This window comes from Ictidomys tridecemlineatus, unplaced genomic scaffold, assembly GCF_052094955.1.
Source record: "Ictidomys tridecemlineatus isolate mIctTri1 unplaced genomic scaffold, mIctTri1.hap1 Scaffold_106, whole genome shotgun sequence".
Classification (NCBI taxonomy): domain Eukaryota; kingdom Metazoa; phylum Chordata; class Mammalia; order Rodentia; family Sciuridae; genus Ictidomys; species Ictidomys tridecemlineatus.
This window is the reverse complement of record NW_027521011.1, coordinates 492,836-564,924: the sequence shown is the minus strand read 5'-3', so window position 1 is coordinate 564,924 and position 72,089 is coordinate 492,836. Positions and strand designations below refer to the sequence as shown.

The window sequence follows — 72,089 nt, the reverse complement described above, 5'->3', positions numbered from 1 at the left end:
TGTATTCCAATAAGACTTTATTTACAAAAAGAGGCATTGGCAGGCTGGGGCTGTAGCTCAGGGATAGAGCACCTGCCTCGCATGTGTGAGGCACTGGGTTTGATCCTCAGCATCACATAAAGATAAATAAGGATATTATGTCCAACTACAACTAAAAAAATATTTTTAAAAAAGAGGCATTGGCCCAGATCTGGCCTGCAGCTCTGTAGTTCGCTTAGAAGCTGTGGTATTCTAAAGCATTTGGAGAAAATCAGTAGAAATAACTCTTCCTTCACTCACTTTCCTTCTTCTGTAGAGGCTAAGAACTTTTTTTTTTTAAAAGGACCCATCCAGTTGCTATTGTAATCCAGGTATTCAGTGATATTTATGAAGCCCTTACTGTCATCTAGACCCCATGATAGGTCTAGGAAATATGGCTGTAAGAAGGAAAAACTCTTCCTTAAAGCAGTTTTCAATTAGGGAATAAAAAAACTTGTTCTAGACCCTCTTAGATTCCTATTTGGGGGTCTGCAAATTAAACAGACAGATCATCAGAAAAGAAAAAGAAAACTAAATCTGAAGAAACAAATTTAATTATGCATGCACACAAATGGAATTTAGGTAGGTGTCCACAGTTGGCGGCTTATATGCCATCTAAATAATGGGAAGGGAAGGACAGAGGGCCCCATCAGAAGAACAAATGACTTGTCCTTAGGATTAATACATGGCAGATCTGGTAGTTCTATTAAAACGTCTCTTTAGGTATTTGTGATCTGCACTGACTCATCTTGTTTTCAGTGATAAGAGTCAGTCTTCACCAGTGGAGTGATGCCTGCAGAGGAGATATATGACAATTAAAATTCTTTGCAGAAGCTTAGTTTAGGAATATAAAGGGGTTCCATAGAAGTTCCTTCCTGCAGCTATTGATTTTCAGATATTTTCAGCTCAAAATAAGTCTTACACCACAGTGGCACATTTTTGGGGGGAGGGGAGAGTGGTACTGGGGATTGAACTCAGGGGAACTCGACCACTGAGCCACATCCCCAATCCCATTTTGCATTTTATTTAGAGACAGGGTCTCACTGAGTTGCTTCGTGCGCCTTTGCTGAGGCTGGCTTTGAACTCGCAATCCTCCTGCTTCGGCCTCCTGAGCCGCTGGATACAGGCGTGTGCCACTGTGCCCGTCTCACCGGCACATTTTGAACTCATTCAAGAGCTTCCTGTGAAAAACATGATATAACAGGGACTGGCCAGGTAGCAGGATCCCCTGTGATGTCAGAGAGACTGGGGGTACAGTGCCCAGTGTCACAGTGGACTCACACGCAGGGCAAGCAAGACTGGGCGAGTGGGAGCTATTGGTGGGGGGTAGTTGTGAAGATGAGACAAGAGACTCCTGCACCCGAAGAACACACTGGAGCCCACGAAAAAGGCACAGAGGGAGAATGTGGGGGTGTAGGTGGAAAAATGCAGAACTCACCTGTATTTGAGAAGGCAATTGCTGAGCATTAGTGCTGAATAAATAGCAGGCTCTTTGTTTTATTTAGCACACACACAATCACTTAACTTTGTGTTTTCTGTCCACTGAAGTCAGAAACCACGTTCATGTGGTTTGTCATGGCACCCTGTGCCAGACACATTTGGGGAGATGCCCAATAAATACTTAACCGCCTAACCTTTGAGCAGTAGGCTTAATCAGAAAGGAGAGAAGGTGTCACCAGACACGTTTTGTGATTTTTTGCAGGATTTTCCAGAGGCCTTTGCCACAACTGGCTTCACATGCCATTTGGGACTCCAAAGGAACCCGCTCATTCAACTTTTGGGCCCACTACAACACAACAACACCAGCCACAAATAACATTCAAATTTCACGTGAGAGCTTTGGTAAGTCTTATGAAGGCCCAGTATAGTGCCTTGACTGCGGCCAGGGAAACAATCCATCACCTCCTCCCCAAGTCCGTGTCCCTTGTAATGTGACTTCATAGCTCCTCCCATGAGGACATGGAATTTATAGACCCACCCTCCAGTCTGGCCTGGCCTATGACTCACTTTTGCCAAAAGCATGCAGCAGAAATGATGGCGTGCCAGGTCTCAGCTCTAGGGCTGGAAAGGATTGCTGTTCTCACCCCTCACTGGATCTATGGCTGAGTTATCGCTCACAGAAGACAGATTAACAAGAAAGAAGAACAAAAATGCATTTCAGATAAGTTTGACATGACAGAAGAGCCTTCAGAAATGAAGACCCAAGAAAGTAGCAAAATCTGCCTATTTTTTATGCTTAGGTTTGATGAGGAGGGGACTAAGCTGATGAAATAGGATCGCACCAAGGGTGTGTGATCTGGTGGTAATAAACTGGGAGATTTTAGCGAGGTCTGTCTGTTCAGACTCTTTTTGGTGTCTTTGAGGTTGATGTTCTTTTCTTTTAGATATAAGGAGGGTGTCTCTGGAATAAGGAATTTAGCATCTGCATCAATGTAAGTTGAGTCTGGTGGCTTACTGTGAGAGAGAAGTGGTGACCGAAAGGTGAGGGTGACTTTCCTGCTTCTGCTGCATTCTCAAAGGCCAAGGTGGCATATTTTGGGGGGGCACACCCTGAACCCATTGCAGTATAGACCTCCAAGTACTTTGTGTGCTTGGAAACCTGATGCGCTTTGTTTGTAAGCCTAGGCGAACTTGCTTGGTGTTGAGAGACACGTGGCCCCATCAACCTTCTGCCCTGGAACAGTCAACCAACTACAGACATGTGAGTGAGGTCCCCTTACCATTGTTCCCGGTGACCTAAAACTGAGCCTGGCACAAATCAGCAGCAGGTCCATACAGCTGACCCGCAGAGTAGGAGCAAAGTCACTGGGGTTCTGATGATTTGTTATGTGGCAATAGCTAACTGACCCAGGAAGGAAAGGAGATTCAACTCTTCTGCTTTTCCTCATAATCTATAGCCTCCCCGCCCCCACAGGATGGCTTCTATTTTGCCTCTCTTTAAAGCTACCCTTCCAAAAGGCTCTCTCCTGCCATTAGCAATCTTTTAAAAATCATGGTCATGCTACAGAACAAAGTTTTGGATCATTGCTGAAAATTGAAAATAGAATCTAAAATGATTGAAAAAAGAATATTTAATTTAACTGAATCTCTTTGGGGGGGGCATTTACTTGGGATTGAACCCAGAAATGCTTTACCCCACCCATTTCTTTTACTTTTTTACTTTGAGACAGGATCTCACTAAGATGCTGAGGTTGGCCTGGAGAGCCAGGTGCATGTCATGCAGCAGCAAATTGTGTGTGCAGGGTTGAGTGACTGAACACGGCCTGGAAAAGTTTCTCAGCCTTCCATCATACCTTGCCATAAAGGAAGCACAGAGCTGGTATGTGCAGCCTGGCATGCACAGGGTGAGCTCAGGTTAGTTTCTTTCCAGTTTGCTGTTCACAGAGAAGGGGCGGAACGCTGTCTACCACAGATTGCTCTTTGGGCATGAATCTCATCTTAATCCAGAGGAGCAAGCAGCGATCTTGTGAAGGGAACAGAAATAGGAGAAATGAGAGTTTGGGTGTCAGAAGAAAAGGTTTTTTTTTTTTCTTTTAATGGTCAATGCATAACAACTGTATAGATTTCTGGCATAAAATGAGATGCTTTGCAGGATTGTTGTGCAGGAACTTGGTGGCCTGATCAAATTATATCTGTGGACTTAAATATTTGTCATTTCTTTGTGATAAAAATATTCAAATATCTCCTCACTATTTTGAAACACACGACATGAGAACGCTTTGTTAAACCCAGTTGCATTTCTGTTTCCTGAACAACCATTTCCCCCTTGAACTTCAGGAACCTTGGGTCTGTGTCACTTGGCATCCTACAAAAATCTCACACCAATATTGTCACTGTGGTTGGTATGTAGATTGAATGGTGAACTCCTAAGTAGTAAAGAGAAGAAATATGCGGTTGTTGCATCTTTTAGTACAGATAAAGAAGTGATCTTCCCATTTCTGCAAAAACTACCATTCTATTCACAACTTAATATTTTGAAAACATTTTCTGAATATTTATAACATATCAAGAGACAAATAATAGGCTCTGACCAACCACCCACCCAAATCATAACCAATTTAAGGCTAAGTGCCTAATTGCCGGATTATTTCATTTCTTTCATTTTATTTATTTAAGAAATATTTATTGAGCATTTCCTTTTTTTCTTCAACTATTAAGACTTATAATACATACATAAAATTCAAATTACTAATTAATAAAAACAATTTTTGGTCTGTTATATATTTATGATAATATCAGCCAAAAAAGCAAAATATGCCAAGAAACAATATATTATATAAAAATATTATTGCCATTGTTAGCTAAGTAGGATAAATGTGGAGAGGAAAATATAATATTTCTACAGGTAGACCCTGTTAAGCATCTATAAAAAAATGACAGGCACTGCAAAAATCATTAGGAAGCTGGTCCAAATCTGGTTTCATAAACCACAGAAATTAATTAAAATAAAAGCTTGAGTTGAAACTTTGAAAGAAAGAAATGGTCAAGGGCTCTATGTATGAATGGAAGGCAATGAAAGGAATTTTCATTTGCTAAGGCAGACAGACTTGAAAAGGTAGCATCTAAATATTTGCCTAGAGCTTTGTAAGATCTGTCACAGCAGGCTAGCCTAAGTCCTAGTGAACTTGTTCAGTCTATGACCTTCACTCACAGTGCCCACCCTCTCTACTCACTACCTGCTGAGTGGCTCACCTGGCTTTGTTGTCCAACCTGCTTGGATCTGGTGTCTTGTTTGCTGGAATCCACCATCAGAGACCTTCCTCATTGGATGATCCGTCCTGCCCTCTAATGAGAGTGCTTGTACCCATAGTTGAATTGGGCTAATCCCCTCCACTTCAGACCCTGCTCCTCAATACCAGACCCAAGTTAGAGCCCTGATTGAAGGTCAGGAGAAGGAGGGCAGCAGCCAGCAAAGCTGTGAGGTACCTCAGTTGGATGGCTTTGTGTGTTTGGCATCCTTAAATTCAACCAACCTTAGATCAGAAGTATCTGTCTGCACTCAACCTGTACAGACTTTTTCTTGCCTTCGTTCCCTAAACAATGCAGTTGAACAAGTGTTTACATTGCGTTTGCAGTGTGTGAGGTATTAATGGCGTTTTATAAGTCACCTAGAAATGGATTAAGTCTGCGGGAAGATGTGTGAAAGTTATATGCAAATACTACACTATTTTATAAGAGAGAATTGGGTATCCTTGAATTGGTGTCTTTGGTAGGTCCCGGATCCAATCCCTCTCAAGTATGGAGAAATGACAGCACTTGAATTTTTAACTCAGTTTTGCGAAAGAGGAACTTAAGATGACATACTCATCCTCCAAAGGCAACAGCCTGAGAAAGAACAGACTATGAAAATCCAGAGGACGAAAATTTCCATTCATTGTGTTCTGTGAGATTTAATTTAAAACTTTTGTTTTTCCTTCGAGTACTGGAAGGGGAGGGGGGGTCATTGTCAATCATACCCAAAGGTTTGTATTTAAAGAAAACTTCTGCCATTGAATTGTTTGGATATTTTTGGTGTTCTTTGGTACCCATTTCATAACACTGTCAAATGATGTCAGATACACTGCATTAGATAACATGGATAAGAACAATACATTCATGGAACATAAAACAATTGCCTTTAGGGTTTGTGTTATTAGTTCTCAATAAACATAACCTAGATGCATCTTCAGTGTTAGCTCATCAATGGGGAGCATTCCCTTCTTTACTGTATTCTCTTTCTGGAAGGAATATTTTTCTTTTGTAATATTGTGATTCTAAAATTTAACACAACAAGAGCCACTGAATAGTGCCTAATAAACAATGTGAAGAACCTGGAGAGGGTGGGACAATGATGGGCGCAGAGAAAGCTCTTAAACCCAGTGGATTTGATGGGTCCGTGTTGAGGGTGATGTGGCCAATGGTAGTGGTGGTGGCAGACACAGCTGGGAAAATAGGATTCAGCTGCAAAAACAGTCAAGTGAACCGTCAGCTGGAAACAGACACACTGTTTGCTGGTGGTGGAACGGTATTTCCAGCATCTGACCAGGAACGTCTCCTCCCACTCTTTATGGCACCTCCTTTTTTCCCCGTCATTTATTACACAGGAATCATAGGCTTTGGACTTACCTGCCAGGCTTCATTCACTTGAATGCATGGGGAGGGGTGAGCCCCCAGCTTTTTGCTTTCCCCGCAGGCAAATGGAGATTGGGTGGCGGGGAATTTGGGCAGAATTTCACATAATATGTGCAGAGTGCTTTCTTTATAATATTTTTATTGGCCTGACCGCTCAGGAGTTACCTTTCAATTTACTTTATGTGAAACCAGAGAAACCTCACCCCCAAATAACCATTTCAGGTGTTGTTCAAGCCCAAACATTTTGGATTATCTAATGACCTTTTCACCAAAACTCATGGTCAAGGTGGCATTGTGTTTCTGATCCCTTGAAGTCTCCTTCTTCCCCCCAAATACATACCCAAAACATGTAATAAATAGGGCCGGTGTGCTTGAGTAGAAGGAGATTGGTTGTCTAGTTTTCCAGTGAGACTATCAGAGAAAATAAAATGTTGGTCCATTAAACTGTTAATGATCATGGTAAAAAAAAATAAAATCTGTATGCCCACTAGTGAACTAATTAGGTAATATGATATTTGAAAGTGCATGCTATGTAAAGCAATCCTTTGGTTTTTAGAAGTATTGGTCTTTCACCTTCACAACAAATGAGGAATGCTATACAAACATTTCCCTTGTGTCAATGTCTTCCCCATCATCAAACCACTTTCCTTGAGTCATCAAACACAGTTTCCCAGAAAACAGCATCTCTGCTTCCGTTTTGAGATAAAGTCCTCTTGGGAGCTGCAAATAATGATGATACCAAGGTTTTTGTCCCAAACCACTAGCTCCCATTTTTATAACATAAGTGCAGTTTTTTCTTTCTTTTTTTTTTCATTTATCTTTGGGGAGGTTGATGATGTGTGACCTTTGCAACATACCTACTGTTTGTTTTTTAAAATAATATTTAAATGCTGTTTAAAAATTTTTTTTTAAAAAATCTCATACCACCAGGAATAATTATTGGATCTGTTTAAATTTCTTTGCCTCTTTTCTTTTTAAATAGATTTTGTCAGGTATCCATTATTAAGATCCAAAGTAAGCTGTTGTAGGCTAATGTGTCTTTCCCAAATCATATGTTGTTCAATTGAACGTGATTGAGAAAACAAACGCAATGTCAGAGAATTTGTAAGGATTTGAAAACAACACACCATCTTTTCTAACTGACCTCTTTTTGGGGGGAAAAAGAAAAAAACTGTGCTTCATATTCACATATATGTATATGTAAATTTTATTTCTTATATAAAACCTGAGTCATGTATGTTACAAGAGAATTAACTTGTGTTTAGTCGGGACCCTTGGCTTCAAAGATAGAAACTTAACTCACACTAAAAAAACATATAAAGAGTTTTGGTGGGTTACATAAATAGCGAGGGTCTAGGAGAGGGGCCTCCCAACTGACTGGATCCAAAGGCTAAAAGAATGTGGTATTTCACTTTTGCTTTTCTTCTCACTCTTGAGTAATCAGTTCCTCAAACCATCTTTCTCACCTCTACTCATCAGTATACTGGGGTCATTTTTCTCTTCCTCTGTAAATTTCTTTTCCACCTGGCAAAATAGACAGAGCAGGCAGCTGTGTCCTGAGTGAGCAACTGGCTTCACTATACCCAGCATATCCTAAGCCCGAGGACTCTTGTTCATGTTTCGGACTCTTCATGGTGTTCAATTTTGTGAGTTATTTTAATTGACATAGATAAGACTATGCTTATTACCCTGACAACTGTCTTCTGTGACTGCCAGATCCCCTAGAAGTGGGAGGTAGGGTCCCCAGAGAAAGAAAAAGAATGTTTTTGGAAAAAAAATGGACAGGGAATTATGGGCGTACAAAAACCACAGAGTTCATGGTAAACATTCTCATTCTTTTAAAAGCAAGCTAAGTAAAAAAAAATCTTTTAAATAAAATATTCAGAGAACTGCTTTATCTTTTAAATAATTAAAAAGCCATTTAATGCAACTTTCTTGCTGTGAGTTTGCATTCTAATTGTGTTGACCAAAAGTCCAAAGTATCATCAGGAACTGATTTCTGCTCTATAAATATGATTAACTTAATAACATTATATGTCTGTTTCTGTCTTAGCTTGCAATCAGGAAAGATCTAGTAATAAATTCATTCATCTTGCTCCTACTTAACTATTTCTTTTACCATCAGACATGATTTTTTGAAAGCTTATATGCTTCTATTATTCTTTAGATTCTTGTAAAAGAAATAAAACCTACTCTTCCTTACAATTTCAGGCAGGAACTAAAGTCCTAATCAACATTTCACCGTATCTGTAATCAAAGCTTTGGACCTTCCTTAAGCTATAGATGGTTGTGTTTTACAACAAAATAGAATTCTTTTCCATTGCTCTTTGCAAAAAAATTCTCACAACCTCCTCCATCTACCTTAGACTGCTTTTCCCAGCTGCAGGGGATTAAACAAGTTATGAGATTTTCCTAGCAGTAAACTTTCTGAAAAAATAAAACCCTACCTAACAGTTTTCCATTGTTGTGTTAGGGAATTTTTCAAAGCTTTAATTTTTTTTCCTTAGTTCTATTCTATTAGGTTTTAATTGGTAAAGTTTTATAAGTGAAATTAACCAGGAGATTCAGATTTTCATTTACAAAAAGTTTCCAATTAGAAAGTCTTAATTAAACAATTCAGCTCTTGCCTCCTTTCCCTTTACATGGTCTGAATATAGGTATTCCTAAAAGGAAAGGGAGAATTTGAACTACCAGTATAAGATTTTAGACTTCAACATACACAGTAGTTCTAATGGTGTAAAGTGGATATGATGATGTGCTAGTCATCTTCCTGTCACTATGATGAAAAATATCTGAGATAATTCAAAAGAAGGGAAGGTTTATTTTGGCTCAGAGATTGCAATCCATGGGCACCTGGCCTTGTTGCTTTGGGCCTGTGGCAGCAGAGTACATCATGGCAGGAGCATATGGTAGAAAGGGACTTTAACCTCATGGATGCCAGGAAGGAGAGAGAGTCACAAATCCCAATATCCCCTTCAAGAGTACACCTCCAATGACCTAAGTTTCTCCTACTATGCCCCACTTTACACAGGTTCCACCATTTCCCAATATCACCACTTTCTGGAACTAAAAAAAAAAGATATTTGCCATCTATGGTTGGTTAAATCTGTAGATTCAGAATTTGCAGATACAAAGGACTGACTGTAATGAACAGCAAAATAAATCAAAGACTCTGATACATCCTTCATGTTTAAAACGTGTGAGGGTCAGTAGGACTTATAAGTCATCGCAGCATCTGAACCACCATAAAATACTAGGAAAATAAACAAGAATTACCCTTGCCCTCCAGCAGGCACCACCAATTTTATTTCCAGAATTTGGTACACAGTTCTAAGTAGAACCTTAATAACCTATTGGAAAAGGACTATAAGACAGAGAAAAATGTGAGAGAAAAGAATGAAAAATGTTTAGATCTCTGTCTCCAGGATGCCAGTCCCATTCTTATGCTGGTGGTACATAGTCCAAAGCCTGAGAACATAACCTAGTTTCTGGGGAATCTCACATCAAGTAATTCTGGCCCCTTTACATAGCATTTTAGAAGGTGATAATAGAGACATGTCTGTCTTGCAAATTCAGTCGTGCTGCCAATCTGAGTCACCATCTCTCATCTCTCCTGTAGGCCCCAAGGTGTTCATTGTAAACTTGTAGTTTCTGTCTCCCTTTGAGTAGTCTTCCAAACATTTCTCTATTGAATGGAATGGTGACTTTGTGTGTGTGTGTGTGTGTGTGTGTGACAAAATTCCCATTTCTTCTTGTGGTAAGGAAATTAAAGCATCCATCATTTTTACTGATTTTGCTCTTCTGATTTCCTCACTTATTGCATCCTCAGCAAGATCCCACATTGTCAGGAAGTGTCATGACCCCTCGCCGGCAAAGGAAACACGATGCAGGATTCTTCTTTCAGCAGTTTACTCAGGACCTTTGAATCATAATGAGAAAACAGGAACAAACAAGGAAAGAGCGCGAGCGGTCGGTCTGTCTGCCCTAGCTTAAGTACCCAGCCTCGCCAATGAATTAGCACCACGTGGAAAAGTCTAATAGGTACAGCGCAGCAGAAGCAGGCCAGAGCCCAGCCCCACAGCCTTACAAGGAGTTGTTTACTTCTAACAACTCTAACCGCTAAGTCATCAGAAGCAGGAGGCCAGCGCCATTTTCAGGGTGCGGTCGCCAGCTCCCAACAAGGAAGCTTACTTGACTTTTTGCCTGAAGGCTTTGGTCTTTGCTTCAGAATATTTTAAGTTTGTGAAAACAACTTTTGACTGGCATTTGGCCCTCAACCTTAGAGTTGCTCCAGCAGGACTGTCTTTCCCAATAAGTTTTTGAACTGGAACTAATAATGATAATCCATTTGAGTTTGTGTCTCCAGGCAGACCAATGTGGCTTCTGCTACAAATCCCACAAAACTTAGCATCTCTCAGTCTTTGAATCTTTTAGACTCAGAAAGGTCATCCCGAATATTCTTCAACTTGGGACAATGACTAGTGTTTCATTTTCAGAGATCCAACAGAGTTTGTGGTCATTCTTCTGGCTTCTTAAATTTGTCCCTTCTCTTCTCAAACACATGAAGGAATAACATGGTTGACTTATTCTGAGGGTCTCCTCTTTTTTCTTTTCTTTTCTTATTTGGTCCAGATAATTGTTCTTCTTTCATAGGATTCTATATTTTTCTCTCATGTCCTCCTGCCTTAATCCCTAAATAGTAAAAGAACCTTGGTGAGTTCCTAGGCTGACCAAGGCATCATTGTACAAACAACCCCCCTTCCCCTAGAATTGAATAGTTTGCATCTGGATGAGTCAGTCCAACATCTTCCCAGGCTGTCTCATCCTCCAACTCTCCCTAGAGAATTATCTTTATGAATTTCCCTGGCACATCCTCCTGGGAAATCCCTAAATTTTCACTTACAAAAAACCCATATCTTCTTCGAAGTCACCTCATAATGTTCCAGATGTTTGGCTGTGCTCTTCCACTCTTCTTCAGTTCTATCTATTCTGTTAAAAAATTAACACAGTGAAACATTTTTTTTCCCAGATTGTAAAACATGTTCTCTTGAAATATTTAAATAATACAAATTAGAAGAAGGAAATGAAATAACTGTTTAGTCAGCTTCTTCCTGGATGTGATCAAAAGACCTGTCAGGAACAATTTTAGAAGAGGACAAGTTTTGGGGGAGCTATATTTTCAGAGGTCACAGTCCATAGATGGCCAGCTCCATAGCTCTGTGCCTGAGATGAGGCAGAACATCATGGCAGAAGAGTGTGGAGGAGGAAAACAACTCAGAACATGGCCACCAGGAAACAGAGAGAGCAACTTCCCTCACCAGAGACAAAATATGTAACCCAGGGACACATCTCCAGTGATCCACCACCTATAGGCACACCCTACCTGCCAGAGTTACCACCCAGTTAATCCCTGTCAGTGGATTAATGCACTGATTGGTTTAAGGCTCTCATACCCAATCATTTCACCTCTAAAATTTCTTGCATTATCTTATATGAGAGCTTTTGGGGGACACCTTATATCTAAACCATAACATTAACATTTCTTTTGTGTATGTAAACATACGTATATACATACTTTTATGAACATAATAAGATCATATCATACTTTTTTTTCAATCCATCCCATTCCAGGGAATCAATATTAACAACCCACCAAGTGTCCTAAAAAATTATTTTCCACACTTGTATAATGACAAGAACGATCCTAGGAGTATGGTAGGAGGCTTGTGGCTGAGCAAGTAGCACATAGCAGATTCTTGCAGCATGACCTAGTTTTGCTAAGACTCAAGATTCCTTCTTCTCTACGCCAAGAATGCAGTGGCATTTCCAATTCTTCATTTAGTTCAAGGGTTGGTTAGGCAACCTCACAGACTATTCATGCGCAGATAGCATAGTTCCAAAATGTGGGTGAGAACATCTGTCAGGGAATTTTGCCAGATCCAAATTCAAATTTCCTCTATCATCTTGACACCTTTGGGATTCACTCCCACACATATTCCCCAGCCTTCTGCGGATACACATTAGCGAGGATGTCTCACTCACTTGAATTTTAAACTACCTTTTCCTGGAGTAAGCCTTTCATCTCTACATCAGGGCTATGTAGGGCTCCAACTGACTTTAGGGATCTGGAAGCATTGAGAGGTGTTGGATATGGGTAGGGCGACTAATAGTTCCAGTTTGTCAACAATGGAGGTAGTTCCTCTATCATGGGTTGTCAGTGTTCAAACCATGGGAATTCTAGGCAAATTCAGACAAGTTGATCACCATAGATGTGGTACCTAAGAGAATGGGCATCATCTTGTGAAGCAACTACCCCAGGTGCTCTTACTGAAAGAGTTCTAGACCTGTAAGAGTTAGTTCCTTTATATTAGGAGGAGAGAATAGCGACTGCTCTTACCTTGGAGGTTCAAAGGAATGATGTCCCAGTTCTTATTTTTGTCCGTGTCTTCCTTCCTAGGTCTCAGGGTTCTAGTTTTCTTAGTGTCACCTAAGAGATTGGGTGGTGTGGAGCAGTTACTTTGAGCTGATCCTCTATCACCCTTGAACTCACATTAAGGATTGAACCCTCAGCCCCATCTCTCCTGGGACCATAGGAGATAAATGCTTTAGTGCTTCTGTAGAGAATTCTGGTTTCCCATGCATAGTCCTCCATGCTGTGACCATCGCATTGACTTTCTTTTTCTCTATTTACCGTCTGTGAGACTTAAGAATGAGCCTAATGTCAAGCCAAATGGAATATGTTCTTGTTTGTGCCATAAGAAATAGGGGCCATTTCTGGAGTAGATTATTAGCCAAGTCCCAACAGAAAACAGATGGCACAGTCAAAAAAAAAAAAAAGGATAATTCCAGTTAGGGAAACAGATAGCGAACTCATTATGAAGTGTGAGTGTAAGGGATTCACAAGGAGAGACTAAAGGATTAACAACACTCCTGTGGCCAAAGGGACAGCAGGGGGCAGAGAGGTGACTGAAATTTGGAAGGGGAGAGAATTGAGTGGAGTCAGTTATTATGGGAGAATGAAGGAATTTTTGTCAAGAGACATAGCCAGTCCATGATGGTCTCATAAGGAAGGATCCCATTCTTGCCCCACTTCTGATCACTCTCTCACTGGTGGAAAGCAGAAGGAAAGGGAGCCCCATCCATGGAGTTCCTACAGGTTGGACCCACAGAGCAGATTGCTAGGTGTGTAAAAAGGGATAACATGAATCCCAAAAGGCAAATGGAAGAAATCATGGTGTATTCCTCATGAACTGCCATGTGTGTGGAGGGGGCAGGTGCATGAATGTAACTCATTCCAACAATCACTGTCTTTATTTTTTTTTGTAATAGGAGAAAATAGATCCTTTACCTTTAATTTAACCACTGATATACCCCATCTTACTCTTTCCATTTTGGTTTACATTGGGTTGGTTATTTTCATTTGTCACCTTCAGTTTTGTCCTTACTTTGGCTCTTAGTTCAAGTTGGTATTCATGTCCATTTTTGTCTTCTCCTCGTTCCCTGGAAATCTTTATTCTGTTTCCTTTCCATGGTTCATCACCTTCCCATATTCAACAAACTTACCATATACCTTTGTACCATATAAAAAAAACCACAATAACTACTCACTCCTCCTGGGCAATCGCATCCCCAATTGTTTACTTCTGTCTTGTGCAAACTATGAAATTTTAGAATAATAGGTTTATTTCCATCTCCTTACCTTAATACTGCCCCATAATGTCTATGTTTGGAAGACATGACTTAGTGTTTTCAGTTCCAGACTATCTTGAGACCTGGTGAGTCTGCTTCAGGAGCCCTGCTTACCCCATACTGAAAGTTCCCTTCCATTCTCTTACTACCTCTTTTGGATATGACTTTACACAATTGTAGGTTTTCATTTCCTTATCATCTTTCTTATCTCAAGGACTTTGTTCTAAATTGCCTCCTGAATCTTTTGCTTTGCATCTAGAAGCGTGAAGATTCATTTTTGGTATTCAAAAATATCATGAGAGTATATCTTGGATTTATGGGTTTATTTTTTAATTAAAACTAATTCTGCTTAGGGCTTCATGTGCCCTTTTCATTCACTGGTCATGTCTTTCTTTTCTTTTTTGTTCAGTGACTGCCTTCTCCGAGTCTTTTTTCAAAGGTATTTAGTGTTCTGTTTAGGCCTCCCAGATCTACCCTACAAGTCTTTGCTATCTTCCCTAAGTAGATTTGTCTTTGGATTCTTTTTCTTTCCTATTTGCTTAATGTTTGAGCCATTTCTTCCAGTTGTTTTTTTTTTGAGTCACATGCTTTCTTCTTATTCATCTATGAGATTTTAAATTTGTAAACTGGTTAAGGTCCTGCAAGGGTCTTTTGTTTTCCTTTAGTTCTGTATTTGATATTCTTTATATGCCTTGGTTATTTGTTCATCGCTAAGTCTCCAGCGGTCTGCCAGTTAGCCTTGTTCAATCCCAGTGCCCCGTGTTGGTTGCTCTGCTTGTTCCTCCACTCTAAGGCTGAAACTCCTCACCTGAGCTGTTATTTCCCTTTGTCTGTTTCAGTGGATGCCGCAGTTCCTCATTCAGATCTTCTCTGTAGGGACATTACAGGCATCTCATGCTGCCAACTTCCAGCAGTACCCATCCCTGGGAGTTAAATGCAGCAACAAGAAATTGTCTTGATCAAAGTCATGGGAAACCCAAAGACAATGACTCTCTGGTGTAAAGAAGATGTGCTCCTCCTTCTTCAATTTGGGACAACTCTGAAGGATCATCCCAGCTTCAGGATTCTATGGTGTTTGCTTTTTTGAAACCACATTGATATCAGATTTTTCCTGTGTCCTTTCTTCTCTTCCTCCCTTCCTTATAGATACGTTTCCCAAGTACTCTCTCCAGCAAAACTTCTGCATTGCAACACTCAATCTCATTATGTTTCCAGGAAACCCAAACAAAAATAACAATATACTACTTTATTTGTCACAGTGTCAGATTAGGGCAGAGTTCCCCTATTATTTTGAGGTAGAGTTTGGGGGATGAGGGAGTGGTAGATGGCATGGTCTCTTCTCCATTTGGCTGATGATGTACCAGGTGGTAAGCTGCAGGACTCATATGGGGGGAGGGGTCCCAGGATTCCCCTATCTGAGCCCAGGGTTCCTTGGTGGCAGAGGTCACAATTTAGAGGAGGAACTCAACTGCTTGACCTTTAAGTTCTTTGCATCTGCTTTGTGGCCACAGCTGTCTTTTACATCTCTTTACTTAGGAAGATACACACACACACACACACACACACACACACACACACACACAAATTTCCAAGGTCTGACACAACAAATTCCCACAAGCTGCATGGCTTCATTAAAGCAGAAAATTATTCTCTCACAGTTCTAAAGACCAGGTATCTAAAATCAAGGGGTTGCAAGATCACACAGCCTATGGATTTTAGGAGAGGCTTCTTTTTGTATCTTTCAGATACTGATGCCAGTCATTAAAGTTCTTTGGTTTCCTTGGCTTGTGGCCACATCACTTAATCTCTACCTCCATCCTCACACCATCTTCTCCTCTGTGTGTCCATATCTTCTCTTTGTGTCTTCTTGTTTGTTGGATTCAGGGCCCACCTGGGTAATTCAGCATGATGTCATCTCAAGATCCGTAACTTAGTGACATCTACAACCTTTTGTGCAAATATGGTAACCAATAGGATCCCTTTTCCCCTTTATCCATGTACAGCAAGCCCATCCCAACACATGAGTGGACGGACAGAGGCCTTCACTCTGTATATATCTCCAGAGACCCCCGCCCCTGTCCAGCAACAGTATACTCAAAAAAAGTCACGTACTGCAATTGAGAAAAGGCGAAAAAATCATATAATTAGGTGAATAAGATATTCTACTTTGTAGAATCTCACCGCTCTTCCCATTTAAAATAGTGATATTAAATTAACATTACAAATAATATCTAAAAATGCTGATTCTGCAGAAGATACACATCTCCCAAAATGTTCTAGCATGATAAAACACATTTAGATCAAATGAGTCACAGTTTGGTACTCTGATCCATTAAACCAAAAATTACCACAGGTAACTCAATGGGCAAAACTTCATATTGAATTCAACAAGAGAAAACTGGCCAAAGTGAAGACACGAGGTTATTTTTTTGACATATTTTTCATCTAGAGTACATTTTCTGATTTCAGTTATTTGGAAAGCATCTGCTAATCAACTGATAGGCAATGGTGTATCATCAGACGTCACCTAATTACCTCCAGAGAAGCCACTTTCTCCTGTACCTTTAAGCTTGGTCTTAGAAAGCAACATTTAACCCACATAGTTAATGAACATAGAATGTAACCATAATATCCCTCAATGGGGATGGCATCTGCTGTAACCATCCTTGTGAGTGACACATGATGAAAAGTTCATTCTGAACTCACTGCTGTTAGGGGATTTTATGGTTTATTTGGTAAAATGTCAATGCTGGTAAGAGCAAATCGGCAACACATCTTCCTTCCTTTTCTGCTTCTCCTGTCATCCTCTTTGGAAAACGGTTTATTTCACTCTGTGGAAGCTCTAATTAAAAGGGAAAAAAAATGGAGTCTGGGCCATTTTAGCGAGATCTATCCTGGGTGAGAGTTTATGGAGATTGAGAGGAAAACGTAAAAATGGAGCCTGCCCAAGTCACTGATCATACTGCTCAGGATGTTAAACTACCCTGGGTGCAGAACTAAAAAAATGGAGCTTTGCTGTTATTGTTCAGGAAATTACATTTACCAGCAGCACAAAAGTTTTAGATTTGTCCTGGCATGACTGCTTAAAGTGGGAGATGAACTTGTCATCTTTTGCTTGAACACTTTCATGGGGGAAAGACAGTTGCTGCTAATTGTCAGAAAGACGGACAACATCAGTCTTGAGAAAGGTCTGGGGAAGTAGTTCAGAGGCAGGGTGCTCACCTAGCATGAGTGAGGCCCTGGGTTCAATCCCCAGCACTGAAAAAACTAAACAAAAAAATAAAGCTGAGAAAGAAAAATGTTAGGGAATGTGTCCTAAGCAACATTCAAGAAGAAAGGCTTTGTTTAAAAATAAAACTCAAATGTTCAGCAATTCCACTATTAGCAGGGCACATACAGAAGATATGAAACCAATATGAAAGACCTATGTGTACTTCTGGGTTCCTGGAGGCATCGTGAACAATAGCCAAGTTACGGAATCAACCCAGGTGTCCATCAATACAGAAAATGTGGCACAAATTCACAATGGAATGCTAACTCAGTCTCCGTAAAGAATGAAATCATGTCATTTGTGACAATATGGAAGGAGCTGTAGAACATTATGTGATCACTGTATGGTCTCACTAAAACATAGAATCTATAAAAATTGAAATATTAAAAGCAGAGAGTAGAGTGTTGGTCATCAGATGCTGTGAGGTGGGGAGGGGTTGGGAGGTATTGGTCAAAGGATTCAAAATTCCACTTAGAAGGAATAAGCTCAAGATGTCTGTTGTATGGCATGATTACTATAGTTAATAACAATGGGATGTGTTCTTGAAAATCACTGAGAGTATATTTTAAGTTTACTCATCATATAAAAAAATGAGTATGTAGGGTAATATATATATATATATATATATATATATATATATATATATATATATATATTAATTATCTTGAGTCAGTCATTCCACAATGTACACATATTTTAAAACACCACATGGAACATTATGAACCTATATAATTTTTGTCCATCGAGAACACATTATTTTAAAAAGAGAAAAGCTCTGTGTAGCATTATTTTAAATAACAAAGTGACCTTTAATATTGCCGTTGACAAACTAATATTCAAAGTCTAGAGTTAATGCATATTCTATACCAACTATTATTGGTCATGCTCTCTGAATAAAACAACACATGGACTTGCTAATTGTCTTATAATAGAGCAAATCTCAAGTCTGTGATACCACAGCACCCTTCAGTAGTATCAGCTCTTACCCTCTTGCAAATGTGCCTGAGTTTTCAATTCTATCCAAATTCCTCTATGTGTAGCAACTAAAGACATGATCTTTTTTGCAAGCAGCTTCTTCCTTCTCAGGAAGATCAGGTTACACAGGTAAGAATAATAAAAGGGTGATATTGTAGAACTGCTTTTTTGAAGGACAAAGGATGAGCTAGTTTCTTCAGAAAAAGCCTCTAGAGGGAGTTGGAAAGTATTGAAGCCTGAGGTCTTTAGGGAACTGTGTATATGGGAGCCAGGAGCAGACTAGTTACTGGAGTGGATGGGGATCCAGTCTGGCACTGGCTTTCTGGTGGTGGTGTGGTCTAAGGATGTAGTCAGTGTGTTTGCATAGTTACCCGTGTCTCTGTGGGGTTCTTCTCCTGGAAAAGCTTTTCCAAATCTTTCTCTCTAACTAGAGTTTCCTCCTCAAATGACATCCAATCTGCAAGCTTGTCTTTGACACCTTCATATAAAAGACCCCACCTTAATTTTTTTCCATTGAGCTTTCTGCTGGGCTACATGATTTAACTTTCATTTACTTAAAGCTGTGATCCTATGAGAATATACTCAGGTCACTGTCCTGTCCCCAGTACTTGAAATATTTATTGAGGACCCACTCACTAAAATTTGTTGAATACATAAATTACAGAGATATATTTAAATATCAGCTTTTTTCTTGAACATTTAAATACAATGAACAAATCTATTATTCCATTCATAAAATTTGGCAAATTTTAATAAGGCATTAAAAGGGGTCTTTGATTACTATTCATTCCATGCTGTTATTAAATTTCATCAATATGTTGAAATGCATTTATAAAATAATATGTTCAATTTTCTAACTAAATATATGCTTATATTAAGTGAAGTTTATTTTGTATAGTATATCTAATATTTTCAGCATAAGTTAGAAAACACAACTTTTCTTAAATATTCCAATTATGTATACAAACTAAGTGAAATTCTTATCTTTCAACCAACATGAGTCAAATCAGTTACTCAGTTATGTAATTTAAACTAGGATCACAGGAAAAATCTGTAAGATGTGTTCACATGTCAATCTCTCTTAATCATTATAAATATTTTTCAAATAGTGTATGCATGGATTATTCCTAAATTTTATCAAATTCTTATCAAGGAGCTGTTTTATTGCTTCCCTCTCAGTTTCCAGGCTACTGATCCTATGAGAATATACATGCCTTGACTTAGTCCTGTCCCCAGTACTTGAAATATTTATTGAGGACCCACTCACTAAAATTTGTTGAATAAATAAATTCTATTGATATATTTAAATATATCACACACTTTTACTAAGAAAAAGATTACTGAGGTCATCATCTCAATGAGTGAAGGTTGGTACAGGTCAGGGAGTTAAGCCAGGGTGTGAAATCTGATAGTTTTCAAGACACCAGGGTTGAGCCTTTTCAGAAAGTTTTTCCAGTGACAGAGGTCTCTTTACCCATGTCCTTGGGCCCAAGATTCATATTACCTATTTCTTTCTTCTGATTTTACTGTGTCTCCTCCTCACCACCTTCCTCGTCAACCCCTTCTGCCATCCTTCAACAATCTGCATTGATTTTTATCACTTAACCAAATGGTTCAACTGATTTGTTTCATGTTTTTATTTTGTATATTTTACACTCTTTTTGTCTGGCTTGAATATAACTGATATATGTATATATCAGTTACATAAAAGTGCTGACTCTGAAGATACATATATCTCCCAAAAGGTTCTAGCATGACATACACAGTTGGAATATATATATATTCCAAATATATATATATATATATATATATATATATATATATATATATTTGGAATATATATATATTCCAAATGTATATATATGCATTTCAACATATTGATGAAATATATATATATATATATATATATATATATTAACTCCCTGACCTTTACCAACCTCACACACACACACACACACACACACACACACATCAGTGTCAATCTATTGTACTTTTACCTTTGTGTTGTCTTTGGGTTCCTCTAAGGTCATGCTAATGAAAATTGTGGCCTACTATGCACATCCTGTATTTAAATATCCCCATCCAACCTTTCCGTTGGCCTCATTCCTTCTCTGCCGTGCCAGTATAGTTTCAGCCCCACCTCCTGTAACTTTTCTTCCCAGTGTTACCTCTAAGGAGCTCTTTTTCTGCTTCCATTATTGTTGAGAGCAATTCTGGAGACTCAACTTTTGCTTCAAAGCATCCCAAAGAGGTCTCATTCTGAAAGCAGATCTCTCAATGAACACAAGAAAAATTTTGATCCATACCATTTCTTACAGTTTATTTCCAATGAATGGCAGAATGTTCTGTTCAGCTGGTGGGATTATAAGTGATTTTTATTGTCTTCGCTTCTTCTCTTCTACAGCAAGCATGCATTTGTTTTTATGATAAGGAAAAAAACATAACAGATCAAAATCTGAGTCTGAAGCTTTGTCTATTTATGTGTTCAGACATGCGTGGGCAAGGTTTAGAAAACGGATGGGCAAAATAGCAAAGTGTAGTCATCAGATAGAAATGATATTTCTGAGAATAATATAGTGGATATCATACCAAACTTGTTCTGGGCTCCAGGTGTACAGGCTGTGATCAACTGAAACGGAGTGACTTCCCTAAATGAGTAGGAGGCACTACTCTCTGATCTCTCAAACAGAACCTGCAGAGATCACACACAGCCTGGGCACCTCAAGGGCTATAGTATAGCACTGACATTTGGTGGGCAAGTTGGGTAGAGGAAGTATCTGTGGTACCTGGTAAAAACCATGCAAGGAGGGTAAGGAACTATCAGATAATAGATGATATATCTTACTAACATTTTTTTATAAAGATGACAGGGCCCCTTAGAACAGTGAATACAGAACTTTTTTCAGATTCTATGTGGTTCTTCCATAGTTTCTTAGAAAAACGTGGCAGACTTCACATTACAGAGGCCTGGAGGTGTTGATTCTGAAGACAGGTCCAAGAATCAGCACAGTTAGTTGGATTGATCACTAGAATAAGAGGATGCCATCTTTGTTACAAAAGTGAAAATACTGGGGAAAGTTAGGATTAAGTATCTTAGAAAAAATTTCTACTGTGTTTCTAGCACTTAAATATATATAGTGATTCAAAAGCTGATTCAGCCCATTCTTTAATTTTAAAATCTCATACTCTAGAAAGATGGCTGAATGTGTAGTCCTGTGTAATACCTTTGTATACCATTATAAAATACATGAGATTGATTTCAAATAATTGAGACCTGGATGGCAATTTCAGAACCACTCCTGGCACAGTTTCTCAATACATATACATGAATTAATGGGTGACAGTTGCACTGTTGAATAATAAGTGTCAGGTACGTGTTGGTACTAAATAGTGCAATATTCCTGAAGATCAAACAAATAGGCTGACCTATTTTGAAGCTGTAATCAGGATGAAGTAATTATGAAATGCTTTGTGTAAGTGATATCTATATATTTTTCTCAGTAGAGAGAATAGTCTGATGTAGTCCCTGATGTGCTCATAAATATATGAAATGCTGTAGGAGAGATGGTAACAAATTCTCAGAGTCAAGATAAGAAGTTCAATGGTAGAAAGGAGAGAAATAAATACTTCATGAAAACTGTGGCACCCAATCCTTCCTGGACAGAAAACCTTGGCAGGGTCCTTCAGTGACATGGGTGACGAGAATGTAAATAATGCCAAAATGCAGTGAGTGGGTTGCAGAAAGTCTTTGATCTGCTTCTTGATTGCAACAGGTTTTTTCTTCACCTAATGAGACCCTGTGGATTATCAGCACGGCCTGATGCTTTCCAAAGCCCGAGCATCCCCATCCATAGCCTCAAGGAATGGTTCTTAAAAAGATGCCTAGTTGAGTTGTGAATTTCTTTCATGTAGGTTTCTGAAGTCCTGGCAGGTAATTCAATCAAATTCCACTCTTCACCTGTCCCATTTTCCCCTCACCCTTGCCCTCCCTGCCAAGAGAGAAAGATAAATGGAAACCAGAACTAACTGAAAACCATTTGGAATATTACATTCCCATCCCAGATTGTTTCTTCCTAAACCCCTGGGGTTTGAGTTGCTTTGGGTCAACGCCAGTCCAGTTTATCTGAGGAAGCTGTGGACTGCAGCTGTTTTACAGGTTTCTAGCCTGAAAGACCTCAAGGTAGATGCAATGTGACTCCTTCCCCCTGGCTCAGGGGAAGAAATCAGGTGGAATTGTGTTATCCTAAAAAAGTCCTTGCTTAGACTCCCTTCTACTCCTGATTAACCACTGCAAAGCACCCACAGAGAGAATGTGAGGTCACATACCGAATGACATACATAGATTGCTTCTAGAAAGGATGAGTACGGGGCTAACAGTAACAAGCAACTAGCAGGGAGTGAAAGAAGCAAACTTTTTGTAAAGTGCACCTTGAATCATGCACGTATTCACTCAACAAATATTCATTGAATACTTATTGAATACAATTAGCCTCTGGAATGTTCCTTATTCCAGAGACAGGGATAGGCAATAAGGCGTGAAAGATCTTGGCTCTAGACATTTTGAGTTCATCGTCTACAGTTCTAATAAAATGTTAAGTTATTATAGGGCAATATGTTGAACAAGAATTCACAGAAGGCAGTGACTGACTCATCCTATGGGTGTTGGGAGGTTTCTCATACAGTAATATTTGACCTGAAGGCTAAACAGGCATGAATGTGTCATGGCAAGGGGAAAAGAAGGAAGTGCTTATGGAAAGTTCTAGAATCTGAAAGCAGCATGTAGTTCTAATTCAGGGATTCAAAATCAGTCATAAGTGAATGGGATATTGTCAGTTGCAGGAATACAGATGAGCCCCGAGGACATTAAGGGAAGTCAGTCAGGCATTAGAAAGACCAATACCACAGCGCATGTTCTCATCACATGCAGAAGCCGAAGAAGCTGATCTCCTAGAATCAGAGAACAGAATAGTTCTGGGAAAGGGAGGCTGAGAAAGGGAAGGGGAGAGGACAGTTTATGGGTACATGGGTGCTGCTGCATGGGAGGAATGGTTTCTAGTGTTCTGTGGCACCATAGGGTAACTGTGGCTAAGAAATTTTGTATGTGGAACAACAATGCATTTCAAAATGTGGCATTATACACAATGGAATTTTACTCAGCACTAAAAAAGAACAAGATCATGGCATTTGCAGGTAAATGGATGGCATTAGAGGAGATTATGCTAAGTGAAGTTAGCCAATCTCAAAAAAGCAAATGCCGAATGTTTTCTCTGATATAAGGGGGTAACCCAAAGTGGGGTAGGGAGGAAGAGCATAGGTGAAAGATTGCCTCTAGATAGGGAAGAGGGGTGGGAGGGGAAGGGAGAGAGAAGGGGAATAGTGAGGATGGTGGTAGGTGATGGTCATCATTATACAAAATACATGTATGTATGAAGATGTGAATTTGGTGTCAACATACCTTATATATAAACAGAGATATGATAAATTGTGGTATAAATGTGTATTAAGAATTGTAATGCAAAAAAAAAGAGAGTACATGTATAATGGCATAATTTGGCATGAACACACTTTATATACACAGTTACAAAAAAATTGTGCTGTAAATGGATAATAATTAATGTAATGCATTCCACTATTGTCATGTATGTAATAAATAAATAAATAAATAAATAAATAAATAAATAAATAAATAAAAATAACCGGGACAGAGGAATTGGACTGTACCTAATGCAAAGAAACAATACATGTTGGAGGAGATAATACTCTGATCTGATCACTACACATTAACACGTATACTAAAATGCCATGCCGTACCGTGAATATATAAAATTAATATGTATAAATTTAAAATAAACATTAAAAATCATCTTTTTGTACTCTGAGGATGAATTTTGTGCTATCGAGTCAGAAATGATGAGGCCATGCTCTGCTGTATCCTGTAGGTGGTGGTGGTATGGGGGAGGGGCAGGGATGCATATCAAGGTGGGAAGAGGCACAATAGTGAGTGTGGCAAGAGAACACAGCACAGGGAAAGGCTGAATGTCTACAGTTCTGTGTACTCTGTTGCTTGCTGTTTGTAAAACTTTATGAAATCCACTTACCTTACGAATGCCAGCTTAGCTCTCTCTGGGTGAGACTAGCACAAGCACAATACTGTCCTCATAAAGTATTATCTTGAGAAAAAGAAAAGACAGTTAATGCAAAATCACTCAGTATCTTTTGAAATGCTGTACTAGGGGTGGGGTTATTAACAATGCTATCCTAGGAAACCGTCAACATAATGTTTCTCCAGATTTCAGAATAGAGAAAGGCTTGCTTTTCTCTAAAGTGGAGATTGACACATCTGTATTTATATCCTCTCTTAATGTGCCAGGACTTTGGAAACCATTGGTGATTCATGATTTCATCACTGGAGAGTTGTTGGTTTGGACCATTTTAAGTGCCCAACTCAGTAGCATTTAGTCCATTCACAGTGTTGTGCAACCATCATTTGTCTCAAGTTCGAAAACATTTCCATCATATCCAAAGAATAAACCATACATATTGCACAGTCTTTGGCAATCACTAACTTGTTGACTCTATTGATTTGCCTATTTAGACATTTTTATAAATGTAATTTATATACAAACATATGTATATAATATTCCATTATATATTCATTTATTGGCAGGAATTTGAGTTTTCTCCTTTTTGTTAGTAATGAACTGGATGCATGTACAGGTATTTATTTGCATACGTTTTTAATTCTTTGGGGGCACTTATCTAGGGATCAATTGCTGAGTCACATGGTAAGCCTGTGTTTAACTTTTTGAGAAATTGCCAAATTGTTTTCCAAAATGGCTACACAGTTATATATTCTCATTGGTAATGAACCAAAATTTTAATTTCTTCTTGTTCTCTCTCAAGATTTATTATTTCAAGCTTTTATAAATAGTCATCTTAGTGAGCACGAAAGAGTTTCTCATTGTAGCTTTTATTTGCATTTCCCTAATGACCTAAATGTTTGACATTATTTCATATGATATTAGTCATTTTTATATTTTCTTTGGAAAAATGATTCAGTCCTTTGCCCAGTTTTTAATTATCTTTTTTTTGGCTTTTAGATATTGAGTTGTAGGAATTCTTCATATATTTAGAATACTAGACCTTTATCTGATATATGATTTATAAGTGTTTTCTCTTATTGGTTGTCTTTACACATAAAAATGGACTTTGATGCACAAAATTTTTAATATTTATGAAGTCTAGTCTATCTATTTTTTTCCTTTGTTGTTCATGCTTTTAGTGTCATAGCTAATCCATTGTCAAGATTATAAGTGTTTATCTTGATGTATTTTTCTAAGTGTTTCAGAAATTCAGCTCTTACATTTAAGACTGAACCATTTTGACTTGCATTTTATGGGTGATGTGAGATAGGAGACCAGCTGTATTCTTTGCATGCAAACAAGCAGTTATCCCTGCTATAATTTTGCAGAGACTATTTTTTTCCCCCATCAAATGACCCTGACACCCTTGTTGAAAATCAGTGGAGCACAGATGTGTGGATTTGTTTCTAGGCTTTCCATTCTATTCCATTGATCTATATATTTATCCTCTTGACAGTATCAGAACATTTTGACCATGGTCTACCACCTTTATGGTAATGTGGGTTAGGGGCTGGGGTGTCTGGTCATGTCTCTTGCCACGGAGCCTTGCCATATGGCTTGTTTGGGCCAATAGATGTGAGCAGAAGGATATAAGCAGACTTCTAAAATGGGCTTGTGCTTTATTCTCTTGGTGCCTCTACTATCATCATGAGGCCATGGCCAAGGTAGCTTGCTGGACGGAGAGACGCTTGAAGCAAAGCCAAGTCACCTGTTTGCTTAGCAAAGACCATCCTAGATCAGATCTCCAGGTAGACAATCCTCAGACGGAGAAGGAAGCCCATTCATAATTAACAAAGTGCCTAAGTCACAGATTATTAGTCCCAAATCTTATGAAATTTTGTGGTTACTTTTTACACAGAAGTTCACTAATATACCATTTGAAGCTTATTTGTCAAGCTCAGAAATATTTTGGGCTTTCATGGGCTGAGTAGTTTCAGGTGTCCAGCCAAAGAAACCTTCTTTGGCTTCTTTCAGATTTGGAAAACAGAATAGTATAGAGATAAAAAGAATAGGGCTTTTTTTAAAGTTATCATTAGAATATGCCTTGTTATCAGAAAGAGGTGCATGTGAATTCTAATTTTGCCAAATGTAAACTCAACCACTGGAGAAAATAGCTCTTAATTCTCCCTTCGTATTTCTGCAAAATGTGGACCAAATATTTGTTTTAAGAGATTACTGTGAGTGCTAAATAAATGCATGTAAGTTTTTTAGCAGGAGGCTTGATAAATGGGAAGCACTTTTGTTAATAATATCGTGGTTGATTTTTTTCTTATTCTAAGGAAAAGAATATCTCCAGAGGGGAAGGTTGCAGACGCCTATCTTACAACAATAGCCCGGCAGACTTTCCAAAGATAAAAACCTCCACACTGGAGCATTGTAAAGGACCCACACAGTGAAAATCAATGCAGGAAAAGGATAACAAAAGAAGATCTAACTTCAGGAGTAAAGCAAAAAAGACACAGGATGATAGTCTCTCTAGGACTCTGTTTCATCAAATTGAGAGCCACACTTTCTGGCACCATGGTGCCATCAGGCCCTTGACCTTGACCACAGTCACTCCTGCTTCTCTTCAAGGATAAGGGAAGTGGAAAAGATGAAATGTCCCACACAAGATGGCTTAACATGTAAAACTACCTTGATTTTCATTTTAAAACCTGAAGGACCAGAGACAAACTATTTTCTTTTCCCAAACTCTACTTCATGTTCTTCATATTAAAGCTCAGAACAAAGTTTTTTTTTTTTTTGCTGCTCCTAAGAGAAACCCTGAAAGGGGAGTACAGAGGTTAATACCAGAAACACTTTCCACAAATGGTTGTTGAATTAAATTTCTGCCAGGTTTGTGGACAGAAGGAGGCAAACTAAAGAGACCTTGGGCTAGTGAGAATGTAAAATTCCACTCAGAAAGTAGTTCAGAAGCTTCTTGTATCTTTGAACATACCTACCTACCTACCTTAGGATCTCGATATTCTACTCTTGGCAATTTACCTAAGATCAATAAAAACTTTTGTTTACCCAAACACTTGTACAAAACTCTTTGTTGATTGTTTCCAACTAGAAACAACCCAAATGTCTATCAGTTTGATGAGTAGATAAATAAAACATGGTACATCCATACAATGGACTATTACTCGACAGTAAAAAAAAAAATAAAATAGAAGACACAATCAATATCATGAAAAACTCTCAAATTCATTATGCTAAGTGAAAAAACCTGAACTCAACACACTAAATACTTAATGATTCCATTTACATGATACTCTGAAAAAGGTGAAACTACGTGAGCAGTCAGATCAATGGTTGCCAGAGTTAGAGGACAGGGAAAAAAAAGTTAATGTCATAGTCAACGTCTCACTACTCTGACCAAAAGATGGGACAAAAACAATTTTAGAGAAGAAAATGGTTTATTTGATGCTCATGGTTTCAGAGGCCTCCGTTCATAGACATTGCTCTGGGCTGGAGGTGAGTCAGAAGATGATGGGAGAAGGGCATGGAGTGGAAAGCAGATCAGGACGTGGCAATCAGGAAGTAGAGAGAGCACTCCACTCTCCAGGCATGACCCCAGTGACCCACCTCTACCAGCCATGCCTGCCTTGTCTCCAGTGACCACCATGTTAGTTAATGTCAATGAATTAATGTGCTGACTTGGTCCAGGCTTTCATAACCCAGTCAATTCATTTTCAGACTTTCTTGCCTTGTCTCACACATGAGCTTTTGGAGGATAAATTCATATACAAACATAATTTCCCTTAATCATAGGAAACAGGAAATGGTAGCACCATGTCATCCTCCATTGTTCACGTTTTATGTGAACCATTTTTTAATTGATTTTACCACACTTCAAGAGGGTCTTCGGTAAGCCCAAAGAACCTGATAAAAGAAGGGATCCGTGAACAATGGCCTTCATTCTTCATTCTTTGTTGTTCATTATTGTTTACCCATTCACAAATGGCCTAATTGGTTTAAATATTAAAAAAAATGTGGCATATTTACACAATGGAATTTTACTCAGCAATAAAAGAGAATAAAATCATGGCATTTGCAGGTAAATGGATGGCAATGGAGAAAACAATGCTAAATGAAGTTAGCCAATCCCCCAAAACCAAATGCCTAATGTTTTCTCTGATATAAGGAGGATGACTCATAGTGGGATGAGGGTGGGGGAACATGGGAGGAATAGATGATTTCTAGTTGGGCAGAGGGGTGGGAGGGAAAGGGAGGGAGCAGGGGATGAGCAAGGATGGTGGAATGTGATGGACATCATTATCCAAAGTGCATGTATGAAGACATGAATTGGTGTCAACATTATTTATGTACAGAGATATGAAAAATTGGGCTGCATGTGTGTAATAAGAATTGTAATTAATTCCATTGTCATGTATTTTTTAAAACATCAATAAAAAATAAAAATTTAAGGCAATAAAACTCAAGTACCCAAAGCATCAACACAATGAAGAGAGTACATGCTAACTAGTGAAGCAGTTATAGAGTAGATTGCTCAATGAGCGGATGTGGAATTAGTTGACTCATACAAATCATTCCAATTATTATCATATAATTTTATATTATATCATATTACATCCACATCTTATATTATTATAGTATATCATTCCAGGATGGACCTTTACTCATAAAGTTTCAAAATTAAAAAGACTATAAACTTTTCATTTCAATAAAACAAGGATATCCCACCTTAAGCAGAAGTTAGGATCTAAAGTACATATATGCTCAAGATTGGACCTGGGATATCCCTCAAAGGCCCACATTAAAGGCTTGGTGTTATTGAATCCATTGGGGTACTGTTGGGAGATGGTGGAAACTTTCAGAAGTGAGGACTCCTGGGAGATCTTTATGTTACTGAGGGTGTGTCCTCAAATGGCATTATGAGACCATGGTCTCTTTCTTTTGTTTCCAGCTAGGAGGTGAAAACTTTATCTACCATGGGCTCCTACCTTGATGAACTGACCTGCTATGGGACCAAAACCAATGGTCCAACAACACATGGACTGGAACCTCCATAAATGTAAAACAAAATAAACCTTTCCTCTTTATAAGTGGATTATCTCAGATATATTGTTGCAGTAATGGAAAGCTGACTGACACAGTAGACCACACAAATTTCCCTGAACTTTCTATAGAATGTTACCATGATGATGACCAACATTTAGCTCTGAAAATCTCAAGACAGTTATTTTTTTCCTACTGAACTGAAATGGATTATCCTTTCTTCAGTAGCATGTCATCTGTGAAAGGAGTCACAGTGCATAACATTTCCCTCCTTTGCACATTATGTTCACCTGTACAGTGGTGAGATGATCACAAAGAAGGAAATTGCAGATGCATCTCTCTCTCTCCTTACATTTTCTCCAAGATACTGTTCTTGGGATGGATTGTGGATGTAATCACCTCCACTACCAACACTGTAGTTTCTTTTCTTCTTTCTCCTTTTTATTTGTATGTGTAATTGGATTTGTACAAGTTAAAGCTAACCACGGGGTGACTCCATAGTAAATGATGAGGTTTAAACAAACTTCTCAGAGAATGACCACTAATTAACAATTCACAGGACAATGATAAAGGGAGCCATTTTGTCTGCTATCCATAGTCCAGAGATAAGCCCTGAGATGGTGTTAGTTAACATTAATGAATTCAGTTCTACTAAATGAAACCTCCTTTGACTTCTCTCTCATTTTCTCTGATGGATCTTCTTTCAATTTTCCTCTCTCTTTCTTTGCCTAAATTTCTACCAATTCTCCCTAATTCTTATATTCTGAAATTTTTTCCTCCCTATCTCCCTTCCTTATTGATCTTATAAGAAATATCAACCCAAAATTAACATTGTAACATTCCAGCTCCTGTTTTTTTAAATTCTAATCTTCTATGAAGAATTTTTTTTTGAAAATTCCAAATTGTTCTGGAAAGACAACAATTAAAGTTAGTTTTCTAGAGTCAGAGATAACACACACACACACACACACACACACACATACACACACACACAAATACACACATACACCCCACTATTTTATTGACCCAATCTTGCTCTTGACACAATTTAATTATCTAGTGCAACAAACCAGATATCTTTCATGCCTGGGCACTTTAATGGAGCTTTGTCATGAGGGATTTAATTAAGGTAGGGGATTCAAAAACAAACTTAGAAGTTGGACAATCTCTTTCTTGAGCAGTAAGCATGAAAAAAATTTATTACTGAAGATGGACATTCCTAAATGAGGTTTATTACTTCATTTCTAAATGGGCTAAACCTTATTTCTGATGGTGATGCAGCTTTTTTTGTTATTTTATCTAGTTAGGTTTTTGCCAGGAAGAGCATTGGGGGATCAAATTTTTTTTCTAAGTATTCAATTATCTATATACATGCAGAAAACACACCTTAAAAGCTAGAAACAAAATCTTAAGTATCATTCCATTGGAGATTTTCTATATGTATTTAAAATACAAAATTTAAATCTCCAAGTGCCTACGTGAGAAATTCAATGGTTGGCTCAAATCACACAGCTGTTTAGAGGTAGCAAAAGGCATTGGAACTCAAGTCTTCTCTCTCAAAACATGTCATTCTTGGAGCCAGGTGTGCTGCTTAGTGGTTGAGTGTTTGAATGCCATGAGTGAGGCCCTGGACTCGATCCCCAGAACCACAAAGAAACAAAGCCAACAAAGAAATAAAAAACTGAATTAGGCAACTTTCTGTTGCTACGACAAAACACCTGAGAAAAGTTTGAAGGAGTAAAGATTGATTGTGGCTCACGGTTTCAGTTCATCACCTGTTGGCTTCAATGCTTTCAGACCTATGGAAGGCGGCACTTTATGGTGGGTAAATAGGTATTATGTACATATATACTCATGTATATGTGTGTGTACATACATAATATAATGTTCATTCCTCAACAACTAGACTAGTCCTTACATCTTGTTCCCTGATATACTATTGATTAGGCACTAAGATTGAGATTGACACTGAGATCAGCTATGGACTGAGCAGGTCTTACAGGTTTTGTTTTGAAGATTTCAATCATGAATCTCTAATTCATTTGGGAAGCAGACTTAGGAAGCCAGGTTTCTTTCTTTCTTTCTAATATATTTTTTTATCAAGTAAGTGATTGCACATATGAGTTATGACAGGATCTGTTAGCTTTCTTCCAAAATTTGTTTCATTCTCTTTTTTCAGAGAAGTAGACTTTCTAATAAAATAAATGGCTTCCAAAATACATTACGTTTCTCAGATTAGCTTGGTACGAGGTATGTCACTGTGGCCAAATTCTGACCAATGGGAAAAAAATGTCAGGTGGTGGTTTCTGAGGTCCTTCTTTAGGAGAAAACTGCTAAGTCCTTTTGTCCATTTCCCCCCATCCTACTGTTTCTTAGACGTTGTTTGGAACGTGAGGCCATGACCCAGGAATCCTGGAGCAGTGAAGGACAGGCAGCCTGGCTCTCTGAGTGCCTTGGAAGCAGAGAGAGCTACCATGCCACCTCTGGGTTCTCATGGGAAAAGATTAAAACTTTCTGTCTTGTTCCAACCATGGTTTTGTTGAATTTACACATTCTTTCCATCTCCAATCATAAATAACACTGTACTCCCATTTAGAGTAGAAGAAGGTGTTTAGTGTGATATGTATTTGAAAGATTTTTTTTGTTAGATGTTTACAGTTTAAGTGGACTAAAAGACTCCACTTATGATTGGACAGAGAAGAAATTAATTAGCAGAGGCACTAATAATCAAGAATGCATAAAGCCAAGGCTCTTATTTAGTTTTACCTAATAGCATTCTAAAGGTATTATATAAGTGGGTTTTATTTTCCTTCAAGAAAGACACTTAACATTGGTATCTTAGATTGTGCCAAGATTAGTATTTTTGCTACCTAGACCAAGGAAGCTAAAGGATGCAATAATTTATACTTATATAGTGGGTTTAAAATCAAAAGCCCACGTGCTGTCTGAGGTTTCAGAGTACTGTCTCTGACTCGAGGATGATTTGGATTTCAATATTTTCTCCATTGCTGTGTAACATTTGCTAAATTATTTAATTTCTCTCAGCTGTAATTTCCTTCTTGGTAAAACAGAGATAATAACTACCACAAGGCCTGTTTTATGTGTTTTTAATGAGCATTCAAGGAGTCAATATACAATCTTGGTACATAGTATTTCCTTAGATGAGCAGCTCCCTGTCTGTTTTCCGTCATAGCCTATCTGGAGATGCCCCTGTTTCTGTCACTTCACCTCTGGTGGATCTCTTCGGTATCACAGTACCATTTAGACGTAAGAGTCATTCGGCTACACAGGCCTCGTGCTGGGGTGGCAGAACCCTGTTGGGTCTTAGCCTTTTGCTTTAAGGCTGTCTTAGGAACACCAAGAGGTCATTCTCTGGGATGCATATGCCTACAAACCTATCTGATACTTTGGTTCCTACCATGTTCTTCAGCCACTCTCACTGAAGCCTCTCAATTATCCTCATGACTGGAGGCTCCCAATAATTTTCCTCCATGCCTTGTCCTGTCCTCTAGCCAAAAACATCATTTTATAATTTCAAAGAAAAAAAATTGGGAATAATATAATTTTTTTCTTCTCTTAAATATCTTATCTTGATCAAAATTCCTTTCTATTCCTTTAAGGACAAGCATGTTTTGAAGTCCTAGCATTATGAGGAATCTCCTATATGTTGACATGCTTCTCCCCTGTTCTTCTTTGAGGATACACACATAATGATATGTCTACTAGGAAGTGGTAAAGACCAGAAGATAAAAGTTCTGGGGCAAATGTCTCCAAATCTTTGAAAATATTATCCTGACGAACTTATAAACATGGTATATACAGTACAGAAGTGAAATGACTTATCCAAACAATTGGTGGAAATGGAATTGTACCCATATATTTTTGCCTATCAATCATGTTCTAAGAATTCTACAATGTGGCTGTCAATCTTGGAAAGAGAGTGATAAGTCACTATTTAGATGATGGGGTGTCCAGCAGCCTCAACATTAAGAGATTGCAAAATAGCTGTGACTCCAAAATAGCTGTCACAACATTCTAGAATAAAAGCTTATGTTTTTATCTTGCCATACTCTATTTTTTTTCTTCATTTACATACCTTTTACCTTAATTCCACTTTTCAGATCAAAAAAATAAAAATAAAAAAGGAAGTCATATATTAGTACTGTGCCATTCCTACTTTTCTAGATAATCTTTATCATTCATTTAGTTTTCACCTTCATATTGTTTCTTGACTCAAAAAATCTTATAGAAGCCACAGAACAGACATCTGACAGAAGTTAGAAAGTATGGCTTTAACAGTCCTAAAACAAGGAAGAAAAAGACATTTTAAGAAACAGTCTGGAAATTAGATTTTAAAAATAACAGCAGTCTGTATTAATTTATTTAACAAAAAAGATGAAACAGGTTTAAGTATTCCATTTCCCCTGAGAGAAAACCAGATTTACAACACAGAGCAATTATTATAATTCATAAGAATGACACCAATCATCACTAAAAGGTCAAAGGAAGGTTAATATGGTCTGTCCACAGGGGTTCTAAAAAATGCAATGCATTTAAAATATGAGAGAATCATTTTTTTAAAATTTTGGTTCAAGGACTAAAGCATAATTATCTGAAAGGCTGACTTATGCACAACACCTTTCTGAATAAATGAGGTGGCAATTTTTAGCATTAAGTATAAAGAATCTAAAAAAAAGACTTGGGGTTTCTTAGTTCACTTCAACACTTTTTAATAGTTGCAAACTACTAAAAAAAGCCTGTGTCTTGGTAAATGATTGTGAGCCCGTGGTTCTAAAGGTCAGCCTATTAATTTCCCATTAATAGTATTCCTGAAAAATGTGCATTGAAATTTTGCCTTCAAATTTTAAAATGAGGTTAAAATCATGGGAAAAGGTATTTCATATAGAAAAGTAAATGAAATCCATAGTTTCAATTACAGATACAGAGTTAACAGAGATAACAAGAGATATCAAGAGATGTCATGAGTTTTTGAGAAAAATTTCTGGATCATTTTTCACAGAATCCTTTAGTTAATAACTACTCATTCCACTGAGAAAGGGCATCTTTGGTCTAATGTCTTATAAACTGGAAATACATTTAAATAAAAAGAAAGAGATACATTGTCATGTTTAGAATAGATAATCTACAAGTTATTAGAAGTAATAAGTTTAGCAAAACTACCAGATACAAGACCAATATACAATATACAGTTGGCCTTCTATATCATTACTTCCCCATAAAAATATTCAGACAACGGAGAATTTTAAAAACCCTTAAAATTTTTGCCTCTATAGTAAACATGCACAGACATTTCTCTTATCATTATTACTTAAGAATACAATATAACAATGATTTACTCTAGGATCTAGAAATCTAGAATGGTCTTGACTATATGACATTTTATGTAGGAGACATGAACATCCAAGGAATTTGGTATCTGCAGATACTCCTGGAGTTAATCCCCCACAGATACTATGGGAAAACTACATATGTATATATCCTCAACAAAATAAGTGAAATATGAACTTTAAAAAAGTGATATTGTCATAATATTTTTTAAAAACATACACACCTTAGGGCCTAGTTATCAAATATCCATAATCTTCTGTACACTGAAAACTATAAAACTGGACTAATACAGTGGTCGCTAGCCATATGTGGCTTATTAAGCACTTGAAATGTGGGTAGGTCAAATTGAAGTATGCTTTAAACAAAAAATAGACATTGGAATTTGTAGATTTGGCACGCAAAAAAACAACATAAAACTGTAACCGCTAACATATATTGATTGCATGTTAAAATTATCATCTGGATATATTAAGTTAAATAAAATATGTTAACATCAATTTCATTTGTTTTTTTTTTTTTTGACTTTTCAAAAATATGGCATTTGGGAAGCTAGATTTGTGGCTTAGTGGTAGCAACCACGGGAGAAGGAATTTGTGCCTCAGGTAACCGAGGCCATGTCCAGAGAAGAGATGTCCAGGAAGGGCATCTGTGTCTGAACGAGCAGCATCAGGGACAGGGGCCTGGTGGTGTATTCTTATATAAGCATAGGAAAGTTAAGTCTCATTGATTCTACCCACTTTCCAATTCCCATTTCCTCTCACTTCCCTTGGTTGTCACCTTTTGAAGCTCCCTTGGCCTCAGGATCACTCTGAACTTCAGTGGTCTAGGCTGGAAATCCTTCTTTCCTCCTCGAGTGTATATATGCTGGTCAAAGTGATCCATTTATGGTGACAGTACAATGTACAGCCCACTCCAACTGCACAGAAGGGGAGAAACTGGTGAATTCCCTGCAAGGCCACACTGTTCTGGAGGGAAGGTTCAATGCTTTCATGAGAAGCCAGAGAAGAGGATTTCAGATGTCATGATGCTAAGGAGGAAGTTTAAAACTTATTTTAAATCTTTCTTTCTCCCAGCTCCTAATGTGGACCCCATTGTTCAGGGCCACCCCTATGGACCATCTACTCCTCCTGTTTGTCCCATGGAGCATGAAGTTCCCCACAAGGGAGATTCTTCCAAGGAACAGCCTATGGGTTTGCCTGTGGACAGGGTCAGCTCCCCCACAGTCTTCCAGAAGAACGTGGGGGCTCAGGTCCCTGGAGATGAGGGTGAGTGGAGATTAGGGGTGGGGACTCTGAAGGCAGATTGCCTCTGAATCCAGGTGCCTGGGGTTATGACTTGGGAATGTGAGCCCTGCCTGACTGCGCATGTTACATGTTCCTCTGTGAAACAGGCAACCCATGAGACTTAGCTCATAGGCTTCTTTGAGCCTAAAAGGAGCTAACACCCAGAAACGGGGCATGTGGACATGAGCACAAGACCCTGCATATACTCAGGGAGACCATGGTCACTCATAGCTGTGGCAGCCTGGGGCATTTGCCAGGCTGCATCTATTGAATAGTAGTTGTTTCTTGCCAACCCCAGCGCTGCCTATTCATTGCATCACGCCATCAAAACTCTAGAAGAGAGAACTTCTACAAACTTCAAGAAGAGAAAGTAGGTATTTGAGTCCAGTCAATAGTGAAAAATGGAAGATGGTTCTGGCACACTGTAAATACTATCTTACTGAATGGAAATAGAGGCAAATATTTGGGAAACATCTTATGAAACTGACAGATCCCAATGACCTGAGGTTCTTTTAGGTCAGATAGCTATTTATTGGCTTTGTTCTACTATTATATAAAGCGTGTGTATATGTGTGTGTGAGTGTGTGTACGCACATACACACGTGTTTTTTTGTTGTTGTTGATATTGTTATTTATTTATTTATTTAGGAGTGCTTAAACTCATGTCTCTTTGTTGAAAAATACTTAAGGGGTCATGAACCCTTCACCAAGATTTCAAAGGAAGACCTGGAGCCAGATAAAGTGTTGCTGGGCAGAGTCCCCGTAGGTGCCCCTGAGAGACCAAACTTTGATGTAGTAAAAGTAAAAGTAAAGTGAAGCTGTGGTGGAGACCCCAGGAATTATGAAATGCCAGACAGCCAAGCTGGTGGCTTCAGAGACTTCCAGGCTAAAAGACAACCCATGAATAATGCAACCAAGCTCTGGGAAGTAACAGCTCACCATCAAGTGTCCTGGTCACTGTAGGTGGACTCAGGGGACCTCTCTGCCCAGCTGGGTCTTGGTCTTATTTTGGCCTCAGTCCTTCTGCTGTGTCCTAGTCCCTCATTTTGAAATGGGAATGATTATTGTGTGCAGCTGTATTTAGGATATAGGAAACTTCTCTTTGACTTTTCCAAGGCATCACAACCCAGAGTTGGTCTGAGGTCTCAGAGGAGACTTGGACTTGGCCTGAACTTTTGGGAAGTACCAGAGCTGTGGACACTATGAGACTCTTAGAGACAAACGCCCTGCATCTTGCTCTGTGAGAAGGATAGGAGCTATTTAGAGACAGGGGCAGAATATTATATTTTGGATGTGAGGTGTCCATCATAAGCTCCTGTTAATGCCAGAATATTCAGAGGTCAGAGGAGTAGATTGTGAGAGCTGAAACCTAATAAATTCACCCTAGTTTGAATGAACTGACTGGATAATAATAGTAAGCAATGTTTGGAGGAGGTGAGCCATAGTGAGTTGGTCCTGGAGGTGTTCTTCTGGTGGCCCTTTCCTGTCTCAGTTTTCTGACCCCCATCTGTTGATACATTTCCCCCACTGGGCCCTCCCCCCATTATAGGCTGCTGTGAGGACCCAGAGCAAGGGAGGCAGTTACCTATGACTTCTGAAAATGTAAGGACCCCAAATACTTTCCCTTCTCTAAGTTGTTCTTGTCATATACTTTGGTCACACTGACAGATAAAATGACTAAAGCAAAGGGGATGGTCACTGTAGGTGGACTCAGGGGACCTCTCTGCCCAGCTGGGTCTTGGTTTTCTATCCCCATTTGTCCTTCCACATTTGTGACTCTCCTGTGTTCCGCTGTTGCCATGGCAGCCAAGGTTCTCAGAACCCAGTCTTCTGACAATTGGACTTCTCAGTTACTGGATTCAGTACCTGAAGGACTTCAGGTAGCCTGGATCTGCCTGAGGAGTTGGAAGCTTCTCTTTCTGCAGAAAGTAAATAAAGCCAGGTGTGACAGAGTCTACAAGGTACGTGAGTGTGTGTGTGAGAGAGAGAAGAGGAGTCTGAGAGGGAGAGATCTCAAGGGAAAGCCAATGTTTGTATATTACTTTCCCCAATGGCTTGCTGGGCACCACAGGAATTGCTGGACTACAGATGCCACCAGATGACGTCAGGATGGGCATTTAAATAGCTGTATTCTTTCTAGAAAGTAATGTAACATCAATTCTCATAATTTAAAAATATTTGTAATCTTTGAATCAATGATCCCACCTGCAGGACTACTTAAAGAAAGGTAAAAATGTGTGGATAAGGGGGTTTAATATCATTAATAAGACCATTCTTAATGGTCTTGATTATCTAAGGTTCATTGATCACCTATGTTAATGGTCGATGAATTCATGAGGTTTCAGCTCTCATAATTCTACTCCTCTGACCTCTGAATATTCTGGAATTAACAAGAGCTTATGATGGACACCTCACATCCAAAATATAATATTCTGCCCCTGTCTCAGGTGATCACCAAAGAGAGTTAATGAGAAAGTTCTTAAGGATCACTGAATAGCCATAGATGTGTTTCCTGCAGCTTGTGCTACAAAATTTAATAATCTCACTGTCTTTGATGTGAATTCCCATATATATATATAGATGTGTGCACACATGCATATATGTAGATAAGAGGAAAAAAAAGACTATAAAGGATTGTCATTCCCCTTGGATGGTGGGATATGGGTATTTATTTATGTCATTGACTTTCCTATTTTCAAATTTATACAACTATCTTTAACGGGAGGCAGTTCTTCCAACTGTAGTGATAAGACAAAGCATGAGAAGTATCAGGTGGAGGTGCTCAGGGCAGAGGGTCATTATTCAATAAAATGAGTTTTTAAAGAGAAAGAACTGCCTCTTGTGCCTTTGACTGAAGAGTGCAAATACAGGATGCACTTCTGCCTGAATGGGATAGCTTGGAATGGATAAAGGAATGGGCATCATTTGGAAAAGTCCATGAGTAGCTTCCCCACATCACCTATTAATGTTTTTCTTTTGAATTTTCCAGGGTCCAAAGAGACTAGGCATTTGAGCTCTTGGACCCCATGGACGACTCGTCCTCTGGCAGCAGCTGCCCTGATGTAGAGCAGAGCATTTCAGAATCCCAATCCAGCCACAGCCTCTCTGTAGGATATTTCCCCTCCAAGGAAAACGTAGCCAGTGAGGCTGTCACACCCTGTGAAGATGTGACCTCTGAGGATCCTCCCTCCCTTTCTCCTGACCAAGGGCCATGGGGAACCAAAAGTGTAAGGGGACCCATGGGGAGAGGAACTGAAATTCAGGAGAAGCCAGAGGAGCTTGGCGAAGAAGACATCGACGAGGTCATGAATGCCTATCTGCACAGCCTCCAAGAAGACTCAGCACCTCACTCGGCTCCAAGTGACGATGACCAGAGGATGGACAAGTACCAAAAGGAAACCATAACCCAGACTGTCTGGGAACTGGATGATTTCTCAAAAACTATTATGGTATGTCTAGACAATCTGAATGATGATGAAGATGATGATCCTGTCCTCTCTTACTCTCCTCAGGAGGAGGATGGCCAGCCGTCCAGCAGTGTGTCTTCCCAGATGCTTCAGGTCAGTCCCGAAGAAGAGGAGGCTGGTCAGGACTTGCCCAAATGTATACCACAAGAAAATGGAGACATCAAGCAGTTCCTAGTAATGCCTTCTGGGCTTGAGGAGGATGAAATTGTTGAGGTGAGCACAGAGCTGCCCCCCTGCAGAGGAAGGACAGGCCCAGTGGGGGTGCCAGGTGGGACAGCATGGAGTCCTTGTACCTGCTGTGAAGCAGAGGAGGACCCCAGTATCTGGGCAGATGAGCAATGGGAGAAGGTCCTCAGCCAGGAAAGGGGTCAGGGAAGAGGTGTTGGGGAAATGCCAGGGAGCACTGAGAGAGAGAGAGGGAAGGACAGAGAGAAGCACTGTACAGACCAGTGTGTGTGCCTGTGTGTGGCTTTAATGTGAGTGAGTCCTGAAACTTGGAATTGACAGTTGGCTTATTTAGGTAAAAACATAAATTGGAAATCCATAAATGAGTAATATTTGCCCCATTGCTGCTGACCCTGAATGTCTCTAACTCCTCCTCTTCGTCTTGGCAGATGGAAAGCCAGGAGCCTGGAACTGCAGAGAGCTCCCCAGTCTCAGCATTGCAGTCAGAGGAGGGGGACCTGCCTTCAGATAAAGAAGGCACTTCCTGTATGAATTTCCGGGGCTTCTTCCACTGGCTCAGGAAGAGAGTGGTATCCTCCCTGCCAGGGAGAAAGCGCCGTGAGAAGGCCAAGAAGGTCCCATGCTGCTGGTGCTAGAGAGAAGACATTTGGTTGGAAGCCACAGGCTCCAACCTCAAGGATCCCTCTAGTTAAGAAGCCTATGCACCCAGAATTTTAATTGATTCCCCCACCCATGTTTTAGAGTTAGCATGATTTTCTGTTTTCCTAATAAATGTTCTTGTTTTCCATGTCTTCCTCCTCTTCCATCATAACATCTAGGCCCAGGTTGAAAGTAGGTAGGTTGACCAGAAGACTAAGATTGACTCTGAGGACATCACAGGGAGTATCCTGCCTCCTACACAGAAGGCCTTCATTTCTCTCTCCCTCGGCCCCTTCTTACTGTATTTCCCCATGTTTTGTCTATTATTTCACACATTTTAACCTCTGTTATCATTAACTCCTATCTGCATTGTCAGACGCAGCAGGACCCCTGTGACTCCCATGTGGCAGGATGGTTTTGGTGGAACTTGTGGGTCTGGAGTGAGTGGCAGAGGGCAGTGTGTCACTGGGAAGGCCATGTCAGTCAGTAGTGTTAGACAGTCAGAAAGCTGTTCTGATGACCCTGGGGACCAGGTGGTTCTAGCATGTTATTCTAAAATGTCCTGGCATGGTGGCTGGTTCTAGAAGTCAGCTGGCATAAGGGGCAACATGGAGGGTGGGGGAGGGTGAAGGCTAGGCATGCCACTTAACCACGCTAAGCCTGGTGTCTTCATTCATAAGTTGAGAGAGATGTTATTACAGACCTCACAGGGTTTTTTTCCAGAATGAATGAGATAAAACAAGCCCTTGATAACGACTGTGGCTCGTTGTAGTGTCCATGTTCCTGTGGATCACCTAATCACAAGTCATTCAGGGATATCTAAGAGGGACTGAAAGTCAAATCTCATGGAGCTATTTCCCCCACTGAAGCCTTTTTACAAAAACTTAACATTTTCAGCAGATATTGATTTAACCAAGTCCTCTCAATCCACCGCACTGTGCTCCCTGAATTTCCTTTGCAAGAGTCAATAAAAATTCTCCCTACACTTTAACTTCTTTGAGGCTGGCTGCACTCATCCTTCTTGCTGACTCTTCCTGTGTTGCTAGTTCACCTCCAGGGTCACCATCCTCCTCCTCACTCATCCACAGATTCCTTTGAAAGTCTGTGTCTTCTACCTTTTACTACCACCCTGTTTTACCTTCATTGTTCACGTTTTGAGAAGCCTATTCGTATTGACTTTTTAGAGTCTTTCCTCAATTTCAACCTCTGTCTCTCCTCCTTCCTTTCCACAGACCTTGATAACATAGGCTTCTAACTAGTATAATACACTAAAAAATGACATCTGGATTCTGGGGGTCCCGGGACTTCTCATTCAAGAGTTAAAGACACGTACACCTATGACCATAGAGGGTTGTGGGTGAGGTCATCTGTAGCAAGTTCATGAAGTGTACTAAAGAAAGAATACTTCAGCCTGAGAGGGTTGAATGGGAAAGTTTTCATAAAAAGCATAACAAAGTCCATTTAAGTTTTCTCTGTGTATTTGGTTAAAATACAAATTTTTATCAGTTTAACCACTTTGAAGCATACAATTCAGATATACTGAGTATATTCCCACCTCCATAAATTTTATCCTCAGAGTAAAACAATATACTCACATGAAATAGCATTAAAACATGCATACGGTGGACATTAAGATGAGAATAGTGCTCGTGAGGCCAGTGGGAAGCAAACAGAACAGCCAAGGGGGAGATCAGGGGTCTAAGTATTATGTATAATAAATTCTTTTGGGGGGAGGGGGGTTCTAGGGATTGAACTCAGGGGCACTCAACCACTGAACTGGTTCCCCAGCCCTATTTTGTATTTTATTTAGAGACAGGATGTCACTGAGTTGCTTAGCACCACACTTTTGTTGAAGCTGGCTTTGGATTTGCTATCCTCCTGCCTCATCTTCCCAAGCCTGTGGGACACAGGAATGTGCTATCATGCCCGACTATAATATATTCTTTTTTTAAAAAAAAATTTAGTTGTAGTTGGGCACAATACTTTTATTTATTTTTGTGTGGTACTGAGGATCAAACCCAGTGCCTTGCACATGCTATGCAAGTGCTCTACTGCTGAGCCACAACCCCAGCCCTCTATATTATTCTTATTAGAATGTAGTGAATCAAATATGGCAAAGTATTAAGGCCTGACAAACTTAGTTGTAATACATGGTTTTTTTTTTTTCATTTTTCCTACCTTACTCTGTTTGATTTTGACCTTTTCATCTTGGTCTCAGTGTGCACTTCCAGAGAAGGTGCAAGCCTACTGAAGGGCATCCATATGTCCCTGAGCCCACTGCTCCAAGGGTGACATCTTACACGGGCACCACAGTGAGCAGACCACGGTGGGAACTTTGGTGCAGTACCATTGACTAGCACAGAGACAGCAGGAGCTGCCCCAGTTCTTCCACTAAGCTCCTTTCCTACTCTGTGAGATCATTAGAAACACAAGTTGCACTTAAATGTACTTTCCTATGAGTCACCTGCAGTGTGTGACAGGTCCTCAGTCTTCCCTTACCTTTCATGATCTGACCATGATCAGATATTTTGTCACATGTCCCACAGTTGGAGTTGTCCGTCACTTTACCATAACTGCAGTAAGGTGATGCATGTGGGCAAGAATCCACAGAGGCTTGGTTGTGACAGGTTCAAAATGCCTCTTTTTATACTTTTAAATGACATCATCATTTCATAAATGGAAGCCAGGTGAAGTGGTACATTCTGTAACCCCAACTACTTTGGTGACTGAAGCAGAAGGATCACAGGTTCCGGGTCAGCCTGGGCAACATGAAAAGACCCTGTCTCAAAATAAAATTTTAAAAAAGGGCTGTGAGAGTATCTCAGTGGTAGAGTGCTTTTCTAGTACGCCCAAGGTTTGATCTCTGGCATTGCAAGGAAGGAAAGAAAGAAGGACGGAAAAAAGTAAGGATGGATGGAAGGAAGGAAGGAAGGAAGGAAGGAAGAAAGGAAAGGAAGAAGGAAAGAAAAATGGAGAGAAGGAAGGAAGGAAGGAAGGAGCAGTATAGTATGTAATCTTGAATCTCTAGAAAAACAGAATAAGTAGGAAATTGTAGTCTGTGTGTGATGGTGCATGGTTGTAATCCCAGTTGTTCAGGAGCTGAGGCAGGAGGATCTCAAGTTCAAATCCAGCCTCAACTACATAGCATGGCACTCTTAAGTAACTCAGCAAGATGATTTTCTCTAAATAAAATATATGTTAAAAAAAGATCTGGGGGTATGGCTGAGAGGTTAATCACTATTGGGTTCAGTCCCTAGTACCAAGAAAAATAATAAGAAATGTGAGGGGCTGGGGATGTGGCTCAGGCGGTAGCTCGCTCGCCTGGCATGTGTGCGGCCTGGGTTCGATCCTCAGCACCACATACCAACAAAGATGTTGTGTCCGCCGAGAACTAAAAAGTAAATATTAAAAATTCTCTCTCTCCTTTCTCACTCTCTCTTTAAAAAAAAAGAAATGTGAAACAGATAGAAGATTGTACACATAGAGAGAAACTTTTCCAAGTTATGGGCCCATGGACTTATGGTGGATGAGAAGTCGGGGAGCTGCCATCTGCCAGATGGAGACCCAGGAGTGCCAGTGGTAATATTTTACTATGAGTCTGAAGGCTGGAGAAGCAGGCGGACTGATGGGACAAGTCCAGTCCACGTCCAGAGGCAGGGAGGACTGATGTCCAGGCTCCAAGACAGTTGGGCAGAGCAGTCTTTTGTTTTATTCAGACCTCGAAAGGATTTGGAAGAGGCCCACCCACACTGGGGAGGACAATCTGGTTTACTGGGTCTACTGGGTTAAATTTCTTTATTTGTTTGTTTGTTTGTTTGTTTAGGTACTGGGTGTTGAACCCATTGGCACTTAACCTGTGAACAATACCCCCAACCTATTTTATGTTTTATTTAGAGACAGTCTCACTGAGTTGCTTAGGGCCTTGCTAAGATGTCAAGACTGGCTTTGAAATGACATTCCTCCTCCTCAGCCTCCCAAGCCATTGGGATTCCAGGCTTGTACCACCCTACCTGGCTTAGTGGAGCAAATATTAATCCAGACACATCCTCACAGACACACCCAGAATGATACTTAACCAAAAAAAATCTGGAAAGTTAATAAATACCCATCGAGTTGACAACATAAAATAACCATCATATAAGCTTAACTTATAAATTAGAAGTTTCCTGTATGCATTTATGTTCCAAGTCCTATTGAGTCAAAAGGATTTCAGGAAGGGTTTCATCTCTTAAAATCACTCCAACTACTGACTGTAGATCTAAAGCATAGATCCACAACTTATTATCATTTTTTCTTTTTTTAATTGATTTTATTTTTTAAATACATGACAGCAGAATGCATTACAATTCTAATTACATATATAGAGCACAATTTTTTATCTTTGTATATAAAGTATGTTCATGCCAATTCATGTCTTTATATATGTACTTTTTTTTCTTTTTGTTTTTTTGCACTACAATTCTTATTACACATATATACCACAATTTTTCATATCTCTGGTTGTATATAAAGTATCTTGACACCATTTTTGTGTCTTCATATATGTACTTGGATAATGATGTTCATCATATTCCACTGTCCTTGCTAATCCTCTGTCCCCTTCTCTTCCCTCCCACTCCTCTGCCCTATCTAGAATCATCTATTCCTCCCATGCTCCTCCTCCCTACTGCACTATGAGTCAGCTTCCTTATATCAGAGAAAACACTTGGCATTTGTTTTTTTGGGATGGGCTAACTTCACTTAGCATTATCTTCTCCAATGCTATCCATTATCATTTTTAATATCTGATAGATTTAATACCTGAAGATTTATTATGATCTTACTTCATGAGAAGGCAGTTGATGCCACATTAGATAATCAAACTGTCATCTAAAAGAGCTGGGCCAGCAAGTCTGATTAAGGCCCTAGAAGGAAAGGAACCCTGGAGGTATTGTGAAGGAGGACTCCAAGTCCCCTAATCTTTTAGGAGAGGTAAAAGGTCAGTTTTCACTGGGAAGTGACTGCACTCCTCAGCATGGCCACCAAGTGGGTGTGTGCCATTGCTATTTCTATGATAAATCAAAAAACATATTAAACTACAAACAGTATCATTTTTTCTGGGGCAGGAGAGGGTGTGAGTATCTGGGATATTCACTACCTTATTTTCACATTTCAAATAGGGACAAAAGATGTGTGTGTGTGTGTGTGTGTGTGAGTGTGTGTGTGTGTGTGTGTGTATGCTCTTTTGTTGGCTGAGAGAAATACAAAAATGCATTTCAGAGAAATGGTAAAAGTAAATAAAAGCTCAATTTTTTCTTGAGCATCTCTCTCTCTCTCTCTCTTTTTTAATTCCCAAGATCTGTGCTTTATTTTCCCTTTTAAGCAGCATTACTGATATATACTGCACATAGCAAGGTCTATAATGCAAGTAAGTGGTTTCTTATATATTCACATGGTTGTGAAACCACCACCCTGTCTAACTCTAGAACATTTTCATCACCCAGAAAGAAACTTTGGACACACTAGGAGGGGATTTGTTTTTCCCCAGCAGCTCCTCATCTACTTTTGTGCTCTCTCTATTTGCATTTTCTAAATGCTTCCTTTTCCCGTTAAAGGAAGCATTTGATATGTGATCTTTTGTGAATGGCTTCTTTCACCAAGATCCTCTTTTCCAGGTTTTTATATGTTGTGTCATGAATCAGTACTCCTTCCTGAGTAACGTTCCATGGTATTATCTGCCATATATACTTTACCCCTTCATCCACTGATAGACATTGGGGCCATTATGAGTAATACTTCAATGAACATTCATGTCTTGGTTTCTGTGTAGACAGAGTCTTCATTTCTCTAGAGTGCATGCCTAGGAGTCACATTGTTGGGCCATGCAGTTGGAGGAACTGCCAATCCGTCTTTGCATGAGGTTGCACCATGATCTGTCCCCACTGGCAGTAGACAAGGATTTGGTTTCCCCACATCCTCAGCAACACTTGCAATTAGTTGTCTAATTGATTGAGGCTGTCCTGGTGGTTATAAGGTGGGAGCTCATTACATTCTTGATTTTTTTTTTGATGGCTAATGATGTTGAGCATCTTTTCATGGACTTGTCCCATGGAGCATGATGTTCCCCACAGGGGATATTCTTCCAAGGAACAGCCTATGGGTTTGACTGTGGACGGGGTCAGTTCCCCCACAGTCTTCCAGGAGGACGTGGGGGCTCAGGTCCCTAGAGATGAGGGCATGTGGAGATTAAGGGGCGGGGGCTCTGAAGGCAGATTGCCTCTGAATCCAGGCTCCTGGGGTGATGACTTGGGAATGTGAGCCAGTTACCTGACTGCGCATGTTACATGTTCCTCTGTGAAAGAGGCAACCAATGAGACTTAGCTCATAGGCTTCTTTGAGCCTAAAAGGAGCTAACACGAGAAAGGGGGCAAGTGGACATGAGCACAAGACCCTGCATATTCTCTCTCTCTCCACACACGCGCACACACACACCCATACATACACACACACACACACACACACACACACACACGCACATTGTAGTTTGTTAAACAAGTCTCTTCAAGTTCACATCCAGTTGCTTCTCCATGAGTACAATGCCTTTTGTTCAATAGTGTGCTACAAGTCAGGGAGGATTTTCTATCTCTTTTTATTTTCCAGGTCAACACGTGACACGGTAAAGGATATTCTGGTACTCCCATTGCTTGTGAATCCTAATGGATGTTGAGAGGGAAGGATATCTTGGTGAAAATCCTCCCAACTCCAAGTTACAAAATGTGGTTTCAGTCAGGAATTTGGCTCTTCAAGGAACTAAATATATTTCAATTCTTCTTGGTATTTAAAAGTAAAATATTTGAATTGAGGATGTTAAAATGAAGATCTACTGGGGCCACTCCAAGAGTCCAGTTCTGCTGGGACTGAGGCACATCTGTAATGTTTGGATTCACAGGTGACCACTCTCCCTCCTGCTGTATTGCATCACTGAGTATCTCCAGGTCCTTCTCCACCATCTGAAAAGCAATCACCTGTTGCCTGGGTGGTGAGAAGAGCTCACCAGAAACACTCTGCAGAAACTGATCTCATAAAAAAAAAGAGGGATTATTTCTCCTGCATAAAATATAGTCCTACAAGGCCATAAAATCCTTCACACTGTTTTTACAAATATTCTACATCAGAGACCGAAACAAAGTAAAAAAAGCAACAACAATATATGCACCTATAAAAAACATAAAAACACGCACTGCCTGATGAGAGATTCGTCAGCAGGTTAAACCACAGGGCAGCCCCAAAACACTTGTCGCCTTTCTTCGTAGCTGGTTTGAGGCTCTCTCTTTCCGGCCCATCTGTAGTGTTTTTACAGCAGTCTTGCATACTTATGGAGTGAGAGCATGCTTCTTGTTTCTACAAACAGCCCTCATAAATGTTGGAGCCAAGTGTGTCTAAACATTACAGCATATTAAACACCTTTAAGCATGATCCATAACCTTGTAATTGATACCGAAATAACAAGACCTGTTTTAAATTGGAATTTGACTCTGTGCTTGCTGTTGTCAATCTGGTCCACTGGAACGCAGCTGGGAAAAGAGGTCATGAGAAAAGAATGGATGCCATTGACGCTTACGACCCTGAACCCTTGGGCCTTAAAGATCACCGGGCTGATGCTATCCTTGATCAATGAGGAACCTGACACCTCGAGAGGTTCTATGACTTATTCAAGGTTTCCTAAGGCTTTCTTCAATGTTTTTTTCTTCCTGTTTTAATATTACACTTTTATAATAAAGAAAACATTTCCTAGTACAAAAAATAATTTCATTCGCAATGCAGTTGCACAAGTTCAAACTGTAATGTGTCTCTGCTGTCACCGAAACAAGACAAAAAGAGGGGTGACTTTCAGGTTTGGATTGATATCACCCAAAACTTTTATCTTTCCAAATTTTTCTCTGGGTTCCTAAATATTCACAATTAGAATAACTCCTTGAACCAATATCCCTATAAGCCTTGGCAAAGATGAAAATCTGTCACTAAGAGAGAGGAATCATGAACAGGCACCACAAATGTGAACATTAAGTAGTGTACATTCTGATCTTGACACTCGTTGGGTATATGACTGAGCAAATCTCTGACTTCTTTCAATCACATTCACTCTAGCCCTTAAGGAAGACCTACTCTAAACAATTTTTCTCATCTAGAAAATGAGACTCAACCCTAGTGAATGGAGCTATAAGAATTACATGAAAGAACAGAGCGTTCATCCTAATATTTCCCACAAAGCAGACATTTAACTATTATGATAAAGATCAGTGTGTGTTAAATGAGATGTGAGTTATAATAATAGAACTATCATATATATATAATTTAAATCTGCTGATAGGCCTGACTGCCCAACTTCTAAATTCACACCAAGGGCACATGAAAATAAACACTGCCATCTTTGATTCATCTTTTAATGATTGACAGAAATCAGAACACACAATGTACTGATGCTAAATATTTAAGGTAGAGTAAGGTTCTAGTTTACCAATGTCTTGTGAATGGGACTTGGTAATTCAAAGCCTTCACATTTTTTTTAATCTCCATCCAGCTTTATGATTAAAAATTGCTTTCTGGATTCTTGTTTTTCTGTCCAGCAAAAACTTCAGAAAACGATGATCATGTGGGGAACGTTCAAGAGAGAAATGAATGGGCTTCCCTCAACACCTGTTTTCATTAAGTACGGGGAAGGAAATGGAAGAATGTTTTTCAAAGCTCACCACATAAGGGCCAGGAGCATTGCAAATGTTGTCCCATTTACTCTACTTTTAGAGGTAGATTGTATTGTCCCTGCTTCAGGAATATTATCAGACTTTCCCCCCAGGTTTTAAACTCTAAGGAAATAGGATGTTTCTCCTAGTACTAACCTGGGAATAATAAATATAGCAACCAAGCACTGATGTGAAAAGTCACAAGGGAAAAATGTAGCATTTAGGCCATACCAACTGTAATCACATTGTTAAGAGCAATTCTACCAACAGACATCATCTTTTGTTAGGACTTTGGACAGCCAGAAAAATCTATAAAAAACAGGGATGAACTAGAGTTGTTGGAGAAAAAAAGAGCAGCTCAGTCAATGAACTTGGAGGAACCTCTTCAGTGCCAGGGTTTCTGTTGTGTGTGTGTGTGTGTGTGTGTGTAGATGAACACCTGAGGCTATATTAGCTTGATTCCATTAAACACCCAACCAACTTCCCCCTTTTCTGATTTCATGCTCAACAAACAAACTCCTGGTTGTAATTTGACTTCCCATAGAGTTTTGCCTACAGGAAAAGAAAGTTGCTGATCACTGCAGCTTTGAGAACTCCGGTCCAAGTCTTATTTATCTTGAGACATGAATAAAAATGTCTTTCTGATTTTCTACGTTCGTCTCATGAATGGCTCATCTAAATAGATCCACCTAAACATAAATCTCTGAATCGACCAAGGAGAAGTTCGAATCCTGGATGATGATGGGCTCGTCAGGTAGTTAATGCCAGATCTCCTTGGAATTAAACATATCATTTGCTCTGCTTGAATACCACTTTAAGAATTCACCCCCCTTCTACCAGATGTAATTATAAAGCTTGCACAAAAATAGAAACAAATGGCTCTAATTGTTACAGAACCATCCAAATATGATAGAATTAGAAAGGAACTCCAACTATAAAAGTGGAGAGGAAACCCAGGTAAGCTCTAAATTTACATAACACATCCCTCTGTGGGTACTTCCAGTTTCTCAGGTGCACTCATGTGACATAGACTACAGAGAACAAGTGACAGTCCTGCTGAAGTGCACTAAAAAGGAGTTCATGCCTGCAGGGCTTCTAGAAAGTAATGAGAAAAGTCAGAAGAAGGTGGGATATTGAGCAGGGAGCCCTAAAATTTGCATCAAAATTCCTACACAGACTCCTGAACGCTGCATGTTCAGGACAACAACAACCCCAGGAAATCCACTGGAGAGCAGCCGTTGGAAAGTTAAAGAACTCCACAGAGATGTTGGCGACTACCTGGTGTTAAGAGTTTGAAGTTAAGTAGAGGGAATTGGCAAATACCCTGAGCTTATATAAAATATATATAAAATAGCAGAGGGTAGCACATCAGGAGTGAGGACCACATAATACAAGACAGCACAACCAAAATACAGCAATCTTTAAAAAAAGGTGAAAGTAAAATTTCTCTCCAGTGAAGTGCATCTGATGGTATTTCAACCTCCTGTCAGAAAAAAATGAAACAGAATCTAGAGGGGAAAAAAACACACCCTTCAGAGTCTCATATTAGTCTCAATATCTGTTAAGCAGCCAAGAAATTATTAGATCTTTAAAGAATCAGGAAAATGGAATCCAAAATCAAGGAGGGGAAAGGCCTATAGACAACTTCATAAATGGTTGGAGGTAGTATGATGAGCATAGCATAAGCACTTTAGCTACCATGAATATGTAAAAGGAATGATAGAAAAAATTGACAGAATGGATAGGCATAAGCAGGATTTCATCAGAGGAACGAAAACTAAACAAGAACTGAATAAGAAATCTAGAACTGAACAGGAATACATCCAGACTTCTGATTTCATCTCTGACAGATTAAGAACTTAGCAGTCATCAATTCTATCCTTAACACAAGAGAGAATTGCACAAGCTATCATCAGTGGTTATTCTTGTACCTGTTGGAGATCAGAAAGTGACACTTGAAAGCCTGGTGCCTAGGGATACATTGGAAATGGAAGGGAATTTGAAGGTCTTAGGAGTTGCTTCTGAATCTAGGTCCCTCTAACTCTCCTTTGTTACCCCCAAGGCTCTTATTCTTTAGAACATTTTGTCTATCCAAAAAATCATTTGGTCTGCTTCCCTACCTCTCTCCCCCACTTCCTTCTGTCCTATGAAGAGGATAGTCAAGCCTCAACCATCTGACCCTGCTTTACAACACATATTCTGCGTGGCCTTCATGCACATGTGCATGATAATCCATTTACATGCCCTTTTTGTTGTTAATCTCTCTATTGTCTGGTTTAATTCAGAAGAACTTTCTCAAAGCCTGCTTTTTTTTTCATCAGCAAAATGTGGAAAAGAAAGCCATTAGGACTCTCACAGGAATCGAGGCAGTGTGGGGTACAGGATTGATAAAGGGCCTGTGGGGTAGCAGGTGCATGCAAGTATTGCAGCTGAAAAAAAAAAACACAAAATTTAAGAGTCTACAGATTTGGCAATTTATGAGGCCAGGTAGCCAAACCAAGTCCACTGTCAGTCCCCTTGTGTTAGCTTCATCTTCACACTGTGCAAGCTGTGTGGTCACACGGGCAGGTCCCCCAGTGCCTTTGTCCTCAGGGAGCCTCCGTCTGGTAGAGGTGATGCATGCAGAAGAAAGATGGGGTGTGAGTTCTATGGAGTGATGGCAAATTCCCCAGGGCTTCTCTCTGTTTCAGAGGATCCCTTTAATTTCTGGACAGACTTTTTTTTTTTTTTTTTTTTTTTTTGCAGAAGCTGCTGTTTTTACAAGAAAATGGTTTTAGGTCCAAATAGAATTTGTATTAATGGTTCAGCGATGTGACAAATACCCTTTTGAATTTTCTATGGCAAGGTCGGGGGGAGCATCTACAGTCCCCTTCACCCCAGATTCACCACCAAATTAGGTAGAGAAGTCAGAGGCTTTATCATACAACTTGGTGAATAAACAAAAGAACATTTTGAGTGACACTGGGAGGCAACCAGTGAAAAGACATTCTGCAGAGCAGTATTTACCATTCACAAACTACTCCAGTGATTGAAAGATTTAAAAAAAAATAGCACCATTATGGAGGCTAGGAAGTACATTCAGCTCTCTAAAATACCCTTGCACAGGAACATGCAAAGAGCTGGGAATGGGCTGGAAAACAAGTGTTCTCAGGTTTCAGCACACAGACCATATGGTCTCAAATGCCCCAACTGTATTGCCATCACGGCAACAAGCTGGGATTATCCAGGAATCTGACTGATAACAAACATCGCAGAATTTATAACATGAAAACAAGCACTGTCAGTGAGCATGATCTTTTGGCAAAACAACTCTGGTCTTGCCCTCCCGTGGTGTAGTGGCAACATTTAGAGAATAGATGAGCTCTTGGCTTGGGCTGAGTTAGACCAAGGGATCTAAGTGCACTTTTGGAGACGACGAGTCTAAGGTTTCCTAGATTATAAAGGTTAAATTTAAAATATCAAGCACCACTAATTTGGAAGCCAAATATTGTCAATGGTGAATTTTTTTGTCTCTGGAAGTAAATTTAATATTTGGAAAACTCTAAAAGTCATTTAGGGTGTTGTCTAATGACCTGAATGCCTGGCTACCGTTTCAACTTCCACACACCCCAGTGGAACTTGCCTTCCCTAATACTGTTCGTCATCTATTTGAGAGGAGTCCTGAGCCATCTGGTGGTGACAGTACAAAGCTGGGAAAGTAGATTCAGGTTTTAGGGGACCTGAGGCATATGCAGTCTAAGAGCCTTCATTTAAATTTATTTATTTATTTATTTATGACAGCAGAATGCATTACAATTCTTAGTACACATATGGAGCACAATTTTTCATATCTCTGGTTGTATACATAGTATATTCACACCAATTCATGTCTTCATACCTGTACTTTGGGTAATAATAATCATCACATTCCACCTCTCTTCCCCTCCCACTCCCCTGCCCTATCTAGAGTTCATCCATTCTTCCTATGCTCCTGCTCCCTATCCCACTATGAATCAGCCTCCTTATATCAAGGAAAACATTTGGCATTTGTTTTTTGGGTATTGGCTAACTTCACTTAGCATCATCTTCTCTAACTCCATCCATTTACCTTTAAATGCCATGATTTTATTCTCTTTTATTGCCGAGTAACATTCTCTTGTGTATATATGCCACATCTTTTTAATCCATTCATCTATTGAAGGGCATTTAGGTTGGTTCTACAGTTTAGCAATTGTGAATTGTGCTGCTATAAATATTGATGTGACTGTGTCCCTGTAGTATGCTGTTTTTAAGTCCTTTGGGTATAGTCCAAGGAGAGGGATACCTGGGTCAAATGGTGGTTCCATTTCCAATTTTCCAAGGGATCTCCATACTGCTTTCCATATTGACTGCACCAATTTGCAGTCCCACCAGCAGTGTATGAGTGTACCTTTTCCCCATATCCTTGTCAACACTTATTGTTTGTATGCATAATAGCTGCCATTCTAACTGGAGTCAGATGAAATCTTAGAGTGGTTTTGATTTGCATTTCTCTAATTGCTAGTGATGATGAATATTTTTTCATGTATTTGTTGATTGATTGTATCCTCTTCTGAGAAGTATCTAAGAGCCTTCATTTAAAATGTATGCAGGGACGTGCAACTTTGTTAATAGTAATGGAGGAGTAACTGTGAGAACTTTTGCTGAGACCCTCCCCATTGAAGCCTGGAGTGGAATTTCTCTACACGGAGATCTCAAAGCTTGGGCTCTGTGGTTTTGTGACCTGTCCATCCTGTCTGGGAGTTACCCTGGGCTCCCCGCTTTCCATTCCTCATCTTCAACACCCAATTTTGTCTTTTCTATTTAAAAATATCTCTCAGATGCACACACCTGTCTTAGCTTCTGCTTATCAAAGCCACAGTCCTTTCTCTCCTGTTTATCTGTGACAGGCCCCTTTCTCGTTTCCCACGTCCACCCTCCACCCTCACCCTTCATGCATTTTTCTACAGCAGCCTGATTGGCCGTTTGAACTGTGAACCCAGGTGTGACTCTCCCCATCTTGCAATCCCTCAGCTATTTCCCAGTGGTTTCAAGAGGTGACCACTCATGGTGACCCCATCAGGATCACCTCTGTAGGGTCATCATTTTCTGTTACTGGACCATGTCCATTTTCTTTGTAGCATTTGTAACCAGGTCTAATTCTGTGTGCCTGTGTTTGACTATTTGTGTGCTGTTCGTCTCCCAACTAAGTTGCAACTACTCGACTGTCAGGAGCTGTACCTTCTATTTGAGTATATTCTCAGTTCAACGTGGCTCTTCATACATAATAAATACTCACTGAATACTAGTTGAGTAAAGAAGGGATTTAACAAGCAGAATGTGCACATGGTGGTCCAAACCAGACATGCCTATAAAATGCCTATAAAATAACCAGAGATTTTAAATGCCTATAACATAACCAGAGATTTTCCTGGGAGGTGATTAAACTGAAGGCGATCCCCAGAGTGAGCCTTAAGAATGAGTTGACAGAAGTGTCACCAGCCAGACTTGGTGTACAGTTCCCACATGTTTCTTCACCAGAGAAGGAGTAACCCTGCACATGTGCTGGTTGGTGTCCTGTTGGCAGCGACACCCTCCATTGCTTGAAATGTTTTGAAAGGAATATGAAGTAGGACCCCCGAGACAGGGTGTGTGGGATGCAGGGAGGGTTTGTGAGGGGCGGTAGATCTGTTGCCATAGGGTGACTTGTGGGATTGTCAGTGCGGACTACAGGGCCCTGTAGCAGGTCTTCTTTCTGATCCCCCCACCAGTCCTAGGAAGGGGAGCATTTGTATTTTCTGTTTCAGAGATGAGGACACCTAGACATGGAGGACTTGGAGACATTGTTTAATGTCACAGAGCTACGAAGAGGGAGTCAGATTTCGACCTGCAATTCCCTAAAAATACTTTACATCACATGAAGATGTTTACATCATTCAGCTAAAAATATACACAAATAATGAATGTGGGTGATCTTCGCTCCATTCAGTTTTTTTTGAAACTTGCAGAAAGGTCCTTCTCCTGAGGCAAGGGAGGTGCCTCTGGCTCATGAGCCTAATTCCTGAAGTCTGCAATTTCCCGATTATCTTCTTGGCAATTTATTACTTACACAAAAATCTCATGCTCACCAAAATGCTGCCGCTCTCTCATTTTCAAAACTGTTAACAAGAAAAGTTGGTGCTATTTTAGGAATTTTCTTATAATATTGACAAAAATTGCTGCCTTCCTTTTCAACATATAATTTTCACATTATAAACATCCTTTGATTTTTGTCTCTTTCAGACTTTCTTTCTTTTGATCTTGGAACAAGGCTCTGTCGATGCTGATGGTGATATCACGAGGGCGTTATTCCATGGTTTCCAAAAATGAGGGAACAAAGGCTGACCTCAGTCAGACCCACTCAGGTGCCCATGTTGGCCCATCGCCCTCTTCAGGGAAGGTTGGTCTTCTTAATTCAGTGGCCCCCCAATGACCACACTTCTATTCATGTTGTTGGTCCAGGGAATCCTTGGTTTCAGAAGCAGTTGAGTTTCTTTTAAAATTCTCTTACATGAGTGTTAACACTGCGATCTGGACACAGTTTGATGTCTCTTGTGGCTATCTGAATTAAAAAAAACCACACAGTGACAAAAAAACAAGAACAAAAAATAAACAAACAATCTCTTTTTATTCTGAAACTCCAATTGCCTCAGTTTCCTTATCAAAAGAGAGAAAAAATGCCTCTTTTTTTGTTCAACTGCAGCTGACGTCATAATCAAGGAGCCCAGAGGTCTGAACCCTAGGAAAGGACAGTGGGCCAGCCAATGTCCTGGAGGGGTTCTCTGGAGTCCTGGTGCCATGTTTGTTTCATTGAGGGCCACAGGCTGAAGATGAGTCTATGCCCACAGTGGTTTGTGCCACACACTGTGACCTCCATGGTCAAGTTGGCCACCCAGTAAACCTTTGACTGACACCTTCTTAGTCAATTTAAGAACTTCATTAATCTTCATTTTGCTTGAAATTATACCAACAATAAGCAAAGACATTCTTTTTGCAAAAGATTCACACAACACTGAAGTTCAGATGTTACTGGTGCAAGGGTAGAGTGTGCAGGGGATCGCAGGGCCAGGTTCTTGGTGTCTAAGTGAAGCACTGAGGGGTACATTGGCAGGGAAGGCAGAGGTTTACTGAAAGTGAAAGAAATCACTCTGGAGGAGTATAGTAGGCCGAACTGTGAAGTAGCCCAGGGCCGAGTCCTACCCAGTGGAGCTTACTTTTATTGGGTTGACTAGTTGTCTCCCTCCTCCCCTGGGTGGATCTGGGTTTGATTGGCACCTTGATTGATAACTGAATTTGGCTCTGTGTAAGTTTCTCCCCTCCTCACAAAAATGCATGGAGGGGGAGCAAGCCCCAAGGCTAATGACATGTTAACTAGCAGAGAGTTAACTTCAGGACAGGCCCTTGGGCCATCGGACATGCCCAAATGTCTAGGATTCCTCTTGTGGCCCTCAGGCTTCCTTCCTTAGCTGCAGGATGCCAGTTTCCACTAAAGGAAGAGGCTTCAGGCAGTGTATGTTGGGTGGGGCTGAAGGCCCCTCCCTTCCTTGTGCCCTGTCTCCTTCCTAACACTGAAGGCACCTTCCTCGTTCCTCAAGATGTCCACGTCCTGAGCCCAGACCTGTGTGTGTGTTACGTCACATAGTGCTAGGCACATGTCATTCAGTACCCATTCTAGTGAGAAGCTTATCCTGGCTTTCAGTGGGCCCATGTCAACCTGAGATTCTCTATAAAGAGTAGGCAGGAGGAAAGAGGTCAGAGAAGAAAAGGCGAAGGAAGCAGAGTTTGGAGGCTGTGAGAAAGGGGTCATAGCCACAAAATGTGGGTGGCCTTGGGAAGCTGTGATAGGAAGCCAGCAGGGCCTGGTGCCTTGGAGGGGACAGCTCTGTGGACCCAGTGTGGACCCCGGCCTCCAGAGCTGTAAGATGGTGGACTCGTCTTGTGTTAATTGCTGAGCTGGTGGTGATTCATTACAATAATGACTAGTGACGGCCATCTACTCTTGCTGGTGCACTGCTGTACAATCCTCCTTCCTGTGAATTTGGAATGTATATATTCACTTACAGTCATGTAGCTTGTTTTTACAGGATATAAGTAGGAAATACGGTGTAAGTGTTATTTAACTTGCTTTCCCCTCTTACCCACGTGTCTTACAGAAATTTCTATATGAACGCATACAGCTCCACCTCATTTTTAGAAATTTCACGCTGTAGGATGGATGTTCTGTAATACGGTGGACCACGGCTCTGCAAATGGACTTTTCAATTGTTATCATTTTCATTTTATTTTTTGGTTATTACAAATAACACTAATGTGAAAATCTTTAAAAATGCGTCTTTGTGCATATGAGTGTGGAGTTTTGTCTGAAGCTTTTAAGATTTTGTCTTCACTGTTGTTTTTAGTTGTTTCGCTATGATGTGGCTGAGCGGATTGTCTTTGTGTTGATCCTGCTTGGGTTTCTTAGAGCCTCGTGATCTTGGGTCGGTGTCTTTCCACAATCTGGGGGGAGTCATCATTTCCTCCACCATCGCTGTTGCCTCATCCGTTTTCTTCTCCTTTGGTGTCTGTCACTATCTAGTTTTTGAAGGCTCCAGCCTTTCTCATCCTTTCTGAACTTGTATTTCCATTTGCTTTTCTTTCTGTGCTTCATTTTGGATATTTTCTGCTGACTTTGTAAGGGTCCGGCGGAGCGTCGGAGAAAGAGACCACACAAGAGACTTACTTCATGCAATTGGCAAGGAGGATTTATTGGGGATCCATTCCAGTGTGCTGGGGCTCCATGCTCACTCAAGAAGGGAAAGCAGCCCAGAGCCCAGAGCAGAGGTCAAGCAGAGCTTAAGTACACTTTTTGGAGAGGGCGGTGGGCTTTGCATACATCAGAACAAATCATCATGAGGCACAGGACAATTGAACAAAAACTCTGAGACGGGATTAGTGCATTCATTGGCGGGAACAATCAGGGCAGGGGTGATTGGTCATTTCCAAGTGGGGTACAAATTTAAACTGATTGGTTTTGGAGTCTAGATGCTTACGTGCCATGCTACCTGGAGCCCTTAGCTATTAAACAACCAGGGAATCAATGGAGATATTTACTGGGCAGTTCCAGCATTGTCCTAACAGCTACAGAGATTACAGGTTCCGGGGGTAGCAGAAGAATTTTAACAATACCTAGTCTTTACTTTTTAGCCCAGGCCTTGCCTTTTAGAAGCTTTACAATGCCTAGTCTTTTACACTTTAACTCAAGCTTTTGCAGCTTGGAATCAGCTTAGAAATTTTACCTTTACAACTTGTCTTTTGATTTATTACTACAGTCCTCTTTCTTAAAAAAAAATCCTACATGAGCACTAGTTGTAAGTTTGAAATCAGGGTGATAATTGTAGTAGTGGACACACTCTGTCCAGTGTGAAGACTTCCATGTGCCCTACAAAGGAATTTGCATTAAACACATAATTTGGATACAAGCCAAACATCTTGATCAGGTTTATAAAAATACTATCTTTTTAAAAATTTCCAGGTATAGTATAAAGGACATCCAATGAGTTAATTTTAGATACTGTATATTTTTTAAATTTCAAATATTTGAAATTTTTGATAGCTTCTGAATCACTGTTCAACTTCTCCATCTTTTTGCCCACATCGCCCTTCCTTTCCTCTATCCTATTAATCATAGTTTTTTAAAGTTATTGTTTGTTAATTCCAATGTCTGGGTCATCTGTGGGCTTGTCTCTGTTCCTCGTTTTTCTCTTGACAATTCACCACATTTTCCTACCTTATCTGGTGTCTTCCAGTTTCTATAGTCTGCTAGTCAGTATGTGAAAGAACTAGGGAGGCTTCAGGTGATCTAGTTCACCAGGTAAGGTTTGTTTTTTACACATCTTGGTGGAATAACCATCTCAATCCAATCCAAACCATATGCATAGGGTTGGGCTGGATTTCAGTTTTAGTGAGACTCAGTCTGCTTCTGTTTTATCCTGAGGTGTTTCCTCATAGTTTTTGTAGGTTTTTAACTTTTAAATGTTTAAAGAATTGGCAGAGCTTTCTCCCAACCTGAAATTTCAATTTATTAGGCCCTATTGCTTCCAAGAAATTTAATATGATTTTATAATTTATTTAGCATTCTCCAGTCATTGTAGTAGAATCATTGACCTGTCAGGACATCTTATGTGCTACTTGAAAGTCGGAGTTTCCTATGACTTACTATTTTTCAAACATCAATAGAGAAAAAGTAAATTTTGAACTTCTACTCTCAGTGTCTAAGAGAATGTCTTTTGCTCGATAACTTTACTGACTCTGGGTGGCATACATCTTTAAAATGTTTTATAGTCTGACCATTTTTTAAAACTTTCATTTTTTATTTGATTGGCATTTTGTTGACTGTTACTAAAGTAAAATATCTTTTTCTATGTTTACTGAGGGTCTGCAATGCCTATTCCATGAATTATCTTTTCATATCATTTTCCCATTTTATTTGGATTATTTATCTTTTTCCTAATTTGTAAATGATATTGGGGATATTAAAATTTGTTACATTTCATTCCAATATATCATTTGGCTTTTAGCCCCATTTATGGCATGTTTTACCATTAAATTTAAATATTGTTACATAGTCACATTGGTCCTTTTTACATTTTTGGCTCAAGGGTGCACTATTTGATAAGGAATATCTTTTATATACTGGAATGTTAAAGTCATTATTTTTCAAACATTTGCTTTATGTCTGGTTCTGTGCTTCCTATGTGTTCTCATTCCTTTCAGCATGAGGCAGGTACACTTAATCTCATTTAAAAACAAGGAAAGTGGAATGTCAGATTGGTTAAGTGAGCCTGTGCCTGGAAGTAGAAAGCGGGTTGAATTCTAAGCCTGTCTGATTGGGCTGCACCCGTCTTAGCTGTCACGTGACCTTCCTCCTCCATGCCCTGTAGATTGGATTCTGCATCTGGTGACCTCCCTCTTTCATACTCTATAGAATGGATTCTCTGGGAGTCTGTGAAGCTTTCCCCATGACACCCAGGCTAGATATCACAGATCCCTCGTAATTCTCAGTTGATTTTGAAATAATGAGATTATTTCTGCATTTTAGATAAAAGTCCTTTATCAGATATGTTTTGCAATCATTTTCTCCCAGACCATTTCTTATGCATTCGTTCTCTTAAAGGGATCTTTCTTTTTCAGAGCAGAATGTTTTAATTTTAATAATGTGCAACATTAATCATTCTTTTATGGATCATGCTTTCGCTGTTTGTTTCACCTAGAATTTCTCCTATGTTTTCTTCCAGATCTTTTATAAATTCTGTAATTTATGTTAGATCTAGGATCCATCTTAAATTGACCTTTGTGACAGGTGTGAGGTCTGCAGCAGGGTTTTAGTTTTAAAATTGTTTTGTGTATGTACACCCAGTTTTGCTGTTTGTGAAGAAGACTAACCCTGGTCTGATGAACTGCCTTCACCCCTTTGCAAAAGACCATCCGACTATATTTATGTGTCTATCTCTGGGTACTCTAGTCTGTTACATGGGCATATTTGTCTACTCTTTCCCCAGTATCACACTGTCTTGATGACTGTAGCTTTAAAGTAAGTCTTGAAACCAAGGGAGAATGATTCTTCTAACTTGGGTCTTCATCTTTAGTATTGTGTTGGTTGGACTTTTGATCTTTCCTTATAAACTTTAGAATTAGTTTGTCATTAAATTTGTAATATAATATAATATTACAAGTAATATCAATAAGAAATAATCTGGTGTTGAGGTCTCCCAGGCATGGTGGTGTGTACTATGTGTGTTGCTTCATTTACTACAACAGTGTTGAGATATATTATCTGTTATGTTAAATATATATTGTCTGTTTTATGAATTGTGACGATGGGGACTAGATGCTGTTGTTGGAGTTACTCAAATCAATATGCAGCTACAAGATGGTGGAATGGAGAAATGTTGGTCTTTATAGTTATGGTAGACTACAAAAATGATTTTAACAGTCTCTTCTCCATGGTGACAACCCTTGAATTGTAACGTTGAAACCTGTCCCATCGTGGGGAGGAGTCCACTATTCCACTATAAATTAGCTTTCTGGGATTTTGATTGGAATTACATTGAATATACAGTTCAATTGTAGCGAATTGACATTCTAATGATAGTCCATTTTTCAATGCTATCGTCTGAATATTTGTGTTTCTCGTCTTTGGAAAACCCTATGTTGAAAACATGACCCCCCAATATAATGTTATTAGGAGGTGGGTATTTTGGGTGGAGCCCTCATTAATGAGATTAGTGCACTTATAAGAATAGTCCCAGGAGAGCTTTCTTCCTTCTCTATGCTCCCTGACACGTGAGGACACAGCCAGGAAGTGAGCCCTCCGCAGGGACCGCTGTGCTGGCACCTTGATCTTAGACTTCCCAGATTTCAGACTGTGATAAATAATTATTGTTTGAGCCACCATCTCACTGTTACAGCAGCCCAAACTTTGATGCAATCCACGAACGTGGGATATCTCTCCATTTATTTATATTTATTTTATTTACATGTATTCCAAAGTATTTCATTTATTTTTGGCTGCTCTTATAAGTGCTATTATCTTTTTACTCAGAGTCCAATTGTTCACTGATGGTGTCTAAAAAAGCAATTTGACTTTTGAATATGAACTAACTGTATCCTGTAACTTTTCTATTATACTTGCTATTAGTTTCAGGAAGTAATTTTCCTATCAAGTCTTTAAGATTTTTACATAGACAATCATGTTATTCCTTAATAAAGGCATTTTTTATTTCTTCCCTTCCAGTCTACATACTTTTTATTTCCTTTTCTCATTGCACTTACTAGGACTTGTAGTATGATGTTGAGAGAAAGTATGTAGACTAATCTCACCCTGTTCTCATTTTTCAGGGATGAGAACATCCACTTTTTCCCAATCAGCTCTGGTGTACATGTTCTCTACCAAGTTGAGAAATTCTCTTTTTACCTTAAATTGCTGAGAATGGTGATCATGAATGGATGTTGGAGTTTTCAAATGCTTTTGTGCATCAATTTATGATTATGTGAGTTTTCTCCTTTAGTGTGTTGAAGTGATGAATTACATTAGTTGACTGATATTCAAATGTTCATCTAGTCTTCCATATCTGGAATGAATTTTATTCTTTTTATACATTGTTGAATTTGCTAATATTAGGTAAAATTTTTGCATCTATGTTCACAAGAGTTATTGGCCTATAGTTTTCCATTTTTATAATTATTTCATTTCGGCACTAGGACAATTCTGTACTCATAAACAAAGAAAGTATTCCTTCTTATTCTATTTTCTTGAGTAGATTTTAGAGTTTTGGTATCATTCTTTCTTAAATATTTGATAGAACTTACTAGTGAAACCATGTGAACCTGGGCTTTCCTTTTTAGAAGCTTATTAACTTTTGAATTAATTCATAGTTATAGACCTGTTTAATTACCTATTTCTTCTTGTGTAAATTTTAGTAGTTTTTATCTTTCAAGGAATTGGTTAATTTCATCTAAGTTATCATTTTGTGAGCAACTAGTTGTTCATAGCCGAAAATTATATTTTTGAGTTGATGTTTAAATGTAGTTTTTTCTCCTGTATTTTCTGTATTTTTTTGCATTTTTTTGTTTTTTAAACTTAATTGTTTCTTCACTTATTTAACTAGCCATCATAGAAAAGAAAAGAATTTTAAAAAGTGACATAATAGTGGAGGAGAAAAAAACTTGCTTTTAGTTAGAACATTTTTGAAGGCAAGTGCCATAGAAAAAGTGTCTTGCTAATCACCTCATTGTTTTACAGCTGTAAATTTAGCTTAGATTAGCCACTGCTCTGAACTCATCCAGAATACCAATGAATAAAATGCATATAAACTGGAAAGCAAAGGCAGTGCATTCATTTCCCAATCCATCCAGTCTTTGGTTTTTGACATCTCTGTGGCCACCCTATGAACTTGTCTTTCCCTTCCTGGGAACTATTTGTGAAGTCTTCACTTGGGCACAAATTAACTTGTGAAATTATGTACTTGTTAAGGAATGACTCAGGCCAGAGAGAACGAGGCTTGGTGGAGGGTAAGGCAAAGACACAACCCTTGCTTCTGAGAACACTGTCATCCCTCTCGTTACACCTGACACCCACAGAGGGCTCTGTGGAAGAGGCTTTAAAAAACCCACAAAGAAGTTTATGTGTAATATAAATAATAAATAATCTGGTGTCGAGGTCTTCCAGGCACGGTGGTGTGTACTATGTGTGTTTCTTCATTTACTACAGCAGTGTTGAGATATATAACCTGTTTATGAATTGTGAAGATGGGGACTGGATGCTGTTGCTGAGTTATTCACCTCTATATGTAGCCATGAGATGGTGGAATGGAGGAATGTTGGTCTTTATAGTTATGGTAGACTGCAAAAATGATTCCAACAGTCTCTTCTCCATGGGGACAACCCTTGAATTTTGACTTTGAAACCTGTTCCATCATGGAGACGAGTCCACTATTCCACTCTGGCTCCAGGCATGCTTTCGGTGTGCTTTGGTTATCGAAGGCTGTGTGACCATAGGCCAGTTCAAGCTCAGACTGCAAGACATATTACACACTTCCAAATCAGTGTTTTGGAACCCTGCTTCTGTCATGAAAACAAGCCAAGGCTATCTTATCAGAGTATGAATGTCCACATGGAGGCACATGCCGACATTCTAGTTATCTTAAACCACATTAAGTGAGACATCAGCCAAGCAGGATCATCCTCTAAAGTTCAACTGATCTCAGAAGTATGAGCAGGCACAGTAGACCAGACTATTGATTCAGATGAATAAACAGTAAAAGCTTATTATTGGATTTGGGATGACTTGTTACACAGCAATAGCTAACTGATACAGCAGACTTCTTGAAATAGTGTTATTACTTAAGGGGAAATAAAAGTGAAACAGAGGTGACTCTGATTGTTTTTCTCAAGATAATTTAATAAATCATCACGAGTAGATTACCCTAGAGTGACCATGTCTTTGACTTTGCTTTTTAAAAATATTCAAAAATTTTGCATTATATAGTCTTTAAAAATTAAAGTGTTTCTATTCTATTAGGCCCTCCTTTGAATGATATAAAGCCTTTAGGTTGCTTGACATACTTTTGAAGATTATCTTAATATTTAATCAAACCCTTAGGTTTTATATACTCTTTTTATTTTCTCATGTTACATTTAAACTGAAGTAAAGCTAAAAGGGCCTTTTAAATTAACAACGAATGTACTGTGCTAACCTTTGAACTATCTTCCTACCATTTCTTTGAAATTACATACAACAATTAGATAGAAAATCCTATAGACACACAGAAATGTGTAGATGTGAGAGGCATAAATCCAGTTGGGTTAGTTCACAGAAAAGAAAGTTATTTTAAAGTAGTAGAGGCACTTAGAGAAACCAGTTTTCAGGGAGAACTTCTGTCTGTCTAAGTCTCTTTTTTCTTTCTCTCACTTGAGATACATGGCTCCACCTTCCGCTGTGTGTCTCTTAATTCTCTCTCTGCAGACTTCTTGTCTGTACAGTGGATGCCGCGCTGTGTCACCCCTCTCCATTTTTAAGGATGGAGGCATTCTTTCTCCAGCTCCTGGGAGTGTTGGAGGTCAAAGGATCCCATTCGAGTAGTTCTCTGGAAATTTCCTTTGACTAAAGAGAGCCTCCTTGCCCAGGCAGTGGCCTGCACCCAAGGACTGGTCAAGAGTAAAGGCTGGACCACATTTTATCAAGGTGGGAAACTAAGTGGACATCACAACTTCAGAGCATCCAGCATTGAGCAGGATCAATAGCAAGAAAAGCTCTGCAGAGGTCCAGACAGCAGGGCAGCTTGTCCTGATGCCAGGGCCACATGACCTGTCAGTTCATGTGGCATTGAAACTATCAGGTGGGGAAAGATGCAGATTTGAGTTTGTGGCACAGTCTAGTAGGAAAATAATAGTGTGGAGTCCTCTACTGCTGGAGCGCAGCCAAGCCATTTGCAGGAGAGAATTACATATTAAAATCAGCTCCTGGAAGTCTACTGGCCCTGGTGGACATGGATCCCTAACCACTGGACATCAGGTGACCAGATGGCTAGGACTACCCAAATGATCTAAGATCTATCATACCTAATAGTAGTGCATACAGTAAGATGTCCGTGGCCAGGAAGGAACAAGGCCAGGGGCACAAGTAAGCTCTGTTGGTGGGTGGTGCAGCCTCCGTGCCATTTACCAGGGTTCATGCCTTGCTTACCTATTGGTTCACAGGATGCCACATGAAGGCTCTGTTGCAACCTGCTGATGAAGGATGGAGGGGAACAGAATTGTTTCATGGGAGCACTGATTGGGCCTGTGGGAGCAAGCTGCTGCCCCCTCTGGGATGCCCCAGAAAGTAGAAGAGCAGGCTTGCAATGGCAGAGCTGTGCACGGCCACCTAGTTGTCCACTTTGTGTAGAGATGTTCCCTTCTGGTAGAGTAAGGACAGTGGGGCTTTGAGGATTGGCTTGGGTGGTTGATTGGGAATCTTAAAGGAGAGAGGTTGAAAGGATGGGATCAAATGGTTTGGGGAAGTAGCTCAGAGGTGACTTCATGGGAGTAGAGGTGAATTGTGAAGATCTTTGTGCTGTATACCAAGGGCCCAAGAGAGCAGCCATGGGAGAAGAAGTACTGAACAGCCAAGGAGAAGGAAGGGGTCCGCTAGTTGAGGTCATCCAGGTCTTTCAGCACCTGGTGCTGGCCTGAAAACTGCATGGGACATGGCTGAGATGGTGGGGTGGGAAGATACGCAAGGCTCTTCAGTCCCCAAAGCTGCCCTCGCTGTGCCCCCTCTGGATGTCTAATCTGACAGTTGCAGGGAGTGGACGGACCCTGAGCAGGCAGTGATCCCCAGGAGTCTAGCCAGCCACTGGATGTAAGTGGATGACCCAGTCTCTTTTCATAGGGAAAGCACAGTGTTTTGTCTTGACCTGTGTCACGGAGCCTTGGCCAGCACCATCATCAGCAGCGCTACAGTGCTGTGTCCCTCAGCAGAGCTGCTGGCCTAGCACCATGTTAGATCACTTCACAGTGGGGAAGGCGTGGCCAGGGTTCCCAGTCCTATCATGTTGTGCAGCCCCCCACCCACAGCCAACCTGTCAGAGCCACGCAGTGGCCTTCATGGCTGACACTCTGAGCCCTTTATTTGTGATGAGTACCTCATTTCATCCTCATGCCACGCCTCAGGGTAGGTACTATTGTTATCCTCATTTTACAGAAGGAGAAACGAAGTGCAAAGAGGTTGAGAACATAAGCAGTTTTCCTCCATTTTCAGTGCATCTGGCCACGGTGCTGAGTTGTCGTGTTGAAACTTGTCAGTATCAACATTTGCCCAAGACAAAGGGGAGGCAAGGTCTCCACGTGGCTTGGGCACTGTGGGAAGGACAGATCTTAAATACGAAGGTGACTGCGTTTCTCTAAACTCATAATATTAACAATAAACAATAACCTAGCACTGCATACAGGACTCTTCCAAAGTTTAAGTTGGATTGAAACTATCAGAGCTCAGTGCAAACCTTCAATGTCAAGTTTTTATACAATCTTCTTGACAACTGGGCCAGGAGGTCCCTTCTGCACTTTCTGTGGTTTACTTTGTTCTGATGGGAGAGTTCGTGCTGAGAAACCACAGAAGTTGTTACCAAAAGCAATAAGAAGTAAAAGATAATTATGCATTTCTACTAAATCTCTGTGATCCATATTTTATTAGTTGCTAGATTGCATAAATCAGTACCAGAGTGATTACGAGGAGGTCTCTCATATTTTGAGGCCTCGACTTTTAACTTGTCAGTCAGTCTGGGAAAGCTGTCAATAGTCATCTCAATATGAATTGTAAATATGGATTGTATAGATTTTAAGTGTCTTAATGAAGTGGCAGAACTGTGCTCTGATAAAATTTCATGCCATATTTGATCTTCTGATCATAAAATACTTTAAATTTCTTTAAATGTGTTAGGGAAAGTTATTGTGGGGGAAAAATGGTCTCAAGAAATGTCTAAAACTTTCCACCAAACTTCACATTTCTGTCATTCTCTATTAAGAGGTGAAATTTACGAAATGCTTAAGTTTGACAGGACCCCATACAGGTTACTGATGAAGAAGCAGAGCCTCAGAGATGTGGTGAGTTTCCCAAGTCTCAGTCACAGAGCCTCATTCGTTCACTGATTCATTTGCTCATTCACAAACATTATTTTACTCTACACATCAGGCACTTGCACTGTGTCTTAGGGATCAATATTTAACAAAACAGACGTGACCCCTGAATTAACAGGAATAGCTGATTAGTGCAGGAAAGTGAAGATGTAAACAAACAATCAAAACATAGGGAATTCATGGGATAAGGTCTGATTTAAAAGTATAGGGCTAACATATATGTGGACATGAAATTCCAGGACAAAGAAAGGCACTTGAGCTGAATTCTAGAGCTCAATGTCCAATGTGGAGCCTCTAGTCACATGTGGCTATTAAAATGTATTAAAGTGAAATAAAACTTGGAATTCAGTTCCTCAGTTACACTGGCTGCATTTCCACCTGCATTCCACCTGTGGCCACCAGCTGTTGTATGAGCTGAGGCTGGTCTAGAATATGCCCATCACCACAGAAGGTTCTAGGGGACAGTGGTACTCCAGAAGAATAGAGGTGAGGCAAGCGATGGTTCTTCTGAGATGAGGGACTGTTTCATGTGAAGTTCTGCAGTGACAAGGAGTGTGGTCCCCTCAGGAACCCCAGGGAAGGACAGAAGGGCTGTGGAGAGGCAGGCAGGTGCCTGACCTGTAGGGCCTGTGGAGGAGGGGTGGGGGGCTTCCCTCCAAGAGCAGAAGGAGCTGCTGTCTGCACTGGGGAGAGGCATGGGAGCTTTGGGTTTTCCTTTGTGGACCATGAAAGGAATGTTTGGCAGAAGGCAAGAATGGAGAGTATGCTGTGGCATCTCAGAGTTGCCAAATAAATAAAAATCAAGCACTGACTAAATGCTTGAATGGGAGCTCTAAAGAGAATTACATGGCAACTAACCAATCACATCACGTTGTGTCAATCAACATTATCACCTTGTTATTATTTGTTCACTGTTTATTATGTGTCTGCCATAATGAAAATGTGGAACACCTTGTCCCTTGTAGAGTTGGGGCTTGGCTACTTTATGAACGAGAACAACCAGTTATTAAAAAGTGAGTTGGGTTATTTTTTCTGATGGCAGAAGTCTCAATTCTCCTTTGGGGTACTCTTTTTTTATATCTTAAAAATAGTGGACTGTATTGTCTTATTGCAAAGATGAAGAATAAGCTCTGAGCTATTTTTTGGAATGAAGGTTTTATGGACCTTTGGACCTCAGTTCCATAGGTATTGCAACTTGTAGGCTTGTGAGGTGTTTGAGCAACATGCATGAGATATAGGGGCATCCTCAGAGGACATTGATTGATAATTTCCTTATTTGACCCCTTTTCTTGTTTTTAAAGATAATTGAAAGATTTCCCATGAAATTGTATGTCCTTGTCCAAGACTGGGTGGCAGATGAGGATGAAAGGCCTCCTACATAAAGTTCACATGAGGGAGGAGGAAGTTTGAAATTGTGACCTTGCCCAACCCCTAGCCTGAGCACCATTAGACAGCAGGGGTTTTTGGGGGACAGTGTGTGGATGATTCTAAAACTCTTTTTGATCCCATGTGTTGGAGAAAACAGCTCTATGTGTTCAAACAGAAAGGACAGAACACAGGTGACACCACCGTGAAGATCAACCACAGTGGCCAAAGCAGCAGGAAATAGGCCAGTGTGTCACGAAGAAGCAGAGGCTCTTGGGTGGCAGGTGCCATGGGCTGGGGCTTTGGTTCTTCAGACTGTACAGCTGAGGACACTCCCTGCACAAATATCTTGCTCACTGGATGCACACGTGGAACTGGATGAAGCTTCCTGGGATTCCTGCACACCTCATGGATGGACCTCCAAGGGAGAGAGGGAGAAGACTTGGCTTCTTTTGAATCTAGGCTTGTGGGAATTTGATATTAAATAATACATAGCCTCGGGACTAGAGGTAGTAGAGGCATGTGTAAAGCATGCTGCAATTTATGAAATCATTTGTACATCATTTATACAACCGGAAAAACAATGCAATGAAACCAGAGTGAGAGATTAGAATTCCATTCTCGGTGTGTGAACACGGTGCTTCTCCCATGATGGGCAGGAGATACAGATGTGAATAAAATGGCTGCAGGGAATTTGTTGGCTAGCCAGAAAGTTGCAGTGTCAACCTGACCCAGAGTCAAAAAGTGCTGAGTGCACGGTCAGGGTGCACACAGTTCTCTCCCCATCTTTGGAGGAGGAGAGAGAATCAAAGAAATCAGCAAGTGAAGCCCAGCCTAATGAGGCTCCTCTAGGCCAACATTCAGGTCTCAAAAGCACGTTTTGAGAACTCGGTGACTACTGAGCCCAGTTAGCTACTCTATCCCTGGGTTTGGTCCAGAACCCCTTGTTGAAATCTCCTCTCCCAATAGACCAGATCCACTCCCCATGGCCACATGACTCCTGTTCCCGAATCAGCATTGTGCTTCAGGATCCTCCTGCTATGACCTTAATTTCCCTTGTCAAGGTCATGTTGCCCTTCTCACCCTGGCAGGGTTCTTCAAGCTGCCTTGGGTCTCATCTCTCCTGACACAGAGCTGGCATCTGTCACTCTCAGGTCTAAAGTCAATCTCCCAAAAAAACTCCTCCTACCTGCTCATTCCCCTGCCCCTCCTTGCAGGCAGAGGCCTGTAAATGTTTAACTTAGGACTCAAAAGACTTTTACATTATGGCTCAGGACATTTGCTGTAATGCATATTTATACTCATGCAATATGCTGTAGCATACAACAAGCCAAAGAACCAAATGATTCTCCCTTATGGGATTTACAGTCTGAGTGACAAGTTCCTGTAGGTATTTATTAAGTCATCCATTCATTCAACAACAACAACAAAAATTGAATTCCTACTATATACTAGATGCTGTGCAGGGAATGGAAATCATAATTCTGAGCAAGATAGATATGATCACAGATCACATGGAGTTTACAAACTATCAGGAAAGACAAGACACTGATTAGGGTAACTGTGACAACTATCAAGAAGTCAGACCCGATGGTCTGAGAGGTGAGGGCCTCCCAGGGTGGGAGACAGTGATGGACCTTTGGTGGAAGTGGTCACGGGGGAAAGTGAAGGGCCATGTTTAGCGTCTGTGGCTGGAAGGAGCCAGGGGTGCGCTGAGGTGTGGAGGTGGTAGACAGACAGCAGAGGACAGGCAGGACTATGGGTTGGACGGGGCATGGGTAGCTGATGAGACATGTGCATCAGGAGCGTGGTGTGGTTAGATTTGAGACATAAACTCAGCTGGTCCTGCAAGGAGAGTGAAGGAGACAGCGGCCACCTTCAGGGGGAGCAGACAGAAAACGCTTTGCTTCTCCCAGGGACAATGTTGGTAGCAAGACCAGAAGCTAGAGTGGCAGTGGAGGCATCAGAATTCTGGAGAGTTCTATGGGGTCACCGAGGAAGATGCCTGCCTCCCGCTCCCAGATAAGGCAAGTAGGTCCATGTTCTGTTTCTGCAGAACTTTCATCTTAGAATTAGGAACCGACTTGCAGAAATATTATACCAAGGCTTTATTTATTCAGAAAGTTATACTTTCAGAACTTTTCTGACCAAAGAGTAATAAAAGAACGGGGACTTGAAGCACTTAAGAGGAAGGGGATGTTCAAGGTCATGAAGCAAGTATTGAAAACCCAGGAAAGAGAATTGGGAGAGGAGACAAAAGAGCAAGAACACTTTGTGACGCTCTTCTCTTTGGCGTTTCATCTATCAAACAGGACCCCCCACCCTGGGACAGCAGAGGAATGACTCCTGTAGACCCTCTTTGTGAAGATGCTTCCAACCATTTCTTTGTGGAAAACGCTGCCTCATGGAAGTGCACAGCCAAGGACGAGCCCGTGTTGGCTCTTCCAGGATGTGCTGCACACGTAAACCTCGCACACGTGCAGATCCAATGGTTTGTTAGAATTGAGAATAACCTCTGTGTGTGTTTGTGTTTCCTGTTCGATGTGACAGTGTTTCCATAGCAATGCAAACTTGGGTGTTGGAGAGGATGTTTTGATGGGGCTTTGGCAAGTCACAGACAACCATTAATTGCATATGAGTCTGGCTTCTTTGGCACTGAGTTTCATAAAGGAATCTCTGGAGAGACTGGATTGGTAATTTGGGGGATGAAATCTTTAGGTCTCGTATACATCTGTAATGGGGACACACCCTGCCCCTCTCAATTCTTGTGGCTTATCTTTGTCTCTGTGCCTGTCCAGCCTAGAGGACAGAAGCACTGGAGCTGCAGGCAGTAAGGATCTGCTCTGCTCCTTCAGTCGACAACTGAAGACAGGAAGGGCCGTGCTGGGCTTGCTGTTCTTTGCAATGCACCATTTTAGTGTTTTTTTTGTTAAGGGCATTTGTTACCAGCCCACTTGGCCTAAAGTCCCCACTTAGTTGCCTGATAGGTCACTTTGAACCTTCAGAGTTTTTTTCATGTCACTGTGTGGGGTCAGGTTGACTTCTTTATTACTACTTTCTGGTAAGCTTACTCAAGGCATGCTCTTGATTAGAGCTGAGGATATTAAGAGAGTAGGCAAATGTTCATCTTACTGATCAACCTTACCAAATTCAAAAACTCACTTGCTCCCATATTCTCTCATTGTTTTCTGTTCAAAGCAAAGACCCCCTATTACTCCAGATGTTTTTGTTGCAATGGGAAGAAATACAACTTGAAGCATTCCAAGTGTAAACAGGCTGTCTGGGCTTCATTTGGCAAAGTTCAGAGGCTTCATGTAGGAGTGGGCAAAGACATTTTAGGAAGTTTCATCTAATCTGTTTCTTAGCTATCTTTTTTTATAGCTATATTGCTGATAAGGAAAATCACCACCCACTGGCTTCAACTTATGCTGTCCCTAGTGTCTGACCCTAAAGGTGATGATAGAGTTTGTTCCTTTTTTTACCTCCAAATATAAAAACCTGATCAAACAAGTCAGACTGGTTTTTCTTGGGTGGCCTGCTCATCTCTGGGTCAACCACGATGGCTAAGAGGATGAGGCATTGTTATTGGCTAGGCCAGGCTCCCAAGCCCATTCCTGGAACCAGGAGGAGAGTGTTATGACTAGCATTGTCCCTGTCAATCATTAGACTCAAGTGGACTG

General features: G+C 40.1%; 1 protein-coding gene across 1 annotated transcript; it reads left to right on the top strand.

The window, feature by feature from the left end:
• Nucleotides 1-38,883: 38,883 nt before the first annotated feature.
• Nucleotides 38,884-40,283, top strand: LOC144372459 (uncharacterized protein C12orf71 homolog). Its single transcript, XM_078035824.1, has 2 exons — nt 38,884-39,523; nt 39,925-40,283. The coding sequence occupies exons 1-2, from the start codon at nt 39,083-39,085 to the stop codon at nt 40,129-40,131; spliced, it is 648 nt and encodes a 215-aa protein (XP_077891950.1). The 5' UTR covers nt 38,884-39,082; the 3' UTR covers nt 40,132-40,283.
• Nucleotides 40,284-72,089: the final 31,806 nt, after the last annotated feature.

What these genes read in the sequence shown, in the direction of transcription:
- LOC144372459 (XM_078035824.1), top strand. Translation starts at nt 39,083, where the DNA reads ATGGGGAGAGGAACTGAAATTCAGGAGAAGCCAGAGGAGCTTGGCGAA. An exon ending in AGGAGGATGAAATTGTTGAG is followed by an intron (nt 39,524 to 39,924) that starts GTGAGCACAGAG and finishes TCGTCTTGGCAG; the next exon opens with ATGGAAAGCCAGGAGCCTGG.